This window comes from Notolepis coatsorum (assembly GCF_963971535.1).
Source record: "Notolepis coatsorum genome assembly, chromosome: 12".
Taxonomy (NCBI): domain Eukaryota; kingdom Metazoa; phylum Chordata; class Actinopteri; order Aulopiformes; family Paralepididae; genus Notolepis; species Notolepis coatsorum.
In genome coordinates, this window is record NC_140176.1 from 13385888 (window position 1) to 13457976 (window position 72089).

Here is a 72089-nt window from a genome sequence, read left to right on the forward strand (position 1 = left end):
GTCGTTGCATGATTTTTGCCATTTTGTTATTGTGAAATTGGTATTAAATTTAATTCTGAGTGGCATTAAAAAGTCTTAAAAAGCCTTAAATCTGACTGGGCTAAACCTGCAGATACCCTGTATGTGTACTTATGCACGCTATAGAAGCGGGCTGAAAAATCGATTATCTTATTTCCTGATCAGCACGCACACACTCACAGCCACACACACACATATGGGACACGTTGATATATAGGTGAAAACAGCTCTGATTATCCCAAGACTGGTAAAATAGATTCCTTACCTCAGATCAGATGTTCTCCAAAAATATTATTCCAATTCCTGATCGCTATTCCAAATATCGATCGCGTTTATTGATCCAACGCTGGGTGGTCGAAAGACATATTCCACGCTGTTCTGATGGTGGGCGATGACTGCAATAGGCTCGGATTACATGCCTGACAAGTAAAATGTGGAATCCGGACTCTTTCTTCCCCAACCATTTCATTCAGTCCAATCCAATGGGGTGCAATACCATCCGGAGAGACGATAGGGGCGGTATTTTCCCTGTTCGAGCTCAGACAGATCCCCACTGGTAACGTGAGGCTAGATTGAAGAAAAATGAATGGAAATCGATAATAAAAAAAATAACGATTAAAAACTAGATTTCTCGTCGGTTGGCATGAACTAACGAGAATTCTCGTCGCTGGCACTCAAAGTGTTAAGGAATTCTAAAACCTTCTCCACGACCCTGGGCAACTCCAGAACAAGCTATTGAACTCTCTTTTGTAAGGTTAATGGCTGACACAATACTGCTTATTTGTGTATTGTTTTGATTAGCCGCTTTTCCTCAATCAAAAATAATGCCAGAGCAGTTCCTGTAGTGTAGTGGTTATCACGTTCGCCTCACACCCTTAAGGTCCCCGGTTCGAAACCGGGCGGGAACTAGCATTTCGTTTCCTACAAAAGAAACTAAAAAGGGAAATGTCAATTCAAGCAAGTGGGCTGAGTTCCAATTGTTTACAATGGACCTTTCTTGCACGTTTGCACTACATTAGATATTTGTCATTTGTGTTCTTCCTTATGTTTCATTTAGCCTGTCTATTACTCTGAGAATCACGACAACAGGAAAAGGAGGATTAGGCGACGTGTCCACAGCCAGCTTTTTATGAGTTGCCAACTCCTTTCTGTCATTAATTTCTATGCTAAAGACGCGACAGGCGCGCTCCTTTTCCCAGCGCCGCGCCTCGCGTTGTAGCGCTCTCGGCGGCTAGCGTTTTTGGGCGGAGCGCTCCCAGCGCATAAAGTTGAAAATAGTTCAACTTTTGGAGAGGAGCGCCGCTCATCAAGGTCACTTTTTTCGACCGAACAATCAAAATCGAGCAAGTGGCGGAGCCGTGGGAGTCACGAGACGCTCTGGAAACGCTCTGAGCATGCATAGTTTTGATTTTCAAAGCGGTCCGTCTTGAAAAAAACATCAACTGTGGACACGTCGCCTTAAAGGACATTTATTGTTGGACATTTTATGAACCGTTACAGTAAAATCTTAGGCAAGGAGGGCCAAGGACAGGACCAAAATTTTATGAATGAATTGTTAAGGAATTCTAAAACCTTCTCCAGGACCCTGGGCAACTCCAGAACAAGCTATTGAACTATCTTTTGTAAGGTTAATCGCTGACACAATACTGCTTATTTCGTGTATTGTTTTGATAAGCCGCTTTTTTCTCAATCAAAAATAATGCCAGAGCAGTTCCTGTAGTGTAGTGGTTATCACGTTCGCCTCACACGCGCAAGGTCCCCGGTTCGAAACCGGGCGGGAACTAGCATTTCGTTTCCTACAAAAGAAACTAAAAAGGGAAATGTCAATTCAAGCAAGTCGGCTGAGTTCCAATTGTTTACAATGGACCTTTCTTGCACGTTTGCACTACATTCGATATTTGTCATTTCGTGGGGGGGGGGTTACTCCTTATTAATGTTATCAATCCCCCACTTGCTCCACTTGCCTGAGTTCAGAAAGTAGTCTTTACTCTGAGGCTGGTAGAAAGTAGTCTAGTTAATCTGCATTACTGTGAGACTGGTATAAAGTAGTCTAGGTAATCTGCACTAGTGTGAGACTGGTTTAAAGTAGTCTAGGTAATCTGCACTAGTGTGAGACTGGTAGAAAGTAGTCTAGGTAATCTGCACTAGTGTGAGACTGGTTTAAAGTAGTCTAGGTCATCTGCATTAGTGTGTGAGGCTGGTAGAAAGGAAAGGGATGTTAGATAAACCAATTTCGTGAACCTGGAATGGTTGAAACTGGTAAAAATCAGAGACAGAATTGAATGTAGAAAAATCCCCGGAAAGTGTGTTTGTGATTAGATTTGATGTTATAGAGATGGAGAATAATACTTTCAAATATACCGTCTTATACGTATTTCATTGCATCAGTGCTCTTTCGTTTTAATGGGATCGTTCAGATTTTTGGACCCCTAACCATAAAGTCCTCATAAGCCCCATAAACTCACACATGCACTGGACCATAACTGCACATATGGGGGCTACAATCAGGGGCTGTACGTGCGAACGCAAACGTTACATTTATTCCACGCAGAGTTTACCCTCCCAAACCCACAGATAGCTATTCACAAACCAGTCAATGGGGTCGAGCTCCTGTCTGTACAAGCTGACTGAAGCTCACTGAAATCTACTTTGTGTGCACTATGATGTAAATTTCAGCAAGAGTAGACAGCAGCTCGACCCAATTGACTTTGCGGCTAACTATCCGGAGCTAGTATGAGGAACAGCATGGATTGTGCTAAGAAAGGACACAATTGGTCCCTGAGAAATAGTGCTAGGATTCCAAAAATGTGAACTATCCCTTTAAGACTACACAGCACTAAAATGGTGAAGGGTTCTTTGGGCGAGTCCATCAAGGCATAATGTACAATGTGACCTCAGGTTTCTGTGGCCCCATTCAGATTAATGGGAGGTGTTCTCTGCTTTATGCTGCTATTCCCACACGGCTACTTGAGAGGCAGGGAGATAAAAACACTTCTGCACCGTCAGACAGTGCAGTAATAGTTTCCAAGGGACATGGAAGCTGTTGGAGTTTAGTTTCCTGTAGTAAAGTAGGATTCAGCTTTAAAGAAAAGGTTTTTGGAGAGTAACTTTACAACACAGACGTGTTGGGGGTGACAGTGGCTTCGGGAGGTAGAGCAGTCGTCTGGTAATCCGGAGGTTCCTGGTTCGATTCCCGCTTCTCCCGGGCAGCGTGTCGAAGTGTCCTTGAGCAAGACACTTGACCCCTAATTGCTCCCGATGAGCAGGTTGGCACCTTGCACGGTCGCCTCTGCCGTTGGTGTGTGAATGTGTGATTGAATGGGTAAAATGTGAGGAACAAAATTGTAAAGCGCTTTGGATAAAAGTGCTATATAAATGCAGCCATTTAACATTTACGTGTCATCCAAGTGATACATTGTTGGATCCTCTCTACGTGACCTCAAATGGATCCGTTATTAGCTCTATTCTATTTTCAATCTTTCAAAATGTTCTTATGTACCCCAGTTGCTTATTCTCCACCCATCGATCATCCATAGCAACACTATCACCGACATCTAAGAAGGGAGATGCCCCCTTGAACGGCCCTTCTAAGGTTTCTCTCCTCCACATTGTCTGTGGTGCTTTTTTCCTATTGCTAGGTTTTTAGTGAGTTTTCCCTTACCTTCGCTGGGTTATGTCTGGGAGTGTTGCATTTATTTATTTTACATTTTATTTAGGATTTCATGGTGTTTTTTGTTTTGATCTTGATTTATTGTGATGTTTCTTCTTGACTTGTTTAAAGAAGACGTGTCCGGCCCATGGGGACATTCACGTGTGTTGTCGGGCCTTACAAATACATTTGATTTGATTGGATTGGATTTGGTTGATGAAGACGGTTTTTACCTAGGTTCACTGAGCACGGATGTTCTTGATCACCCTGGTTCACTTCACATTCACACAGTTACACACATTCACACCTGGAAGCTGCCCAGTACAACCACAGTCTGACACTGTTGACCACTAGGAGCTGCCCAGTACAACCACAGTCTGACACTGTTGACCACTTAGGAGCTGCCCTGTACAACCACAGTCTGACACTGTTGACCACTAGGAGCTGCCCAGTACAACCACAGTCTGACACTGTTGACCACTAGGAGCTGCCCAGTACAACCACAGTCTGACACTGTTGACCACTAGGAGCTGCCCAGTACAACCCACACAGGATAGGAAGGATTGCTTTCCCAAATCCCCTCCAATGGATAATGTGTCATGTAGTCAGTAGAGGGCAGTAGAGGGCACCAATTACTTTGTGTATGCTGTGCACAAAGTTACAAAAAAATCTACAGTTGGCTCTTTTTGTGGTGCATTTGAGGTTGACATATCTAAGTGTACATTTTATTTGAAACAAATGTACGTGTTAAAAAAAATACAAAACAATAGCCCCTCACCAAATTTGATGTTATACATTTAATTTATTCAAAAGACTTATCAAAGCTAAAAAGTCTGAACAAAAGTATAAATGTCACATATCAAAACTAATAAAGACACATAATCATTATCCCATTATCATAAAAGTGTTGGATTGAGGTTGAAACATTTGTGCCTCCATAGCAATATTATTTCAAGTGTCAATTAAGTAAGGGATAATGTATAGCTACGAGGTCATTGTCGCAAAATAATTGACCGACACGTAGTTTAAAATACCGAGCCGCCTCGGCGAGGTGTTTTAAACGTCAGTGAAGGTCAATTATTTTGCGATGATGACCGAGTAAAGCTATACATTATCCCGCTTATTACATGGCTAACTTACTAACAATATACCTAATTCATTTGACAAATCGCAGTTGTTCTGTGGCTCTGTCAGCCCAAATAAAGTGATTATTATTATCGCGGGCAGCCCGGCAGGTGTGTCTGATTGGCTGCACTGAAACAGTGTTTGTCAGTGGGCTTGATTGCGAACAGCTGCGCACAGCGGTCATTATTGTCCCACAGCGGTCATTATTGTCTGATAACTGACCTCTGACGCGCGCTATTGACCAATCACAAGCAAGCATTTCGGCGAATGTGAAAACGCCATGTAATAACTTTCTATAATGGAGCGACTCAAATCCATGTGACATAGAACAATGATGGAAGTAAAGTGCCTTGAAAACAAAAGATACATACAGAGGAGAGAGCAAGACTAGTCAGTCATCCTTATACACTCTCTCACTGTATTAACATTTAGTGAATTAATTCATTAACATTCCTCATTTTGCTGGATTAGTACCTAGAAATCCCCCCCCCCCCCCAGGACCCATGGGGGTTAGGGTGACCAGGTGTCCCCCTTTTGGTTGTACTGTCCCAACATTTGACTGAACGTCCCACATATTGAGAGGATGTCCTTCTTTGTCCCAACAAAATCTTACTGTTGTCCTGCTTTTGGACTTTTTGCATCTGGTCACCCTAATGGGGGTCCCCCGACCCCACGTGGAGAACCACTGTCTTACTAAGCACCCCTTCTTTCATTATTGTTGAAGAATGATATGTGGAGGAAAAAATTTACTGCATTGTATTAAAATATTTGATTTGCATTTGATTTGAAGAGCTGCATTGATAAGGCATTGCCTGTTTGTATAAAGTGACCATTGATTTCACAGACTGTCAGTTAATGATACGATAATGACCTTGTTATAGTGAAGAGCGGGTTGGACCGACCAGCCCACTCTCTATATATGTAATGTATATACAGAACCATAGTATAAGTCGGTTTTAAAAACCTTTTGAGGAGCCAATGTACTTACAGTTGTGTGTTTGCAGAATGTATGGTGTGATACCTGACCCAAAAGTACACAAAAGTACACAATCTCTCCCATCTGCAACAATGAATTTACACATCTCTCCTGATTACATTATTTAGATGAGATATGGATATGTTTAGCCTTTATCCTACCTGTATCCTACTTCTATTCTACCTGTATCTGTATCCTACCTGTATCCTACCTATATCCTATACCTGTATTCGGATACTATAGTTCAGTATCCGGTATGAAGAACAGCATAGATTGTGCTAAGAAAGAACTGAACAGAACGTAGGATATAGGGCTAGGGGTCCAACGCTTCTAATTTACTATTTAAACCAGAATTATTGTTTCTTTTCTTTTTTTACTAGTCATTTGACCTAATATGACCATAATATTGCGACATACCTGTGTAAATTGATTTAAGTGTATTCATAGTATTGTCGTGAGGTGTTGAATTATAACCACCTGTTATTTGATTACAATGACCTGTTGTTGTTGTTGTTGTTGTTGTGGCACACCAAATGTGTGAAATGTGTGACGGGGAAAACATTCAATAACTCTGAGCTTGTAGGTCTCTCTGTCCCAAATCATCGGTTCATTAAAGTTTATACTATATGGTGTCCATGCATAACAGAGATTAAAAGGCCATTTATACACTATCCTGCGTGTTGTGCTGACATATATTTGGCTGCATCTTCAGGCGAGTTGAGGAAAACCCTTGTTTATCGACGATGCGAAGTATTGCAGGGTATATTAATAGGGGTCTGTATTTCTCCAGATAGAGTTGAGACATCACCGTCTTGAACTTGGCTCGCAGGTCCACTACCTCACGACAATAATCTTCAAAGCAGTGTATTGATATATCGTTGTATTTCAGATTGCCTTTCATCCTGCGAGTTTCACGAATAATCATTTCTTTTATTCTGACTTGGCGCAGGATAACCAATATCACTCTGGGCTTAACGTTATTCTCACTGGATCGGGTCCCCAATCTGTAGCACTGTTCCACCTCTGGTACTTTAGGAAGGATCGCTGGTCCCAAGATTTTCTGTAATTCTGTGGCAAACTCTTCAGGGTGTGCGCAGCTCACCGACTCGTCCAGACCGACTATACGAATATTCATCTTGCGTTTTTGATATTCCATCTCGAATATTTTGGCTTTCTGTTCTTCATTGATTCGCTTAAGCTCCCTCGTTATATCGTTGAGCTCCGACTTGAGTTCTTTGTAGTTTCCCTTCATCTCAGCAGTTAGGTTAACGTTGATATCAATCATCTACGTTTTTGTAGATTCGAACGAAATTTTGTTGGTGGACTTCCATACCTGTTTCCAGTGTCTCGGTGCGCTTAATGTGTGCTTCGGCGTCCGCTCTTAGCGCTTCTATTTTGCCTTCGATAGATTCTTTGATAGCATCTACTTTTTGGGTTATTGTATTCTCCATTTTCTCCATTCTCCGGATGATATATTCGGTGTCCGCGGAGGTATTTGAAGGGGTTGAACTTGAAGCGGCCACTGTCACGTCTATATTCTCTGCTATTTGCCGCACGTATCCTGCATCCTTCGGCGGGTCCTCTGCGACTGGTTTTGGTCTTGTTGTGTCTTTCTTTGGTGGCATCTCGATTCTTTTGGTCAATATAGTTAGTTGATAATCTCAGTTGATATATGCGTCAAGTTTTAAACGCATTAATGGTTTATAAATATGTTTTTAAAACGAGAATAAAAAATAACGGGTGAGTAGCTGTGTCACATGCGACTTACTCCATTCTAACTCTAAACCGGAAGTCTAGCCAAGCCAAAATTGTTCTATAGATCGTTATCTTCAAATTAGAAGTGAAAACGAAACTTTCGCATATACATTTTAAATGACTGAGTGTCCAGGCACCCAACTATCAGAAAAGTGTGTGGTTTTCTGGTCAGCAGGAGATGTGCATCTCTGGCAGCTTATGGTCAGTGGCATTGTTCGTCAAATAGTGTTGAACTTGAGTGTTACACCCTGAGTGCATATGTAACGCACAATTTCTATCAGTTGACAACACAAAGCCGTGTGTCATTTATTTCGCAGTAGCACAAGTGACAGCTGTCAGAACTATGCCGGGCTAGCTTCTGACAGCTCGTAGTAATCAAACATTTATCAATGACATTAACATTCCTCTCAGCCCAACCCAAAACCAACCTCCTTAAAGTGACAGTGCCCCATCAACACATCAAAACAATACCATGGGGAATTATGTCTCTATAGAACCCACTACAATATAAATATTATATTTATTAAGAAGGTTATTTATTTATATCTCAGATATTGATTGAAGAGGTGTGTTTCTATATGGGTGACATGTCCCCATACACAGGGCATACGAGGGCATTCACATGCAGTCACCAGCTCTCCACCCAATCCAATGCCTATATGGGAGATTTCCCACAACCTGTTAAAACAGCACACTCTTACGTTAAGACAGCACTCTCTTATGCCACCATCGCCAAAACACCAAAAGAGCATCAAATCACTGACCTCTAGGACCATCATTCAGGTCATAGTACCAGTTAGATTAGATTACATTGAAATGTATTGTCAATCATCATACAGCATAAGTACATTACAATGAAAATAAGTGGGGCATCCAATCCGAGTGCAAATGTAACAGTAAAGTGCAATAGTAATGTTACAAAGGATCAGATTAAACCGAATATATATATTTATTTATTGATATATATTGCATAGTATTTGTATATCGTTTGATATCCCTTGTATATTCCTTGTACATATACACGGAATATCCCTTTAGCCCAGACCATAATATTTCATTCTCCTATTGGACAGCGGTCCACCGGCGCCAGGGACCAGCCTCCAGAGTCAGGTTCAAAGTCACCGTCAAGACATGTCTGGACATGCCCGGCCTTGCCCAGGGATACGCGACAGAAATGAGATTGGCACTAGTTTGTTCACCATGCATATAAATACGGCGCAGGTGAATACAGAAGCACTTAGTCTTACTTAGTCAGAAGTCAAGAGTTACCCAATAAGTTGAAGCCTCACCCACGATACAACGTGCGGTGAAGTATGGCCTGTTTGGCCCCAGAATAGAGCATTGAGACCGCGTGCGAATTAATAACTGAATTGTCAGAGTTTGGCGCTATACCGTCGAGTGCGACATATTTCTATTAAGTCAGTGATAGTCTATTTGTGTATAGTGTATCGTGCGGCTAAAGTTCTACAGTGACCAGCATCCCCAACGCTTCCTCGTATTAGCTAGAGTTCTTATCCAGGCTGGGCTGCTTTCATGGCGCTTTCACCCGAGGAGACCTAGACGAGAACCGTGTGGACATGTACACTGGATTAATCTACCCGACGACTACATAGCCCTTTGCGGCTGGAATATATTTGCTTTGGTCCTGTGATTTATGGAGCGGAGAATCGCCGACGCCTGCACGTGTTGGATTTACCCCGCGAGGAGCCAAGTCGAGTCGGCGCCTCAGAGAGCCTGAGGCCGGCTAGCTTTCTTCACTGTGGAGCTACAGTCTACGGAGAACAGCTGTATTCGTCTGTGGATCAAGAGGCTATTGCACCGTCTCCTGTACTTGGAGTCTCCTTAGTCATCGTTGACCAGACTCTCTACTACCGACAGATCTTCTACCCCTGCTGGCTTACAACCAGGGGGACCCTTCCAGTATCTCCTGCTATATATATTACTAGTGTACCATAGATATAATTCCCTAAGATTCAGGTTGTATAATTACCTCCTGCGTAACCAGAGAATGGACATTCATTGTTGATTTGCCTACGCACATTCCTTTGCCTTACAAGTGCATTCAAAGTATAATCGAGAAGTATTATGTACCTTTTGCTGCAATAAATACTTAAAGACAACTTTGTGTAGAACCGGTTCATTGTGGGAAGTGTTCATTATATTTAGATATCATGTACTGTATGGCCAGTAATTAAAGTACATAAAGCGGTAGTGGTTTAATGATACCATACTTATCAATACAGTCAGGGAATTGTACCCCTCAGTTACAAGTAATATTAATATAGTGATTAAGATGGGTATAAGATATATACATTTGTTCTACTGAGTTAAGTATAATGCTAATCACATGTATGTACAGAGTTGTAATATATTTAAATGTTTCAAAAATGTACCCCAGTTGCTATTGCATGCACATATTTGTGTTTTATTACACGTATATGTACATACATACCAACTATTCACCCGTTTTATTCTCCACCCATCCATAGCAACACTATTATCACCGACATCCAAGAAGGGGGATCCCCCCTTGAACGGCCCTTCTAAGGTTTCTCTCCTCCACATCGCCTGTGGTGCTTTTTTCCTATTGCTATAGGTTTTTCCTTACCTTCGCTGGGGTATGTCTGGGAGTGTTGCATTTATTATTTTACATTTATTCTTGATTTCATGGTGGTTTTTTTGTTCTTGATTTATCGGGATGTTTCTTCTTGAATAGTTTAAAGAAGACTTGTCCGGCCCATGGGGACATTAACTTGTGATTTCGGGTTTTACAAATCAATTTGATTTGATTTAATATGCATTTATATGTCCAGTGATACAGGTATAAAGATACTATGGTCAGGCACTCTACTACTGGCCCCTGAGCAGCTAACACTGGAGCGGTTAAAGCTGAGGTGCCTTGCTCAAGGGCACAGCGAGCAGGCATGTGCACACATAGAGCCCAACGGGTGCACAAGCACCTGCCCTTTTGTGCCTAGAAAAAAATCGCCCTTTTTATGCCAATTATTTTTACCATATTTTCTTTTTTACCTCCATATAGAGAGAGTGATCTGCAATCTGCTTGGGTTGGGGGTGCAATTCCTAACAGGCTCAACCATATGGATAAAAGTTCCCATATTATGTGCTTTACACAAACTAAAAACAGATATTACATTACATTACACAAACTAAAAACAGATATTACATTACATTACACAAACTAAAAACAGATATTACATTACATTACACAAACTAAAAACAGATATTGTCTGAATTACTAGAAGAAAGAAATGCACCACCTTTGGCTGATAGTAATTTATTAATTTCTTAGGATTTCTTTTGGTCTAATAAATGTTTAAGGTTCTTAGATGGATCCCCTGCTGCCTCCTCCTCCTCTTCCTCCTCCTCCTCCTCTTCATCATCTTCCTCCTCCTCTTCCTCCTCCGCCTCCTCCTCTTCCTCCTCCTACTCTTGCTCCTTCTCCTCCTCCTCCTAATCCTCCTCCTCTTCCTCCTCCTGCTCCTTCTCCTACTCTTCCTCATCTTCCTCCTCCTGCTCCTCCTGCTCATCCTCCTCCTCCTCTTTCTCCTCCTCTTCCTCATCATCCTCCTCTTCCTCATCCTCGTCCTCATTCTCCTCATTCTCCTCCTCTTCCTCCTCCTCCTCATCCTGCTCCTCCTCCTCATCCTCCTGCTGCTCCTTCTCCTACTCTTCCTCATCTTCCTTTTCCTTCTCCTCCTGCTCATCCTCCTCTTCCTCCTCCTCTTCCTCATCATCCTCCTCTTCCTCATCCTCCTCCTCCTGCTCCTCCTCCTCATTCTCCTCCTCTTCCTCCTCCTCCTCATCCTGCTCCTCCTCCCCTCATCCTACCCTCCTCCTCCCCTCCTCCTGCTCCTCCTCCTCCTGCTCTTCCTCCTGCTCCTCCTCCTCCTCTTCCTCCTCTCCTCCTCCTGCTCCTCCTCCTCATCCTCCTCCTCCTCCACGGGGAGCAGCGTACTGGCTCATGTTAGGCAGGCCATGCATTATGCAGCAGCTTTGGAAATAGAGCCGGGTCTTCATGTCCTCGGCTGCAGTCCACCTGTTGCTGCTCTGGTCGTAGCGCTCCACCTTGGTGGAGCCACTGAAGCCTCCGGTTACGAAGAGCAGGTCGTCCAGCACCGCGATGCCAAAGCTTCTGCGGGGGGTGAGCATGTTGGGCAGGGCGCTCCAGGAGTCAGTCAAGGGGCTGTAGGCCTCCGCGCTACGCAGGATGTTTCTACCGTCCCACCCTCCCACCTGAGGACAGGACACATGAGAGGAATGTTTTAGTGTGTGGCTCAGGCAGGCAGACACTGTATTAATCCATTTATGGAAATGAGGGCATCACAGCAGCATTGCAAGTCAAATGATACATATCTATACAAATATCTAGTATAAAGCATTTGTCTCCGTGTGCACCTACCGCATAGAGTTGTCCTCCGTAGGCAGCGACTCCCAGGCGGCCACGCCTGCTGCTCATGGGGGCGATCAGAGTCCACTGGTCGGTGTCTGGGCTGTAACACTCAGCTGTGAGCAGAAGCCGCGTCCTGTTCCAGCCACCACAGATGTAAACCTGTAATAAGAAAGAATATTCTAATTTAGTTTATATATTCCATTTGATTTCATTCTACTTTAATTGTCTGTTAATGTTGATGCACCAAAGGACCCAGACACATCTTTTGTATGTGCAAGCTTACTTGGCAATAAAGACATTTATGATTTCTGATCTAACGTTCCTTGTGTTCATCTAGCACCCTGTGTCCCTCAGTTCCACCCACCTTGCCCTGGAGGGCTGCTGCCCCGGCGTTCCATCTGTGCTCCAGCATGGGTGAGATCACTGTCCACTGGTCGGTTTCAGGCTCGTAGCGCTCGGCGGTGTTCAGGACCACGTTTCCGCCGTCCAACCCTCCCATGGCGTAGATACAGCCGTCCAACATGACCACGCTGAGGTCACAGCGGTGTGAGTGCATGGGAGCCGCCTGCAGCCAGCTGCGAGTGACGGGGTTGAACCTGCTCACACTGCTGACAGACTTACTGCCGTCCGAGCCGCCGACGCAGTAGACCAGACCGTGGAGATAAGCGGTGCCGTGGCTCCACCGGGTACTCTCCCCCTCAACACTCACGTCCATCCATACACCGGCTCGGATATCATAAGCCTCCATGCCATTGGTCATGCTGTCTCCACTACAGCCTCCGATGGCCAATAGGATCTCCTGGGGCAGGCGTGGGCGGGTCAGGGGGTTTGGGAGCCTGCCGGAGCCAGGGGGGTTCAGGACGCTGAGGATGAGGGGCCTGCAGTCATGGCTGTCCCTCACCACAGGGTTGTTCTGGACGTTGTTCCGGAAGTAGTCAGGCCTCATCAAGCCCATGCGAACCTGATCTGTTGTTACCATTTCCAGTTTGAAGTCGTCTTTGTGGACCCCTAGGTTTTTGTAGTAAGCTTTTTGTGCTACAGCACGGCATATTGCTCTGCTCAAAAGCTCTCAACAGATTAACTTGATCAATGGAGGATGTTGCTCTGAGGAGGAGGCCGTTTTCTGGCTTGATGAATCATTGCTGGCTTTCTCACCTCCCCAAGTAATGGAGGTGGCGTGTTGTTGGAGGCAACACTAACGGGCTAGGAATACCTTGTCAAAGCACTGCTCCCGTTTTGTCAATATTCCACAGTGTCCCCCACCCACCCCTCCTACCCAACCTACCCAACCCCCCCACCCCACCCACCCAACCAACCACCTCCAATGTACAGTCCCATACCCCCCCCCCCCCCCCCCACCCCACCTAATGTACGGTTCTACGTCAAATGTATATACTCTCTTTTCTAGACTCTTTTTGTATCGCAAACAGTACTGTATTTGCTAATCTGGTATGTCATAAATGTATAGATGTAGCAGTGTGTATTTATTATTTTTATGTCTTTTAATCTACATTTATTTTGATTTAATAAATGGACTGTCATTATTGTTATTATTATTTCTGTCATTGTCCTGTGATTTATCATTGATTATTACTGTTACTGTATTGTTTGTCTAGTTTCATGTTAAAAAAGGGAAAATAAAAAACATTTGTTCAAAAAAAAAGATGTAGCAGTGTGTGTCTATCTGTATGTCACATGTCATGTTATGATGAATTGAAAATGGGGAACCCTGATGTAAACAAGACGAAAGTCTTTCTCTGGTCTGCATCCCCTTAACAATTGTATGTATTGAGCTGTACTGTACTGTACCCATTCTGCAATCTGTTAATACACTTTTCAATCAATCAATCACCTTTAATGACGTCGCTTAAAAGTGAAAGTAAAATTTTTGCATCAGACGGACTCAGTCTGTGCATCGGATTAGCGCACTCCTACAGCCTAATATAAAGTTGTTTTTCAGCAGAAAGGGTAAGTGACAATTCCTGCTGGGTATTTGCAAATAGACACTTGGTAACATTTAGGTTTTTCGATCTGAAATACACGTTACTGCCGTTTCAATCATTGAACTCCATGTGGCGGTGCGGGGGAGGGGCTAGCAGGGGCTTAAGCTCCCTCTGGAAAAGGCTCAGCCCCCTCTAAGCCCCCCCTTCCCCCAGTAATGTTTTGCTGGAAAATATTTATGAAATAAAAAATATAATATATGAAGACATCGGACTGACTGATGTAACTAAACTAAATTATTAAATCATATTTTTTATTTACACAAGTGATGATGATGACCGTTCATTGACATTTGACGCACTTGTGTGATTTGATTGGTTCATTCGTAATATCGTGATTGCATGAGTCATACTTTGACGTTAACGTCTATCGCTGGCGGCGTCTATACTTTCCGTAGCCGCATTTCTGGCGGACGCTCTCTGATTGGCCACTGACTGACGCTCTCTGATTGGCCACTGACATGTTTGCCCAATCGCGTGACGAGCTGTGTCTTTGCCCATTTCTGCGTCGAACAGCCTGCAAACTACCTGGCGTTCTATCCATACGTTGTTTGTTACTAAACTGTTACTACTGATTTGATTTGATTTGATATTTTTTATTTTCGTGTCTTACATACAGATGTATGCCCAGCCCATATGGGCTTACAAGACACATAACAAGTATATAATAATATACTTTACCAATTACTTAACAAATGACATATAGACCAAGATGGCCATAAGAAAATACAAGAAAATACAATAAAACGTAATATAACACAAGCTGTACTCAATGTAAATAAACAGAAAAACAAGATGAATTCAAATACAATTATGTTATGGTTTGTAACCGACCCCAATCGCACAACACAAGACAGGTATGAGAGTAAGCCAAAACAGGGTATTTATTGAATACAAACAAAAAAGCGGCACTGTCCCTTTAAGGGAGAACACAAAAATACTGGAACAAGGAAATAGGGAAAAATGAGGCACTGTGCCTTTAAGAGGCGAGCAGGCTAAGGGGAAGGCTAAGGGACAGGGCCAGGGCAAAGGACAGGGCAGGAACAGGGGCACTGGAGAGGGGAACAGGGACAGAGGCCCGCGGAGGCGGGCTGGAGACAGGGACAGAGAAAACAGGGTTAAGGCCTTGGACAGTGCGAGGGCCAGAGCTGCTTACAGGGATGGAGTAGGAGCGCGCAGGCTAGACGTCTGGAGTGGAGCGCGTCGGCTTGAAGAGCGCGCCGGCTCGGGGTCTGGAGTGGGGCGCGTCGGCTTGAAGAGCGCGCCGGCTCGGAGAGCGCGCCGGCTCGGAGAGACGCATCCTCCCGTAGAGGATTAGGAAGCGGTGCGCGTCTGGAGTAGTAGCGCGCCGGCTAGACGTCTGGAGTGGGGCGCGTAGGCTTGAAGAGCGCGCATCCCCCCGTAGGATAGGGAGCGATGTGCGCCGGCTTGGAGAGCGCGCCGGCTCGGGGTCTGGAGTGGGGCGCGTCGGCTTGAAGAGCGCGCATCCCCCCGTAGGATAGGGAGCGATGTGCGCCGGTTTGGAGAGCGCGCCGGCTCGGGGTCTGGAGTGGGGCGCGTCGGCTTGAAGAGCGCGCCGGCTCGGAGAGCGCGCCGGCTCGGAGAGACGCATCCTCCCGTAGAGGATTAGGAAGCGATGCGCGTCTGGAGTAGTAGCGCGCCGGCTAGACGTCTGGAGTGGGACACTGGAAAACCTCCCGTAGAGAATTAGAGAGCGCACCGGCTGTGTCCCACTCCAGGCAAACGGCGACAGGTGGCGATGGCTGGCACCTCGTCTCACGCCGGAGAAGAACCAGCATACAGATACAGATAAGATACGGAACGACCCGACGAGGACTGGAGGGGAAGTCCAGGTATTTAAAGCCCTCTGGGGCGCTAATCATAACTTAACACAGCTGTGAAAGGTAGTCCAAGGGTGTGGGCTGCTGAAGAGCAGAGGAGAGTAAACGAACGCGAGGGTGGGGGCTGGAGAGGTGAGGAGACAGGGAATTAAAGGTCCAGGGAACAGGCGAACCTCACAAATTATATAGGATACAGTGTGTTTTGTCTCAAGTGCCATGCCTTCTCCAAAAATCCTGCAAAACCGAAGATGTCCTCCACAAAAAAACAACTCAACATACAACTCTCAGACTGCCAAAACAAATTTGGGTTTACAATTTGAATTTTCTCAAATAAAGCCCTCCTCAAAGCGGTGTACAAAGGGCAATAAAAAACAAAATGATATTCATCCTCCACCACTCTCAGATCACACAGAACACACAACCGCTCCTCTTCAGGTTTACCCTGGAATCTACCCACTTCCACAGCCAATGGCAGGGTGCCAGACCTCAACTGGGCACACAGAGACCTCAGTCTTCTCTTTAAGTTTAACATTACATAAGGTTCAGTAAAATACTCATTTTTAATTTGCAACATATTTTCTAAGTTTACTACTACATAATTATTATTATGTTATTATGTTATTCAGTTATCAGGCATGTGTTTAGGTTGTCTATTACTTTTTTTTTTTTTTTGGTCTTTTTCCCCCTCCATTTTCCTCCGATTTTCTCCCATCCCAATGTTAGTCGTATGCCAATTCCCAGTCCCTTCCTGGTCGCTGCGCACTTACCCCCCACAGTCAGATCATCTGGGAGAGTGGAGGCTACCACGTGCTTCCTCCGACACACGTCCAGCCAATCACCGCTTCTTTTCACCTGGCAGCGCGGATTCTCATCGAGAGGGCGTAGCGTGTGGGAGGTCACACTATCCCCCTCGAGTCCTATCCGCGCTTAGCAGGCGCCCCGACCGAACTGTAGGAGTCGCTGTTTACAACGACCCGGACCCACCCCGCCTTATTCTCCCACCCTCTAATACAGCCAATTGTATTAGTGCAGACGGCCAGCCAAGCTGGTGACAACCCCGGAGCTGTGAGCTGGATTCGAACAGGCGAATCCAGCTGGATTCGAACAGGCGAATCCAGCTCACAGCTCCGGGGTTGGTGACGAACGCAATCTCCGCTCGGCCACCTAACCGCCTGAGGTTGTCTATTACTAATGGTTTGATTGGGTGTTGTGTTTGTAAATAGCGGTTTCAAATAAAAATGTATGGTATTTTACAATACAGAACTTTGAAGGCGTTTTCCCAAAGGGTAGACATGTACCATTTCCCTAGCATCTACACACACCAAACTTTCCACCTTTATTCATATCTATATCCTGCTTCTTTGTGCCAAATGGTTTGTTGATATGTCATACATAGCCTGATTTACAGACAATACAAAACTTTAAAGGCGTTTTTCTCAAAACGAGATTTTATGAGTTTGTATTACACATAAAACAAAATATCTCAATTTCTCTAGTACCTCCACACACCAAACTGGCCACGTTTCCTCCTATCCATATACCACAACTTTCTGCTAGAGGATTTTTTGATATATCACTCATCCAGATTTTTTGAACATTTTATACAAAGAATTTATGCAAAAAAATTATTTTTTATGACTAGGGGGTCATAAAAGGTCATAAATTCTTGTTCGGTGGGATATCAAAGAATCCTCTAGCAAAAAGTTCGGTATTTAATGTAGTAACATGAAAAACCATGAGAAAATATCTATATAATATATAGATATCTATGGTTCTATCGCTATGCTCTAAGACAAACTCTAACCTTAACCAACTTCGAAAGAGTGCCTAAGCTTAACCGTCGAAAGAACTTGCCGTCACGCTCTAAGACAAACTCTAACCAACTTCGAAGAGTGCCTAAGCCTAACCAGTGTAGTAGTAACTGACGTCGGCCAATCAGGGAGCGTCTGCCAGAAATGCGGCTACGGAAAGTATAGTAGCTGGCGCCAGTTTCGACTTCTAAGCACTCTCTCTACACTTGTGATCACACCAGGCAGCCAACGCCGGAAATAATGCAGTGTTGAGCAGTTTATAAAAAATATTTTAAATGTTTATTAGCAACGCCGAGCTTTCAAACCATCCCGTATCTCTGCCCGAAACCCTTGTGCGACTGTGAGTACATTTGAAATGTCTCTGTGATACTTGTATAACGAACAGTTCGGCCAGAACCAGTCCTTCATGGTAAATCTAGGTTGGTTTCCTATTGAGGAGCAAGTGACTGTGAATTCACTCGTGCATCACAGTCACGAAAGGGGCTACCAAGCTCACGGACATAGCTATGCTGGAGCTCTCATGCTGATCAATGTGGAACGCCCTACCCAAAGCTGTAAAGGAATGTGAATCACTACCCACTTTCAAAACCACTCTCAAGGAACACCTACGGGAGACTGCAATTCGAAACTGGCCCCTGTAAATGTCATAACCCAACCCCTTCCAATGTACAGTAATTTACCTAGTATGGTTGTCAATATTCCAATGTACAGTTTTGCTTGTTTGTACAATGTCCCCCCCCCCCCAACCCCCTCCAATGTAAATTACCTAGTACGATTGTCAATATCCCAATGTACAGTTTTGCTTGTACAGGTGTACAGTGTTTTCCCCCCCCAACCCCTCCCTACCCAACCCCCCCCCCCCCCCCCCCCCCCCCACCCAACCTCCTCCAATGTACAGTTTCTACGTCAAATGTATATACTCCCTTTTCTGGACTCTTTTTATATCACAAACAGTACTGTATTTGCAAATCTGGTATGTCATAAATGTATAGATGTAGCAGTACTGTCTATCTGTATGTCATGTATGTCATTATGTCCTGATGAATTGAAAATGGGGGACCCTGATGTAAACAAGATGAAAGTCTTTCTCTGGTCTGCATCCCCTTAACAATTGTGTGTATTGAGCTGTACTGTATTGTACCCATTCTGCAATCTGTTAATAAAGTTTTCAATCAATCAATTCAATCAATCACCAGCGGCCCCGCCTCCCCACATGGAGACAAACTGAGTACTTAGTACCTGCAGTGGAAAAGGAACAAAGTACCAGGTACCTAAAGCGAGTAGAGTAGAGTCGAGTTGAGTCGAGTAGGTACTATGCAGTGGAAAAGCGCCATTAGTAGTTAGTAGCAGCAGACAGTTATTACAAGCATCGATTAAGTTAGGTGACATTAAGGTGAAATACAATACGTTTGGAAATTAATTGTGTTATGGTTTGTAAACAACCCCAACAGCACGGCACAGACAGGTAGTTCAGAGTTAGCCAAAAACTAGGGCGTATTTATTTCCAAAACAGAGAAGAGCAAAAAACAACAAAAAGCATACAGGGGAAAGTCCTTGGCAGAGTAGGCTCTGCGGCTCTGCAGCTCGGCCCAGAGCAGAGACGGCTCTGTGGAGTTGCGCCTCTGACTCTGCGGCTCTGCAGCTACTTGTACATCCACTCGGGGAGGAACAGAGAGAGAGAATGTCAATAAACGAGCATATGGAATACGAGGCAGTCCAGTATTATTAGCTGAGTCCAGTACTAACACAAGCGACACATCTTCAGTGTTTACCAAAACACACAAAAAACAGAAAGGTCTTGAATCCAGGAAAATACAAGGAAAAAACAGAGCATCAAAAAACGTTTCCAAAAACTCACCAAGGCGCAAATGCGCAAAGCGATCTACGAGGCAACAGATCCACGGATGGCAGAGAGGAGCAACAGCGGCGACTTCCAAAAACGTCCTGGAGAAACGATGGTGAAACAACACGGGAGGAAACAAGCAGCAGGTAGTGGTAAGCCAAAACGACCCGACACAGAACGTTCAGAACCCCAGAGTATATAAGGGCTCGCTTCGAGCTGATTAGAAACTCACTTCAGGTGCATGAAGGTAATTGGTACCTGGAAGCGTGCGGTATTGGACCAATCCTCACAGTACCCCCCCCTCCACGGGAGCCACCCGGCGACCCGCCCGGCCTCGGCTTCCCCGGATGGGACCGATGGAAGTCGGTGATCAGGGCGGGATCCATGATGAGCTGGCGGGAGACCCAGCTCCGTTCCTCCGGACCGTATCCCTCCCAGTCCACCAGGTACTGGAACCCCCGTCCCCGCCGTCGGACGTCCATGAGCTGGCGGACCTGCCACTGGGGGTGTCCGTCCACCATCTCGGGAGGAGGCGGATCTGGAGCAGGAGGCATCAGGGGACTGAGAGAGACAGGCTTCACCCGGGACACATGAAAAACAGGATGAATGCGCATGGACGGAGGAAGCTTAAGACTCACCGCCGTGGGACTGAGCACCTTCTGGATCTCAAAAGGGCAGACGAACCGGGGGTTAAGCTTCTTGGCCGTGGATCGAAGCGGAAGATCCTTGTAGGACAACCATACCCTCTGCCCAGGTTGGTACGTCGGCGCAGGGGTCCGGCGTCGGTTAGCTCCCCGACTGGCGCGCTCCGATGCCCGGAGCAGCGCAGTCCTGGTGATCTCCCAGACTTGACGACACCGGTCGAGATGATCCTGCACGGAGGGAACTGCCACTTCCGACTCCTGTGCAGGGAGAAGAGGGGGTTGGTAGCTCAGGGATACCTCGAATGGCGAGAGGCCGGTGGCGGAACTGACCAGGGAGTTGATGGCGTACTCGACCCAGGGGAGGAACCGGCTCCAGGAAGCAGGTCTCTTGGCGGCAACACAACGGAGAGCAGACTCCATGCTCTGGTTCATCCTCTCTGTTTGTCCGTTAGTCTGTGGATGGTAACCAGACGAGAGACTAACAGTTGCCCCCATCCCTTGCAAAAGGCCCGCCATACCTGGGAAGTGAACTGGGGACCCCGGTCCGAGACGACGTCCTGGGGGAAACCATGGAGGCGGAACACGTGGCTTGTCAGGAGGTCCGCTGTCTCGGAAGCTGAGGGAAGCTTGGGAAGGGCCACGAGGTGAACCCCCTTGCTGAACCGGTCCACCACAGTCCTCCTCTTCCTCCTCCTCCTCATCCTGCTCCTCCTCCTCATCCTCCTGCTCCTCCTCCTCCTGCTCCTTCTCCTACTCTTCCTCATCTTCCTTTTCCTTCTCCTCCTGCTCATCCTCCTCTTCCTCCTCCTCTTCCTCATCATCCTCCTCTTCCTCATCCTCCTCCTCCTGCTCCTCCTCCTCATTCTCCTCCTCTTCCTCCTCCTCCTCCTCCTCATCCTGCTCCTCCTCCCCTCATCCTACCCTCCTCCTCCTCCTCCTCCCCTCCTCCTGCTCCTCCTCCTCCTGCTCCTCCTCCTCCTGCTCCTCCTCCTCCTCTTCCTCCTCTCCTCCTCCTGCTCCTCCTCCTCCTCATCCTCCTCCTCCTCCACGGGGAGCAGCGTACTGGCTCATGTTAGGCAGGCCATGCATTATGCAGCAGCTTTGGAAATAGAGCCGGGTCTTCATGTCCTCGGCTGCAGTCCACCTGTTGCTGCTCTGGTCGTAGCGCTCCACCTTGGTGGAGCCACTGAAGCCTCCGGTTACGAAGAGCAGGTCGTCCAGCACCGCGATGCCAAAGCTTCTGCGGGGGGTGAGCATGTTGGGCAGGGCGCTCCAGGAGTCAGTCAAGGGGCTGTAGGCCTCCGCGCTACGCAGGATGTTTCTACCGTCCCACCCTCCCACCTGAGGACAGGACACATGAGAGGAATGTTTTAGTGTGTGGCTCAGGCAGGCAGACACTGTATTAATCCATTTATGGAAATGAGGGCATCACAGCAGCATTGCAAGTCAAATGATACATATCTATACAAATATCTAGTATAAAGCATTTGTCTCCGTGTGCACCTACCGCATAGAGTTGTCCTCCGTAGGCAGCGACTCCCAGGCGGCCACGCCTGCTGCTCATGGGGGCGATCAGAGTCCACTGGTCGGTGTCTGGGCTGTAACACTCAGCTGTGAGCAGAAGCCGCGTCCTGTTCCAGCCACCACAGATGTAAACCTGTAATAAGAAAGAATATTCTAATTTAGTTTATATATTCCATTTGATTTCATTCTACTTTAATTGTCTGTTAATGTTGATGCACCAAAGGACCCAGACACATCTTTTGTATGTGCAAGCTTACTTGGCAATAAAGACATTTATGATTTCTGATCTAACGTTCCTTGTGTTCATCTAGCACCCTGTGTCCCTCAGTTCCACCCACCTTGCCCTGGAGGGCTGCTGCCCCGGCGTTCCATCTGTGCTCCAGCATGGGTGAGATCACTGTCCACTGGTCGGTTTCAGGCTCGTAGCGCTCGGCGGTGTTCAGGACCACGTTTCCGCCGTCCAACCCTCCCATGGCGTAGATACAGCCGTCCAACATGACCACGCTGAGGTCACAGCGGTGTGAGTGCATGGGAGCCGCCTGCAGCCAGCTGCGAGTGACGGGGTTGAACCTGCTCACACTGCTGACAGACTTACTGCCGTCCGAGCCGCCGACGCAGTAGACCAGACCGTGGAGATAAGCGGTGCCGTGGCTCCACCGGGTACTCTCCCCCTCAACACTCACGTCCATCCATACACCGGCTCGGATATCATAAGCCTCCATGCCATTGGTCATGCTGTCTCCACCACAGTCTCCGATGGCCAATAGGATCTCCTGGGGCAGGCGTGGGCGGGTCAGGGGGTTTGGGAGCCTGCCGGAGCCAGGGGGGTTCAGGACGCTGAGGATGAGGGGCCTGCAGTCATGGCTGTCCCTCACCACAGGGTTGTTCTGGACGTTGTTCCGGAAGTAGTCAGGCCTCATCAAGCCCATGCGAACCTGGGAAGAGACAAGCAGACAGCGGGTACAACTTAGACATCGGTTGTAGACGGTTTCTGTTGCTAGGGAACAGTTTGGACCCAAATGTTTGAGAACCACTGTACTAGGGAACCTAGTGTTGTTTTAATGTAATGCACAGTAATACAATTCGTTTTTTTTTTTATAAATGTTTTTTTTTTTTTTTTTTTTTTTAAACAGAACATAACAGTACAATAATAATAATAACAATGACAACAGCGACGACAACAATAATAACAGTAACATGAATCATAATGACCTTGACAAGAGACAGACAAACAAGAAAAAGTAAAATAATAAAAATTTAATTAAAAATAAATGTGGCTCAGGCACTAGCAACCATGTTTGTGTATCCGTAATACAATTAGTTACCTTGGGCAGCAGCAAAAGGATGTGTGTTTTACGCTCCTCACGGGAGTGGTCGATCCAACGGAGGACGGCCTCGAACACCGTCTCCTCGCTCTTCACGTTCAGGTCATCTCTCTCGATGATGTCCACCAGTTGCTGCGGGGACAGCTCCACAAACTCCTGTGAGACGCGCAGCATCTCCTCAAAGTGGCACACGATGAAAAGATGGGCCTTGCGCCTCAGGTCAGGGCAGTTGTAGACCGTGAACCTCCAGATGCCGACACAGTTTTCCAGAGACAGCTGGCCTTCTAGGAAGTCAGAGCACGCTCCTACTATGCCAGTGACGCGAAGCTGGTCTGCAGCAACCAGAAGCTCTTTCACGTTCTCTGCTGTCACCAGCACAAAGCGTGTGTAGGCGTACTCTATGATGAGTTGCATCATACCCGGGGACACCCCAGGGATAGTGTAGACTGCTTTCTCTGAGTCGCTCCAGCGAGTGAAGAGGGCTCTGTGGGACGCAGAGTACAGAGATATCTGATGAGTAAACAGTAAGCAACATTCTGTCCTGTGTAGTAATTAGGGCTGAGGTCGACTAATCGGTCGAAAGGAGCCGTAGTCGACTGCCAACCTCTTAGAAGCGTGGCTAACGCTAATGGCACGCATACCAGAGGCCAACTGCCTAAGAAAACAGGCACAGAGGCACTGAAAGAGGATTTCACCCATCTAATGAACACACTAGACTAGACAAATATCAAGATTTATCCATCAGTGGACCAATTGCATGCTTTTGCAGAGGACAACAAGCCTTCAGTCGACTCCTTCAGACATTAAGCACCCCCCACAGCCCAAATGGAATGATACAAAAAAAAAATATATATATTATACTTATTTATTTATTTTGTATATAGTCGACTAATAGTCGACTAACGGCAAATTTTGGCCAATCATAGTCGACTATCCAAATCCTTAGTCGGGGACAGCCCTAGTAGTAATATATTTTCACTGTAGAAGTATAGGGTCTTAGCACAGTAGAAGTATAGTATCTTTTTACAGTAGAAGTAGAGTATAGTATCTGTTTACAGTAGAAGTACAGTATAGTATCTGTTTACAGTAGAAGTACAGTATATTATCTGTTTACAGTAGAAGTGCTGTTTACAGTAGAAGTACAGTATAGTATCTGTTTACAGTAGAAATACAGTATAGTATCTGTTTACAGTAGAAGTACAGTATATTATATGTTTACAGTAGAAGTGTTGTTTACAGTAGAAGTACAGTATAGTATCTGTTTACAGTAGAAGTACAGTATATTATCTTTTTACAGTAGAAGTACAGTATAGTATATTTTTTACAGTAGACGTACAGTATAGTATCGGAGTCTCAAGGCGAGCACAGAAAGACTCAGAAGAAGCTTCTATCCCCAGGCCATCAGGCTGCTCAACGAACAATAAACACTATGCAACAACCATCAAATGCACACAGCACACACATCCACACGCACACACTCACTTTAAACAAACACACTGCAGCACCCACTCTCCACACTTTAAATCACCTAAACACACTTTATATTTATTGGTAAAGGATTGCACTACAACTCGTACACCTTACTGTAAATTGTACCTAAATTGTACCTCATCCCATTTCTGCTTTGCACTATATAGTATTGTATATTAGTACATTGCATAGTATATTGTATGGTAACTCGGTTACTTCCATTCTGCATCGAACATTGTACATATGTCTATACTGAACACTGTGACCTCTATTTTTACTTCTATTTTACATGCTATACTAGTTTATTTCATATTTTATTTCATACTTATCTTGTCTAGCACAGTCTCTGGAGCGTAACAGTAAGAAGCATTTTGTATAAAAGTATTCTATACTTCTGTATGACAACTATTAAAGAAACTTGAAACTTGAAACTTGTTTACAGTAGAAGTACAGTATCTGTTTACAGTAGAAGTATAGTATATGTTTACAATATAAGTATAGTATATTTTTACAGTAAAAGTACAGTATATTATCTTTTTACAGTAGACATACAGTATATTATCTGTTTACAGTAGAAGTACAGTATGGTATCTGTTTACAGTAAAAGTACAGTATGGTATCTGTTTACTAACGAAGCTAACCTGAACGAAGCTAACCTGAACCAAGCTAAACTTACCTGAAATAGTCACTGCAGTCACACAGGAGGGCCTTGTGGGCATTAAACTCAGTGCTGTTGACTTTAATAACCACATCACAGACCCTTCCCTCCAGACGCAGCTCATTAAGGATTGTACAGGACATTGTTTCCTTTTCCATGTGGTGATTTTAAAATGGTATCTACAGAATATATTCAAGCTTACAGACAAATAGCCGGAAAAAACAAGTGATATCTGAGAGAGAGAGTGATGAGAGAGAATTGTTGAATATATACTGTACACAAATGTTCTAGAATGTTCTATTATGACATCATACTGTGACATCACAAATGTTCTAGAATGTTCTATTATGACATCATACTGTGACATCACAAATGTTCTAGAATGTTCTATTATGACATCATACTGTGACATCACAAATGTTCTAGAATGTTTGATTATGACATCATACTGTGACATCACAAATGTTCTAGTGTTTGGTTATGACATCATACTGTGACATCACAAATGTTCTAGAATGTTTGATTATGACATCATACTGTGACACCACAAATATTCTAGGGTGTTTGGTTATGACATCATACTGTGACATCACAAATGTTCTAGAATGTTTGATTATGACATCATACTGTGATATCACAAATATTCTAGAATGTTTGATTATGACATACTGTGACATCACAAATGTTCTAGAATGTTTGATTATGACATCATACTGTGACATCACAAATGTTCTAGAATGGTCTATTATGACATCATACTGTGACATCACAAATGTTCTAGAATGTTTGATTATGACATCATACTGTGACATCCAGAGAGAAGGTTCTTTATTGAGACAGTAGGAAGGCTGAGGGGGAGACACAGGAGAGAAGGTGCTTTATTGAGACAGTAGGAAGGCTGAGAGGGAGACAGAGTAGGGGAGACACAGGAGAGAAGGTTCTTTATTGAGACAATAGGAAGGCTGAGAGGGAGACAGAGTAGGGGAGACACAGGAGAGAAGGTTCTTTATTGAGACAGTAGGGAAGGCTGAGAGGGAGACTGTAGTAGGGGAGACACAGGAGAGAAGGTTCTTTATTGAGACTGTAGGAAGGCTGAGAGGGAGACTGTAGTAGGGGAGACACGAGAGGAATTCCCTGTCGTCTCACCCACACAAGGAAGGACACCCCAAGACTAGGCCAATAAATCTTGAGGCAAACGATGCATAATTTCTTCACTCAGCCATTAAATGAAGCAAATCTCAATAAAAAACTGTTCCTGGCACAGCTTCTATCAATTTAAAGCGTGCGCGACTTGCATGGCAAACGTGAGTTACGGCGATCCCCCCCAAGGGCATGTGCTACAGCACGGCATATTGCTCTGCTCAAAAGCTCTCAACAGATTAACTTGATCAATGGAGGATGTTGCTCTGAGGAGGAGGCCGTTTTCTGGCTTGATGAATCATTGCTGGCTTTCTCACCTCCCCAAGTAATGGAGGTGGCGTGTTGTTGGAGGCAACACTAACGGGCTAGGAATACCTTGTCAAAGCACTGCTCCCGTTTTGTCAATATTCCACAGTGTCCCCCACCCACCCCTCCTACCCAACCTACCCAACCCCCCCACCCCACCCACCCAACCAACCACCTCCAATGTACAGTCCCATACCCCCCCCCCCCCCCCCACCCCACCTAATGTACGGTTCTACGTCAAATGTATATACTCTCTTTTCTAGACTCTTTTTGTATCGCAAACAGTACTGTATTTGCTAATCTGGTATGTCATAAATGTATAGATGTAGCAGTGTGTATTTATTATTTTTATGTCTTTTAATCTACATTTATTTTGATTTAATAAATGGACTGTCATTATTGTTATTATTATTTCTGTCATTGTCCTGTGATTTATCATTGATTATTACTGTTACTGTATTGTTTGTCTAGTTTCATGTTAAAAAAGGGAAAATAAAAAACATTTGTTCAAAAAAAAAGATGTAGCAGTGTGTGTCTATCTGTATGTCACATGTCATGTTATGATGAATTGAAAATGGGGAACCCTGATGTAAACAAGACGAAAGTCTTTCTCTGGTCTGCATCCCCTTAACAATTGTATGTATTGAGCTGTACTGTACTGTACCCATTCTGCAATCTGTTAATACACTTTTCAATCAATCAATCACCTTTAATGACGTCGCTTAAAAGTGAAAGTAAAATTTTTGCATCAGACGGACTCAGTCTGTGCATCGGATTAGCGCACTCCTACAGCCTAATATAAAGTTGTTTTTCAGCAGAAAGGGTAAGTGACAATTCCTGCTGGGTATTTGCAAATAGACACTTGGTAACATTTAGGTTTTTCGATCTGAAATACACGTTACTGCCGTTTCAATCATTGAACTCCATGTGGCGGCGCGGGGGAGGGGCTAGCAGGGGCTTAAGCTCCCTCTGGAAAAGGCTCAGCCCCCTCTAAGCCCCCCCTTCCCCCAGTAATGTTTTGCTGGAAAATATTTATGAAATAAAAAATATAATATATGAAGACATCGGACTGACTGATGTAACTAAACTAAATTATTAAATCATATTTTTTATTTACACAAGTGATGATGATGACCGTTCATTGACATTTGACGCACTTGTGTGATTTGATTGGTTCATTCGTAATATCGTGATTGCATGAGTCATACTTTGACGTTAACGTCTATCGCTGGCGGCGTCTATACTTTCCGTAGCCGCATTTCTGGCGGACGCTCTCTGATTGGCCACTGACTGACGCTCTCTGATTGGCCACTGACATGTTTGCCCAATCGCGTGACGAGCTGTGTCTTTGCCCATTTCTGCGTCGAACAGCCTGCAAACTACCTGGCGTTCTATCCATACGTTGTTTGTTACTAAACTGTTACTACTGATTTGATTTGATTTGATATTTTTTATTTTCGTGTCTTACATACAGATGTATGCCCAGCCCATATGGGCTTACAAGACACATAACAAGTATATAATAATATACTTTACCAATTACTTAACAAATGACATATAGACCAAGATGGCCATAAGAAAATACAAGAAAATACAATAAAACATAATATAACACAAGCTGTACTCAATGTAAATAAACAGAAAAACAAGATGAATTCAAATACAATTATGTTATGGTTTGTAACCGACCCCAATCGCACAACACAAGACAGGTATGAGAGTAAGCCAAAACAGGGTATTTATTGAATACAAACAAAAAAGCGGCACTGTCCCTTTAAGGGAGAACACAAAAATACTGGAACAAGGAAATAGGGAAAAATGAGGCACTGTGCCTTTAAGAGGCGAGCAGGCTAAGGGGAAGGCTAAGGGACAGGGCCAGGGCAAAGGACAGGGCAGGAACAGGGGCACTGGAGAGGGGAACAGGGACAGAGGCCCGCGGAGGCGGGCTGGAGACAGGGACAGAGAAAACAGGGTTAAGGCCTTGGACAGTGCGAGGGCCAGAGCTGCTTACAGGGATGGAGTAGGAGCGCGCAGGCTAGACGTCTGGAGTGGAGCGCGTCGGCTTGAAGAGCGCGCCGGCTCGGGGTCTGGAGTGGGGCGCGTCGGCTTGAAGAGCGCGCCGGCTCGGAGAGCGCGCCGGCTCGGAGAGACGCATCCTCCCGTAGAGGATTAGGAAGCGGTGCGCGTCTGGAGTAGTAGCGCGCCGGCTAGACGTCTGGAGTGGGGCGCGTAGGCTTGAAGAGCGCGCATCCCCCCGTAGGATAGGGAGCGATGTGCGCCGGCTTGGAGAGCGCGCCGGCTCGGGGTCTGGAGTGGGGCGCGTCGGCTTGAAGAGCGCGCATCCCCCCGTAGGATAGGGAGCGATGTGCGCCGGTTTGGAGAGCGCGCCGGCTCGGAGAGACGCATCCTCCCGTAGAGGATTAGGAAGCGATGCGCGTCTGGAGTAGTAGCGCGCCGGCTAGACGTCTGGAGTGGGACACTGGAAAACCTCCCGTAGAGAATTAGAGAGCGCACCGGCTGTGTCCCACTCCAGGCAAACGGCGACAGGTGGCGATGGCTGGCACCTCGTCTCACGCCGGAGAAGAACCAGCATACAGATACAGATAAGATACGGAACGACCCGACGAGGACTGGAGGGGAAGTCCAGGTATTTAAAGCCCTCTGGGGCGCTAATCATAACTTAACACAGCTGTGAAAGGTAGTCCAAGGGTGTGGGCTGCTGAAGAGCAGAGGAGAGTAAACGAACGCGAGGGTGGGGGCTGGAGAGGTGAGGAGACAGGGAATTAAAGGTCCAGGGAACAGGCGAACCTCACAAATTATATAGGATACAGTGTGTTTTGTCTCAAGTGCCATGCCTTCTCCAAAAATCCTGCAAAACCGAAGATGTCCTCCACAAAAAAACAACTCAACATACAACTCTCAGACTGCCAAAACAAATTTGGGTTTACAATTTGAATTTTCTCAAATAAAGCCCTCCTCAAAGCGGTGTACAAAGGGCAATAAAAAACAAAATGATATTCATCCTCCACCACTCTCAGATCACACAGAACACACAACCGCTCCTCTTCAGGTTTACCCTGGAATCTACCCACTTCCACAGCCAATGGCAGGGTGCCAGACCTCAACTGGGCACACAGAGACCTCCGTCTTCTCTTTAAGTTTAACATTACATAAGGTTCAGTAAAATACTCATTTTTAATTTGCAACATATTTTCTAAGTTTACTACTACATAATTATTATTATGTTATTATGTTATTCAGTTATCAGGCATGTGTTTAGGTTGTCTATTACTTTTTTTTTTTTTTTGGTCTTTTTCCCCCTCCATTTTCCTCCGATTTTCTCCCATCCCAATGTTAGTCGTATGCCAATTCCCAGTCCCTTCCTGGTCGCTGCGCACTTACCCCCCACAGTCAGATCATCTGGGAGAGTGGAGGCTACCACGTGCTTCCTCCGACACACGTCCAGCCAATCACCGCTTCTTTTCACCTGGCAGCGCGGATTCTCATCGAGAGGGCGTAGCGTGTGGGAGGTCACACTATCCCCCTCGAGTCCTATCCGCGCTTAGCAGGCGCCCCGACCGAACTGTAGGAGTCGCTGTTTACAACGACCCGGACCCACCCCGCCTTATTCTCCCACCCTCTAATACAGCCAATTGTATTAGTGCAGACGGCCAGCCAAGCTGGTGACAACCCCGGAGCTGTGAGCTGGATTCGAACAGGCGAATCCAGCTGGATTCGAACAGGCGAATCCAGCTCACAGCTCCGGGGTTGGTGACGAACGCAATCTCCGCTCGGCCACCTAACCGCCTGAGGTTGTCTATTACTAATGGTTTGATTGGGTGTTGTGTTTGTAAATAGCGGTTTCAAATAAAAATGTATGGTATTTTACAATACAGAACTTTGAAGGCGTTTTCCCAAAGGGTAGACATGTACCATTTCCCTAGCATCTACACACACCAAACTTTCCACCTTTATTCATATCTATATCCTGCTTCTTTGTGCCAAATGGTTTGTTGATATGTCATACATAGCCTGATTTACAGACAATACAAAACTTTAAAGGCGTTTTTCTCAAAACGAGATTTTATGAGTTTGTATTACACATAAAACAAAATATCTCAATTTCTCTAGTACCTCCACACACCAAACTGGCCACGTTTCCTCCTATCCATATACCACAACTTTCTGCTAGAGGATTTTTTGATATATCACTCATCCAGATTTTTTGAACATTTTATACAAAGAATTTATGCAAAAAAATTATTTTTTATGACTAGGGGGTCATAAAAGGTCATAAATTCTTGTTCGGTGGGATATCAAAGAATCCTCTAGCAAAAAGTTCGGTATTTAATGTAGTAACATGAAAAACCATGAGAAAATATCTATATAATATATAGATATCTATGGTTCTATCGCTATGCTCTAAGACAAACTCTAACCTTAACCAACTTCGAAAGAGTGCCTAAGCTTAACCGTCGAAAGAACTTGCCGTCACGCTCTAAGACAAACTCTAACCAACTTCGAAGAGTGCCTAAGCCTAACCAGTGTAGTAGTAACTGACGTCGGCCAATCAGGGAGCGTCTGCCAGAAATGCGGCTACGGAAAGTATAGTAGCTGGCGCCAGTTTCGACTTCTAAGCACTCTCTCTACACTTGTGATCACACCAGGCAGCCAACGCCGGAAATAATGCAGTGTTGAGCAGTTTATAAAAAATATTTTAAATGTTTATTAGCAACGCCGAGCTTTCAAACCATCCCGTATCTCTGCCCGAAACCCTTGTGCGACTGTGAGTACATTTGAAATGTCTCTGTGATACTTGTATAACGAACAGTTCGGCCAGAACCAGTCCTTCATGGTAAATCTAGGTTGGTTTCCTATTGAGGAGCAAGTGACTGTGAATTCACTCGTGCATCACAGTCACGAAAGGGGCTACCAAGCTCACGGACATAGCTATGCTGGAGCTCTCATGCTGATCAATGTGGAACGCCCTACCCAAAGCTGTAAAGGAATGTGAATCACTACCCACTTTCAAAACCACTCTCAAGGAACACCTACGGGAGACTGCAATTCGAAACTGGCCCCTGTAAATGTCATAACCCAACCCCTTCCAATGTACAGTAATTTACCTAGTATGGTTGTCAATATTCCAATGTACAGTTTTGCTTGTTTGTACAATGTCCCCCCCCCCCCAACCCCCTCCAATGTAAATTACCTAGTACGATTGTCAATATCCCAATGTACAGTTTTGCTTGTACAGGTGTACAGTGTTTCCCCCCCCCAACCCCTCCCTACCCAACCCCCCCCCCCCCCCCCCCCCCCCCCACCCAACCTCCTCCAATGTACAGTTTCTACGTCAAATGTATATACTCCCTTTTCTGGACTCTTTTTATATCACAAACAGTACTGTATTTGCAAATCTGGTATGTCATAAATGTATAGATGTAGCAGTACTGTCTATCTGTATGTCATGTATGTCATTATGTCCTGATGAATTGAAAATGGGGGACCCTGATGTAAACAAGATGAAAGTCTTTCTCTGGTCTGCATCCCCTTAACAATTGTGTGTATTGAGCTGTACTGTATTGTACCCATTCTGCAATCTGTTAATAAAGTTTTCAATCAATCAATTCAATCAATCACCAGCGGCCCCGCCTCCCCACACGGAGACAAACTGAGTACTTAGTACCTGCAGTGGAAAAGGAACAAAGTACCAGGTACCTAAAGCGAGTAGAGTAGAGTCGAGTTGAGTCGAGTAGGTACTATGCAGTGGAAAAGCGCCATTAGTAGTTAGTAGCAGCAGACAGTTATTACAAGCATCGATTAAGTTAGGTGACATTAAGGTGAAATACAATACGTTTGGAAATTAATTGTGTTATGGTTTGTAAACAACCCCAACAGCACGGCACAGACAGGTAGTTCAGAGTTAGCCAAAAACTAGGGCGTATTTATTTCCAAAACAGAGAAGAGCAAAAAACAACAAAAAGCATACAGGGGAAAGTCCTTGGCAGAGTAGGCTCTGCGGCTCTGCAGCTCGGCCCAGAGCAGAGACGGCTCTGTGGAGTTGCGCCTCTGACTCTGCGGCTCTGCAGCTACTTGTACATCCACTCGGGGAGGAACAGAGAGAGAGAATGTCAATAAACGAGCATATGGAATACGAGGCAGTCCAGTATTATTAGCTGAGTCCAGTACTAACACAAGCGACACATCTTCAGTGTTTACCAAAACACACAAAAAACAGAAAGGTCTTGAATCCAGGAAAATACAAGGAAAAAACAGAGCATCAAAAAACGTTTCCAAAAACTCACCAAGGCGCAAATGCGCAAAGCGATCTACGAGGCAACAGATCCACGGATGGCAGAGAGGAGCAACAGCGGCGACTTCCAAAAACGTCCTGGAGAAACGATGGTGAAACAACACGGGAGGAAACAAGCAGCAGGTAGTGGTAAGCCAAAACGACCCGACACAGAACGTTCAGAACCCCAGAGTATATAAGGGCTCGCTTCGAGCTGATTAGAAACTCACTTCAGGTGCATGAAGGTAATTGGTACCTGGAAGCGTGCGGTATTGGACCAATCCTCACAGTACCCCCCCCTCCACGGGAGCCACCCGGCGACCCGCCCGGCCTCGGCTTCCCCGGATGGGACCGATGGAAGTCGGTGATCAGGGCGGGATCCATGATGAGCTGGCGGGAGACCCAGCTCCGTTCCTCCGGACCGTATCCCTCCCAGTCCACCAGGTACTGGAACCCCCGTCCCCGCCGTCGGACGTCCATGAGCTGGCGGACCTGCCACTGGGGGTGTCCGTCCACCATCTCGGGAGGAGGCGGATCTGGAGCAGGAGGCATCAGGGGACTGAGAGAGACAGGCTTCACCCGGGACACATGAAAAACAGGATGAATGCGCATGGACGGAGGAAGCTTAAGACTCACCGCCGTGGGACTGAGCACCTTCTGGATCTCAAAAGGGCAGACGAACCGGGGGTTAAGCTTCTTGGCCGTGGATCGAAGCGGAAGATCCTTGTAGGACAACCATACCCTCTGCCCAGGTTGGTACGTCGGCGCAGGGGTCCAGCGTCGGTTAGCTCCCCGACTGGCGCGCTCCGATGCCCGGAGCAGCGCAGTCCTGGTGATCTCCCAGACTTGACGACACCGGTCGAGATGATCCTGCACGGAGGAAACTGCCACTTCCGACTCCTGTGCAGGGAGAAGAGGGGGTTGGTAGCTCAGGGATACCTCGAATGGCGAGAGGCCGGTGGCGGAACTGACCAGGGAGTTGATGGCGTACTCGACCCAGGGGAGGAACCGGCTCCAGGAAGCAGGTCTCTTGGCGGCAACACAACGGAGAGCAGACTCCATGCTCTGGTTCATCCTCTCTGTTTGTCCGTTAGTCTGTGGATGGTAACCAGACGAGAGACTAACAGTTGCCCCCATCCCTTGCAAAAGGCCCGCCATACCTGGGAAGTGAACTGGGGACCCCGGTCCGAGACGACGTCCTGGGGGAAACCATGGAGGCGGAACACGTGGCTTGTCAGGAGGTCCGCTGTCTCGGAAGCTGAGGGAAGCTTGGGAAGGGCCACGAGGTGAACCCCCTTGCTGAACCGGTCCACCACAGTCAGAAGGACTGTGTTTCCCTGGGACGGTGGAAGACCCGTGACGAAGTCCAACGCCACATGGGACCAAGGGCGGCTCGGAATGGGAAGTGGCTGTAATAGGCCAGAGGGTGCCTGGTGGGAGGCCTTGCTGCGGGCGCAGACCGTGCAGGCCAGAACAAACTCCTTGACGTCATTCCTCATGGTGGGCCACCAGAATCAACAAGCCAGGAAGGAGAAAGTGCGGTGAACGCCGGGGTGGCAGGCAAACCGGCTGGTATGGCCACATTGGAGAACCCGGGACCGGACTGAGTCGGGGACGAAGAGGCGACGAAAAGGAACGTTGCTGGGAGCGGGATGGAAACATAGGGCACGCCTGACCACGGTCTCGATGCCCAAGGTGACCACTCCCACCACCCTGACCTCTGGGAGGATGGGAGTCGGATCCTCAGTGGTTGGAGCCCCCTTGGAGTGTAACCGGGACAGAGAGTCGGCCTTCGTGTTGCGGGACCCAGGGCGAAAAGTCAACGAGAAGTCGAACCGACTGAGGAAGCTGGCCCACCTTGCCTGTCGGCGCTTGGATGCACGGATGTACGTCAAGTTCTCATGGTCCGTCCAAATGGTGAACGGTTCCTCGGCCCCCTCCAGCCAATGACGCCACTCCTCCAAGGCAGCCACTACCGCCAGCAGCTCCCGATTGCCAATGTCATAGTTCCTCTCAGCAGGAAGGAAACGTCGAGAGTAGAAGGCGCACGGATGGACCTTCTGGTCCGTCGCCGACCGCTGAGACAAGATAGCCCCTAGTCCAGTATCCGAGGCGTCCACCTCCACAATGAACTGCTTCTTGGGGTCTGGGTGGAGCAAGATCGGAGCGGTGGTGAACCTCTTCTTGAGGGAACGGAACGCAGCGCAGGCCGCTGGAGACCAGTCAAACGGCAGGGAGGGAGAGGTCAGCCTGGTAAGCGGTTCCGCCACTTGGCTGTAGTTCCGGATGAACCTCCGGTAAAAGTTTGCGAAACCGAGGAAGCTCTGTAGCTCCTTCCGAGAGGAGGGTTCCGGCCACTCCTCCACAGCCTGGATCTTACGAGGGTCGGCTCGGGTCAGACCGCTCTCCACGATGAAGCCAAGGTAATCGACGGAGTCGGAGTGGAAACGGCACTTCTCCGCCTTAACGAAGAGCCGGTTGTGGAGGAGGCGCTCCAGTACTCGGCGGACATGCTGGACGTGTTCCTCGAGAGTCTTGGAGAAGATGAGGATGTCGTCAAGGTATACCACCACAAACTCCTCGAGCATGTCAAGGAGGACGTCGTTCATGAGCGCCTGGAATACCGCTGGAGCGTTGGTGAGGCCGAACGGCATCACCAGATACTCGTAATGACCCCTGGGAGTCTTGAAGGCGGTCTTCCATTCATCGCCCTCTCAGATACGGACCAGATGGTAGGCACTCCGGAGGTCCAGTTTGGTGAAGACGGTAGCCTGGGTGAGGGGCTCGAAGGTGGAGTTCATGAGAGGAAGAGGATACTTGTTCTTAATGGTGATCTCGTTGAGTTGGCGATAGTCAATGCAGGGTCGAAGGTCTCCATCCTTCTTCCCAACAAAAAAGAAGCTGGCCGCCACCGGGGAGGACGAGTGCCGAATGAGGCCTGCTGCCAAGGACTCAGAGATGTACTTATCCATCGCTGCCTTCTCAGGGACGGTCAGACTGTAGAGGCGGCTGCCGGGAAGGGGGGCCCCAGAGCGGAGGTCGATGGCACAGTCGTAAGGCCGATGAGGAGGAAGGGCCTGAGCCCGGGACTTGCTGAAAACCTCCCAGAGGTCGTGGTACTCGGGGGGAATAGTTGAGAGGTCCGAGGGCGGCACACAAGGGGAACTCCGGGGCGAAGGACTGGACGCCGCCTGAAGACACTGGGCATGACAGGAGGAGCTCCACCCCATGATGGTGCCGGAGGACCAGGCGATGTGGGGCTCATGCAGCGTGAGCCAGGGCCGACCCAGGACTACTGGGACAAGAGGGGATCTGGTAATAAAGAACTGGAGTCTCTACGTGGTTACCAGCAATGGTGAGGAGGACAGGACAGGTGCGTTGAGTGATGTCAGCCAGGCGGTGCTGATCCAGCGCGAAAACCTCCAAGGGCCTCTCGAGGTTCTCAAGTGGAATGTTGGCCTGGGTGGCAAACTCAACGTCCAGGAAACTCTCATCAGCACCCGAGTCAATGAATGCACCCACCGTCGCCCGCTGGTCCGCCCAGGCTAGGGTGACGCTCGTCAGACGGTTAGGTGGTGCATGGGTGTGGGAACAGGAAAAACGGCTCACCAGGATCTCCCGGGGTCCCGGCGAGCCTAGTCCTTTGGCCGGGTAGGACAATTGAAAATACGGTGTCCATCCCGACCGCAGTAGAGACAAAGGCCGGACCTGAGCCTGGACTCCCGTTCGGCCGGGCTAAGGTGTGTGCGTCCCAGCTGCATGGGTTCCTCCTTGGTCACAGCTCGGGAGGGAAAAAGACCACCAGTCGCGGAGGAGGCAGGACGGTCAGCAGTACAGTCACGAGTACGGGGGGTCTGGGGAACGTCTGGGGGTCCCAGTCGTGCTCTCTCACGCCTTCTCTCCCGGAGGCGTCCGTCGATGCAAATGGCGAGGCTGATTAGGCCCTCGAGAGAATCGGGCTCCTCCCGAGCCCCTTCAGAAAGGTGAGATGAAGCGCCCGATCATTCCAACCGCTCTCGGTTGCGGCCAGTCTGAACTCCAGCGCGTAGTCGGTGACACTGCCACTGCCCTGCCGGAAGGTGCCCAACCGAGCTCCCGGATCCTGGCCACGAGCTGGGTGGTGGAAAACCCTTCGGAGCTCTGCCACAAAGTCTGGGTATGAGAAACAAAAATCAGCCCTCATTGACCAGGAAGCAGTAACCCACTGTGCTGCTCGGCCTGTGAGCAGGTTAGTCATGTAAGCTACTCGGGCTCCCTCTGACGTAAATCGGCTGGGTTGATGAATGAAAAGCAACTCACATTGCATGATGAACGTGGCACAGTCCTCGAAGTTACCGTCGAACAATCGTGGGTTGGAGAGATGGGGCTCCCGAGGAGGGAGGTCGGGAGTTGCGGGGGCCGTCGCGGCGGCGGGTGGTGATCTGGCTGGGACTCCTGGCACAGGTGGGGTTAAAAGCAGGGTGTTAAATGCTGCACTGAGAGCCTGTAGCTGGTGCAGAATATCAGCCTGCTGATTACCCTGGGTAGTCTGCTGGGTGGTTAGAGTGTCAAGAGACATCTGAATAGGCTGGACCTGGGCCCGGAGGTCCTGCACAGCAGCCGCAGCCGCACCTAACTGTTGGGTGTGGTCGTTGGTCAGCTGGATCTGGACCGCCAACGCTGCTCTTACACTCTCTGTGTCGGCTGGGGTCGACATGGTCGGGTCGTAATGTTATGGTTTGTAAACAACCCCAACAGCACGGCACAGACAGGTAGTTCAGAGTTAGCCAAAAACTAGGGCGTATTTATTTCCAAAACAGAGAAGAGCAAAAAACAACAAAAAGCATACAGGGGGAATGTCCTTGGCAGAGTAGGCTCTGCGGCTCTGCAGCTCGGCCCAGAGCAGAGACGGCTCTGTGGCGTTGCGCCTCTGACTCTGCGGCTCTGCAGCTACTTGTACATCCACTCGGGGAGGAACAGAGAGAGAGAATGTCAATAAACGAGCGTATGGAATACGAGGCAGCCCAGTATTATTAGCTGAGTCCAGTACTAACACAAGCGACACATCTTCAGTGTTTACCAAAACACACAAAAAACAGAAAGGTCTTGAATCCAGGAAAATACGAGGAAAAAACAGAGCATCAAAAAAGTATGTTTCCAAAAACTCACCAAGGCGCAAATGCGCAAAGCGATCTACGAGGCAACAGATCCACGGATGGCAGAGAGGAGCAACAGCGGCGACTTCCAAAAACGTCCTGGAGAAACGATGGTGAAACAACACGGAGGAAACAAGCAGCAGGTAGTGGTAAGCCAAAACGACCCGACACAGAACGTTCAGAACCCCAGAGTATATAAGAGCTCGCTTCGAGCTGATTAGAAACTCACTTCAGGTGCGTGAAGGTAATTGGTACCTGGAAGCGTGCGGTATTGGACCAACCCTCACAAATTGTGCGTTATATTAAGCAAATTATGGACCGCTTTAGGTTTACGTTTGTTATCGGAAAAAAGCGAGGGAGAGCAGTGGATGATGATGGCTGGAGATCCACATATTCCTAATTCCAGCAATGGAAATGCTAACGTGATGGATTTATGCCCTCAACGAGAAACGCGACGAAACGTGGAATGCAATCTGGGAGTGTGCCAGTGACCAGTGCGCTTCGGTGGGCATTGAAATGCAGCGACCGCAGGTGAGGAGAAAAGCACAGCCGCCTCGCCACCTGCAGGGGTTCGTGGTGAACAGCACACACACACACACAGACACACAAACACACACTGGAATGTCGGGTCGCTGTGCCCAGTTTAATGTTTATTTTGTTTGTTATTGTTTGTTGCATTAAAATTCATTAGCACCTGCTATAAACAATCCAGCCCCCGTAGCACCCCCAATGCCAATTATCTGGCGCCGCTGCTGTCCATAACTCGTAACTTTTTCACATTTGTTTTACAAAACCTGAACTCCATTTGAACGTTATATTAAGGGACTAGACAATGCAATATTTCTTTGCTCACCTTCGATAGAAGAGATGTCTCAGATAAGAGACTCTGTCCCACACCAACTGGATATTAGCCATATTAGCTTATTGCTCGCTAATAACATGCGTTTATCTAGCGAGGCTGCGTCTATGCCAAATACAACGCAGTTCGGTTTCCGGGTTCCTCTGATTGGCCACTAAGCCCACGTGACCGCGTGGCCAATCAGAGGAACCCGGAAACCGAACTGCGTTGTATTTGGCATAGACGCAGCCGGCACACTTCATACGGGACACTCTATTTTCAAGGCCTTCTCTTGAACCCATAGCCAGGATGTGTGGGGCATGGGTCAGTCGTAAATGCAACTATTTAGTTTCAGAACAGACCCATCTGCTTTATCAAAAGAGCTCAAGGAGCGAGAGAGAGTTGTTCTTCTGGTGGCAGACTTTCTGGGAGACAGACCTACACTGTAATTATTTTTTTTCATCACAGGAAATTCACTATTTTAATAAAGATTACTTTTGTTTTTCTACTTTAAGTGTAAATGTCATAAAAATACAGTAAATGACCTTTTATCAAATATTAACCATTAAATAAAGGTTGTAATCTGTAAATGTATTTGATTTTACTGTAATTTGACAGTAAGTATTTGTCAACCGTTGCCGCCAGACATTTACCTTTCTTTTTTACAGTGTAGATAGGAGCTGGCTTAGGAAGAATGACCATTCATTGAATATTGTGTCTTTTGTTCTTTTATTCTTACTAAATAAACGTGGACATCTAAACCCAGAAGGACCCGTGTGAATATTTGCTTGAAACTTGCCGTTTCACCGACTGAACCTCAATATAGAACTTTGAACACAACGCAAAGGAATTTACTTCAACTCACTATTTCCATTACATGTGCTACACAAGAAATGCTGTCGAAATCTAACATTACCATTGAAATTCAATAGTGAAACGAGTTAGAGTTCCAAACCAATTCTGGTTTAATTCTAGATCATCTCCAATCAGCGGCAAATACTTTCTAAAATGTTGCCATTGTTACTATTACAATTGTTTAAGAACCCAAGAGCTGAGGGCAATAGTTTTGGCAGCGGTGGCCTAAAGGTTAGAGAAGCGGGTTTGTGACCGGAAGGCACTTAACCCCCAAGGCACTTAACAAGAGCAAGGCACTTAACCCCCAACTGCTCCAGTGGAGTTGCTCAGTGGCCAACGGTGTCAGACTGTGGTTTTACTGGGCAGCTCCCAGGTGTGAATGGAACTGTGTGAGTCAGTGTGAAGCAGGGCGTTACTGAAGAAGAGCATTCGTGCTCAGAGAACCTACCCTGGTAAATAAAGGTAAAAAATAAATAAAAGTTTGATGTGGCGCTCCTAGGGAAAGTACCTCCTCCCTGATGGCAAGAGTCGAAACTGCAGGTAAATAGGGGAGAATATCCTTTCATCCTATCAGAATGAAATTTCACAATATGGGCATATATGCAAACATCTTTTGTATTATGACCTTTATATATTGCTATTAAAATCAGTAATTTTTTGTTTTTGTTCTTGACTATAAGTTTGATAAGATAAGATAAACCTTTTATTATTCCCCCGTAAGGGAGTTCAGGCATCAAAGCAGCAACAGCAAAGACAATGAAGCACAGTAGATGCACAGGTTAGATCCAAACAAGCTAAGATAATTAGAATGAAAATACAATAAAACCAAGTAAACATGGCTGTTTGCCCTTGAAATCTACTCTGGATCTCTGAGTGAGTGAATGAACATAGAAACATAAGTAAAGTATACTCTACAATATCAATAATATATTAGGAGCTGCCCAGTACAACCACAGACTGACACTGTTGACCACTAGGAGCTGCCCAGTAGAACCACAGTCTGACACTGTTGACCACTAGGAGCTGCCCAGTACAACCACAGTCTGACACTGTTGACCACTAGGAGCTGCCCAGTACAACCACAGTCTGACACTGTTGACCACTAGGAGCTGCCCAGTACAACCACAGTCTGACACTGTTGACCACTAGGAGCTGCCCAGTACAACCACAGTCTGACACTGTTGACCACTAGGAGCTGCCCAGTACAACCACAGTCTGACACTGTTGACCACTAGGAGCTGCCCAGTACAACCCACACAGGATAGGAAGGATTGCTTTCCCAAATCCCCTCCAATGGATAATGTGTCATGTAGTCAGTAGAGGGCAGTAGAGGGCACCAATTACTTTGTGTATGCAGTGCACAAAGTTCTGTGTATGTACAAAAAAATCTACAGTTGGCTCTTTTTGTGGTGTATTTGAGGTTGACATATCTAAGTGTACATTTTATTTGAAACAAATGTACGTGTTAAAAAAATATAATACAAAACAATAGCCCCTCACCAAATTTGATGTTATACATTTAATTTATTCAAAATACTTATCAAAGCTAAAAAGTCTGAACAAAAGTATAAATGTCACATATCAAAACTAATAAAGACACATAATCATTATCCCACTATCATAAAAGTGTTATAATAATAATTTAGGACCTGCTCCGAGGTCATCAATTGGCACACATGCGATGCATGCATGCAATTCGTATCTGCGATTAACCCATCCCGTCGTCCTTCCCCCCCAAGGGCAGCCGGGAGCAGATAGGGCGTCAACGTGAGCCGCGCCAGGGGACCAATCCAAGTGCTCCTGTCCGTCTTCGTCAAGGACACCACAGCGTTAGCGATCTTGTTGTTGTGCATGTTTTTCCATTGGGTTTATCTTATCGGGGGGGGAAACCCTTGCGAGCACGGGGAGAACATGCAAACTCCACACAGAAAGGCCTGGGAGATACCCCACCTGGGTAACTGGCATCATGGAAACCTGGTCCCCAAACGGGAATCGAACCCTGGACCTTCTTGCTGTGAGGCGACAGTGTTAACCACTACACCACCGTGCTGTTGGATTGAGGTTGAAACATTTGTGCCTCCATAGCAATATTATTTCAAGTGTCAATTAACTTTCTATAATGGAGCGACTCAAATCCATGTGACATAGAACAATGATGGAAGTAAAGTGCCTTGAAAACAAAAGATACATACAGAGGAGAGAGCAAGACTAGTCATCCTTATACACTCTCACTGTATTAACATTTAGTGAATTAATTCATTAACATTCCCCATTTTGCTGGATTAGTACCTGGAACCCCCCCCCCCCCCCCCAGGACACATGGGGGTCCCCCGACCCCACGTGGAGAACCACTGTCTTACTAAGCACCCCTTCTTTCATTATTATTGAAGAATGATATGTGGATGAAAAAATGTACTGCATTGTACTAAAAGATTTTATTTGCATTTGATTTGAAGAGCTGCATTGATAACATTGATTTCACAGACTGTCAGTTAATGATACGATAATGACCTTGTTATAGTGAAGAGCGGGTTGGACCGACCAGCCCACTCTCTATATATGTAATGTATATACAGAACCATAGTATAAGTCGGTTTTAAAAACCTTTTGAGGAGCCAATGTACTTACAGTTGTGTGTTTGCAGAATGTATGGTGTGATACCTGACCCAAAAGTACACAAAAGTACACAATCTCTCCCATCTGCAACAATGAATTTACACATCTCTCCTGATTACATTATTTAGATGAGATATGGATATGTTTAGCCTTTATCCTACCTGTATCCTACTTCTATTCTACCTGTATCTGTATCCTACCTGTATCCTACCTATATCCTATACCTGTATTCGGATACTATAGTTCAGTATCCGGTATGAAGAACAGCATAGATTGTGCTAAACCAGAATTAAACCAGAATTATTGTTTCTTTTCTTTTTTTACTAGTCATTTGACCTAATATGACCATAATATTGCGACATACCTGTGTAAATTGATTTAAGTGTATTCATAGTATTGTCGTGAGGTGTTGAATTATAACCACCTGTTATTTGATTACAATGACCTGTTGTTGTTGTTGTTGTTGTTGTTGTTGTTGTTGTTGTTGTTGTTGTTGTGGCACACTAAATGTGTGAAATTCACTATGTGTATGGAATTTACTGCTTGCAATATGAGTATATTTCTCCCTGATACGCATGCGTGTGTAATATATACTGTGTCCACAAAAAAGATCTAAGCAAAGAACCAGGAACCTCTGGATAACCAGACGACTGCTCTACCTACAGAGCCACTGTCACCCCCTAAATATGGACCTGCTCAGTTCTGACATTCTGACAGTTCCGTATTAGAGGCCCAACTATAAATCTGTAGATACAAGGCGTAATGTGTCTAATGTCTGGTGGAGTTATCGCTGGCTGTGTTGTCTGCACATTCAATCACATATAAACCAAATGTACTGTATGTATGTATTGTGCTCTTTTTTTCTTTAGACAATGACAATTGACAAAGAGACTAAATATGATGTTGTGGATGATGACGTTATCCCAGATACCTGCAGACAGATTCAAACTCAGCAGCTTCGGTTTCTATTCAATGTCCCCATGAGCCGCCAATCAAAATATATTTTTATTAAAGAAATAAAAACACCATTAAACAAAACTGTTCCTCAAAACCAAAAGGACACATTTTGACAAAGAAGCGCCTTAATCAAACAATGTCACTCACAACATATAAACATTAAGGCTCGAATCCACGTCTTCTAATCCTGTCTTCAACTGGAAACTGTTTCTAATATCTACCTGTCTTTAAAAAGGGTTAACTGGAAACTTGTTGTATTGTCTCCTGGTATGGCAACCTGTCGGTACAGAACAAAAACAGTCCAACATAGTCAAGATGGCCAGCAAGATAATTGGGACCCAGCAGCTTTCCTTGACAGACATTTATAACAGACAAATTCTGGGGAAGGCTCAGACGGAACACGCCAACACGTTTGGGAAATTAGCTTAGTATACTCTTCTCCAGAGAGAGAGACGAGAAGATAGATACCAGTTTCCTCTCTGTGCTATCTGGCTGCACGTTAGCCTAGCTTAGCACAATGAATGGAAGCGGACATGACCGGGTAGCCTTCGGGAGATGTGTTAGTTGGACAATGCCTAGGATAACCGGAAATATGACAACGTTACCTCTAACTAGGGATGGACGCGAGTAATATCCTCCCAGATTGCGCTCTCGCATGGATTACTCGAGTAGTCACATACACACACACACACACACACACACACACACACACGCACGCACACACACACACACACGCACGCATGCGCATGTGCACGCTACTGATTTGATTATGTCTCGCTCTCCACAGACAGCACAGCAATAGATGCTTAATGTGTATTTCGAGTCAAAACAGTCAGTTACCATTTGTAATAATTACATTACCTCCACTCTGTCTGCAGCAGGTCTCTCTCCGCTCATGGAATGGCATATCTCTGTATCAATAGTCTGAAATGAAAGTGGGCGATATGTTGTTGGCACAATTTTGAACTGCACAAACACAAACCGCTGTTTTTTATCTTTTGCATACAACTGTCCAACGCGTTCTCTACCCGTGCTCCACAGCTTACAGCTTCCTGCAACAACTCACACCTCGTGGGGTTTCAAAGCGAGATTTGATAGCAAGTTTTCAGTTTCATTGACACAAGCAAGAATTTGTGTTTGATGTATTTGGTGGTAACTCGAGGGGGATCATCCCTATGTTGATTGAACATTTTATAAATTTTTATTATTTTATAAATTATTAATGTCCGCCTTGATTCGAACGGTTAAGCTTAGGACCTCTTTCGAACTTGTTAAGGTTAGAGTTTGGAATCAGGGCTGGTGGTCTAAAATTTTCAATCAATCAATCAATCAAAGCGGGGAACATAGAACCCGGGGAACATAGGACCCGGGGAACATAGACATGCTCCCACTCGAGGAAGCGATTACTCATCACAACTAGGGGTGTAACGGTACACAAAAACCACGGTACGGTACGTACCTCGGTTTTGAGGTCAAGGTTCGGTACGGGTTTTCGGTACAGTGGGGGAAAGTTTGGCTTTCCATGTTCCACTCAGGGGTGATGTAGTGTGCAGTAACTAATTGTACTTGTAGGGCTGTCAACAAATAATCTATATTGAAATTAATAATCGACTTGTAAAAAGAAATTATATTAGATTGTGAAAAAAACAGCCCTGGGTGGGCGGTCGTTAGTGGTTAACATACCGTTGTATTCGTTCGGTACACTACACAGCCGTTCGGTACGGTACGGTACACACTGAAACTTGTTCAGTACGGATACGTGTACCTTTACACCCCTACTCACAACCATCCCTACTTCTTACAATGTGATTTGTCTCTCAGTGATATAGAATATTCATTATTCTTTAACCATAGACATATAATATGCATTATTCTGTAACCATAGATATATAATATTCATTATTCTATTCTATGGTTACACCTTTGTTTACCCATCTGACAAGTCAAAATGACTGGAGTCGGGATCATTGTGGATATAAACATGCTATTGGCCGACTATTTCAGTAGGAATTCTCCTCCCCTTCCGCTATTTGCGACACTATTTTGCAACAAGGGCACCATTGCTGGATCCTGGGCTTAGAGCCACGCAGGAGGATTGTGATTGGTTTAAAGAAATACAAACACGTCAGATAATCCCCCCTATACTGGAATGATATGATAGTAGGTTCAGCCAGACCTCTCCCTGGCACAGCGCTAACATAGTGTGGAGAAGAGTATGGCTACATGAGACAAAAATGGTGTGAAAAGACTGTATAGAGGACCCCTGCTCTAGGCTGTAGAGGGGACCCCTGCTCTAGGCTGTAGAGGGGACCCCTGCTCTAGACTGTAGAGGGGACCCCTGCTCTAGGCTGTAGAGAGGACCCCTGTTCTAGGCTGTAGAGAGGACCCCTGCTCTAGACTGTAGAGAGGACCCCTGCTCTAGACTGTAGAGGGGACCCCTGCTCTAGGCTGTAGAGGGGACCCCTGCTCTAGACTGTAGAGAGGACCCCTGCTCTAGGCTGTAGAGGGGACCCCTGCTCTAGACTCTGTAGAGAGGACCCCTGCTCTAGACTGTAGAGAGGATCCCTGCTCTAGACTGTAGAGAGGACCCCTGCTCTAGACTGTAGAGAGGACCCCTGCTCTAGGCTGTAGAGGGGACCCCTGCTCTAGACTGTAGAGAGGACCCCTGCTCTAGACTGTAGAGGGGACCCCTGCTCTAGACTGTAGAGAGGACCCCTGCTCTAGACTGTAGAGAGAACCCCTGCTCTAGACTGTAGAGGGGACCCCTGCTCTAGACTGTAGAGAGGACCCCTGCTCTAGACTGTAGAGGGGACCCCTGCTCTAGACTGTAGAGAGGACCCCTGCTCTAGACTGTAGAGGGGACCCCTGCTCTAGACTGTAGAGAGTACCCCTGCTCTAGACTGTAGAGAGAACCCCTGCTCTAGACTGTAGAGGGGACCCCTGCTCTAGACTGTAGAGAGGACCCCTGCTCTAGACTGTAGAGGGGACCCCTGCTCTAGACTGTAGAGAGGACCCCTGCTCTAGGCTGTAGAGGGGACCCCTGCTACAGCCCGCTAACTCTGCCAATTGAGTCAGTATGACGGCCGGCCCAAGCCGGAGGCAACGCTGACAGCCGGATTCGATACTGGTGTCTCTTGCGTTAGTGACGAGCACAATGTCCGCTGCGACACCCAGCCGCACCAACAGTAAGTTCTTGATGGACTCTTCTGTTCTCTAGGGCCGGGTATCGGCACCCATCAGCAAGGTCCTGATTCAATCGAACATGGATTCGATAAGGCTTAGCGGCAGGCGCGTGCACACATAGAGCCCAAGGGGGGCTGGAGCACCTGCTTTTTTTAGCCCCATAAAAAAATGTGCCCTTTTTGTAAAAAAAAAAGAAAAAGAAAAAACCCGTTACGCATATAGACTGCCCTTCCAACAGAAAAATGTCAGGATAGAATCAAAATATTCGGTAAAGAGAGAGAGATGCCCCATATTCCATTGGAGTTTGCACGGCCTCCTCAGCGTGCCTCTCCGCGGACCTATATATTTTATGCATAGCGTGGGTGGTGATGATGATGATGATAGAAACCGCTGTGGCGCATACAGTTGAATGCTGGTATTATTCTCACTGAGGGACACGAAGAAGTCAAGTCCGATGGGATTTGGGAATCTCAAATACAAATCGGGATTTGAATAAAAAATGCATTTATATTAAACAATACAGAATATACAGCACTTCTTGGGGTCTGTAGGGTAAGCACTTATTCCCTCCCCCCTGAACATTTATGGAGATGTATGGGCCTTTTAAGTCAGTGATAAAAGTGTCTTTCAAGGATAAGTGAGCTCCTGCACTGATTATTATAGTTCAATATTCAATATTTGATCACCAAAACCCCCCAAAAAGCATAAAAAGGGGGCCCCCCCGCCCGAAAAGGGCCCTTAAAAATCGTGCTTGTGCGCTACGCTCGCTCGGTTAAAACACACACAGGTATAGTGCCCTTTTCAGCCTTTGAGCACCTGCCCCTCTAAAGTCCTGTGCACGTCCCTGAGTGGGTGTGTATCTGTTAGTGGCTTGATGTGATGGAAATTAGTCAGAAGGATTACGACAAACAGCTGTATCTCCAGTATGCACCCTCCCAAGTGATGATGTTTGGGGGGCGTGGAGGAGATGTATTATAGGACACGAGTGTCAGCTTCCTCATGGTTGCATTGATCCATTGGTGGACTGTTTCCAACATGGTGGACTTGATCACCTGCAGTGATGTAGACATCCTTGTCATCTGGGAACTGTCCATCTGTTACCTTATTTGACAGGAATGAGAAAATGTCTTGTTACACCTGGCGCAACTAACTGCTCGTCAACAGAAATATCTCTACTTGGCGTGTATTGTGTCTAGCACAATAAAAGCTTTCCCATAGAGCTCTGCATGATGTTTGAAGTGCTGCATTCTTAGCTTATTTGCTGTCTTCTTCTGTGTTTTCTTCTCATGGAACAACAGTAAGTTATTTCGCTTGATCGGTGCTGTCAGAAGTCTGTCATTTGATTCAAGCACTCTTCCTGAAATTGTTGTACTGCTCTTGTCCCGTAGACTCGAGTTGATGGACAGATACGGCAGCAGCCGCAGACTCACACACAGGGGCGGACCTAGCACATTTGGCGCCCTAGGCGAGATTCACCACTGCGCCCCCCCCCCCCCCCCCCCCAAAAAGAATCAAAACATCGCCGCGCTACCAACCGGTTAACCCTTTTCACTGCGACAATACACAGAAGGTTAACCCTTTCACGACCGTCGGTTGTGTGATAGTAAAGGGTTAACCCTCCGTCATGTGGCAGTGAAAGGGTTAACAGTTATACAGTAAAGTACTGCACCTTTATTTTTTACAAGTGTAGCACCCTGAATATGTGACTATTATTCAGAAGTGCTGACTTGCCTTTTATCTCCCCTTTGTGCACAAAGACAGCTTAACTAGTTTCCATTGATATTCTCTCGAACAATGACGCGAGTTTCTCCTTCTCTCACCGGCTGGAATATGGATTATAAACAGTAAACTGACTCATATTCAATCCACCCAGTTCCTCCTGTGGGGCTAGTTGGCGGTACCAGCAGGTGGCAGGCGGAGCGCACGAGAGAGGCATGGAGGAGGAAGCAAGTCAACCGAGACGGAAGTGGGATGGACCAGCCTCTTCGGCGTTGAACGTGAACCGAGAAGGACGTGTCGTTGAGCCCCGTTGTGGACCACACGGGTGAGCGTATTGAACTTGAGTATATTACGGGTTATATTAGAAATATAAGCGTAGTAGCGTGTTGCATGTTCCCCACTGAACAACCCTAGTGATACTACGAGTTATCCTAGAAGACAAGCGGTATAGCCAAGTGTTGGCTTATGTTAAAGATATCCCCTCCAGTGAGGTGCCCAGCCAGCGTGGCTTGAAGAGGACCGGTGTTTAGAGGCACCCTGCGTCATTGTATGTTGCGACTAGCAGGAGGGCTGTCTGGGACCCACAGAGTAGCTTCAGTTAAGGTAGGGCCAGATTATTGTCGCGCGTCAACCCAGCACCGGCCATCAACCGCCTGTCTTCGCCGGCGTTCTGCATCTGCTCTGCACCGGCTGTCTTCAACTCAGCACGGGAGTTCGTCCCGTCCAGCAGAGGTTGCCATCACCCAGCACGCGCTCTCAGCCCGCTACTGCTCCCTCTGCTCCACCCCGCTTGCTAGCGCCCGTGACGAGAGCGTTCGACGCCATCTTACCAACCGGACAGTGGTGGTGCGGCGAGGCCGCCATCTTGGTTGAGTACATTAGAGCTTTGGTGCTCAGGATCCTATTGCACAGTACACAGTGTGATGCGGCCTAAGGGCGAAGCTAATGTTGCTAACTGCAGTTCATAGGGGTACCCCATAAACATTACATGGCGGTATTAGTATAGGACTTTTGTTTTGGTAAAGTGGGCCCACCTTTTTCATTTTCTTTGAGTGTGATAACGTGTTTGTTCTTTAATAATAATTTCCCATCTAATTAACCCTTCCCCTGCGGGAAGGTTACCGACTGGTTGTATCATAAGTAAAGCCTTAGAGAGGTATTATCCCTACCATATAATTAAAGCCTGAGAGAGGTATTATCCCTGGTACTAACCCAGACGTGGGTGATGAGTCAAGCACATTGGTGTATAATATAAGTGTCTAGAAGGTATTGAGTTACAACTTGGGTAATAGTAAGATTCCATTCTATATACACCATTGCCATTAAATCTTTGTAACTGACCAGTACCATTAACTATAAAGAATTAGATGGGAGTTCTGTGTGCGTGTCCCTTCCTGAGCCTATAAACAACTCTTTTGGTGTGGGTAACGTTAATACCATTAACCCCTTCCTATCCAACTCTTCCCTTTTTACTGTAAGGTTTCTAATGTCACGGAGGGAGGGTACTGCTTACGGGGGGAACTAAGTTATTTATTTACAATTCAGTCACTAGGTGTGGGAGGGATAAAGGAGGAATTGGGGGAAGTGAGAGCGAGTTGGGGAGTACTGCTGACCGCCCTGTAAGGGAGAGGAAGACCAGAGTACCAGACCAGGTTGATAAATCCCGGGCCCCATCCACTCCCACTGCCGGCCTCCAGTTGACGCTCCAGACCCAAAGACGAAGGTGCAGTCAGACGGAGCTCTACTGTGTCTCGCTACCCAGTGGCTGTGCACACCCGTTCCCACGAAGCAGGGATAATCCACCCTGCTACACAAGCAAGAACAAGATCTAAGAATAAATGTAAAGTGCGCACTAAAGAATTAAAACAAATAAACAACTTAGCTAACACATAATAATAATAACAATAACAAACAATAAAATAATGTGCAAATTTGCTTTCAAAGAAAATTAAGAAGAAATGTAAAGTGCACACTAAAGAATTAAAACAAACAACTTAGCTAACAATCAATAATAATAATAATAACAATAACAAACAATAAAATAACGTCCAGATTTGCTTTAAAAGAAAATTATGTATTGTAAAATATGTTACACATATATAATCAAAATATAATATGCTAAATAAACAAACAAATAAATAAAAATTACAAATTCACTTACATTCCACTCCCTATCATCACACTTCAAGGTTAGCCTGTAGCTCCTACTGGTTTCCATTTACAGTGCAATCCTTCTGGCCTTCCTGAATGAATGAATGAATGGAAACTTTATTTAACAGATTGCAGAATGGGTACAATACAGTACGGCTCAATACACACAATTGTTAAGGGGATGCAGACCTGAGAAAGACTTTTGTCTTGTTTCCATCAGGGTCCCCCATTTTCAATTCATATAGACATTTATGACATACACAACATACATGACATTTATGGCATAGGGACATATAGGTATTTAGTACTGATACATTTGTGACATAAACGGTATTCAAATATACAGTACTGTTACCCCTAGATCCTGACAGAGTATATACATATGATGGGGAGGGGACTGTACATTAGGAGGGGGTGGGTGGGTGGGAGAGAAATATACATACGGCGGGGAGGGAATATATACATGCGGTGGGGAGGAGACTGTCTATTAGGAGGTGGTGGGGGTTTTGTGCATTTACGGTGGCCAGTTTCGATTTGCAGCCTCCCGTAGGTGCTCTTTAAGAGCGGTTTTGAATGTGGGTAGGGATTCACATTCCTTTACAGCTTTGGGTAGGGCGTTCCACATTGATGTGGCATAATTGCAAAACGTATTTAGTCCCTTGTTTGAGCCGAATCTGGGTTTAACATGATTTGTTGAGCTTCCTCTGGTGTAGTGGTTGTGGTATTCACTGACCTTTGGGAAGTATTTTGACATGTACATGGGTACCTTAGTCGTATAGTGTATCTTGTAGACCAGGCCCATTGCAAGTTGCTGTACTCTGTCGTCTACTCTAAGCCATCCTAGGTTGTCAAAGTGGGCAGGGGTGAGGTGGGTTCTGGGGGTAAGGTCAAGTAGTAGTCTGACCAGTTTGTTTTGTGATGTTTGTAATTTTGTTTTAAGCGCCTTTGAGGTGCTTTGGTACCATGAGGTGCACGCATAGTCGTAGTACCCTTGAATGAGTGCTCCTGCCAGAGTCTTCAGGGTATTCTTGTTTACCAGAGAGGAGATCCGGTACAAGAATCTAGTTCGTTGGTTGACTTTTTTTTATTACATTGGATGCCATTTTGTCACAGGAAAGATTTGCCTCTAGGATGGAACCCAGGTAGGTAATTTCGTCTTTCCTTGTGACAATATTGTCACCCACTTCAACTGAGAAGCCGTCGGTCTTGCTGAGTTTGTTATTTGAACCGAAGAGAATGGACTCTGTTTTGCCCATGTGTAATGATAGTTTGTTATCAGCGAGCCATTTGCAGATTTTGCCTAGTTCCGAGCTGAGGGTTTTTTCAACCTGCAACTTGTTCTTGTCAGAGACCAGCAGGGCTGAGTCGTCCGCAAACAGGAACAAGTTGCAGTCACTATTTGTCTGTTTTATTCTCCACCCATCCATAGCAACACTATTATCACCGACATCCAAGAAGGGGGATCCCCCCTTGAACGGCCCTTCTAAGGATTCTCTCCTCCACATCGCCTGTGGTGCTTTTTTCCTATTGCTATAGGTTTTTCCTTACCTTCGCTGGGGTATGTCTGGGAGTGTTGCATTTATTACTTTACATTTATTTTGGATTTCATGGTGGGTTTTTTGTTCTTGATTTATTGGGATGTTTCTTCTTGAATAGTTTAAAGAAGACTTGTCCGGCCCATGGGGACATTAAATTGTGATTTCTGGCTTTACAAATCAATTTGATTTGATTTAATATGCATTTATATGTCCAGTGATACAGGTATAAAGACACTATGGTCAGGCACTCTACTACAGATATTACATTACATTACACAAACTAAAAACAGATATTATATTACATTACACAAACAGATATTACATTACATTACACAAACTAAAAACCGATATTGTCTGAATTACTAGAAGAAAGAAATGCACCACCTTTGGCTGATAGTAATTTATTAATTTCTTAGGATTTCTTTTGGTCTAATAAATGTTTAAGGGTCTTAGATGGATCCTCTGCTGCCTCCTCCTACTCTTCCTCATCTTCCTCTTCCTCCTCCTCCTCCTACTCTTCCTCATCTTCCTCCTCCGCCTCCTCCTCCTCCTCCTCTTCCTCATCTTCCTCCTCCTAATCCTCCTCCGCCTCCTCCTCCTCTTCCTCATCTTCCTCCTCCTAATCCTCCTCCTCCTACTCTTCCTCCTCCTCCTCGTTCTCCTCCTCCTCCTAATCCTCCTCCTCCTACTCTTCCACATCTTCCTCCTCCTCTTCCTCCTCCTGCTCCTGCCCCTACTCTTCCTCATCTTCCTCCTCCTCCTCCTGCTCCTCCTCCTCATCATACTCCTCCTCCTCCTCTTCCTCCTCCTCCTCCTCCTGCTCCCCATTCTCCTCCTCTTCCTCCTCCTCCTCCTCCTCCTCCTCCTCCTCCTCCTCCACGGGGAGCAGCGTACTGGCTCATGTAAAATGGCAGGCATGCATTATGCAGCAGCTTAGGCTGCCACTGCGCTGGGTCTTCATGTCCTTGGCTGCAGTCCACCTCTCGCTGCTCTGGTCGTAGTGCTCCACCTTGGAGAGGATGGTGGTGGAGCCATTGTAGCCTCCGACCACGAAGAGCAGGTCGTCCAGCACCGCGATGCCAAAGCTGCGGCGGGGGGTGAGCATGGCGGGCAGGGCGCTCCAAGAGTCAGTCAAGGGGCTGTAGGCCTCCGCGCTACGCAGGTAGTTTTCATCGCCCCACCCTCCCACCTGAGGACAGGACACATGAGAGGAATGTTTTAGTGTGGGGTTAAGGCAGGCAGACACTGTATTAATCCATTTAGGGAAATGAAGACATCACAGCAGCATTGCAAGTCAAATGATACATATCTGGGCGGCTAGGTGGTGCAGTGGGCAAGGCGTTCGCCATCAACGCTGGAGACGCTGGGTTCAAGCCCAGCTCTCGGCGTTGCTACCAGCTTGGCTGGTCGTTCATACTAACACAATTGGCAGTGTTAGGGGTGGGAAAGCTGATGGGTGGGTCCTGGGTGTTGTGGACAGCGACTCCTACAGTTCGGTCGGGGTGCCTGCACAGCAAGGGTAGGATCTGGAGGGAGGTAGTGCGACCTTCCACACGTTACACTCTCCCGGTGAGAATCTGCGCTGCCAGGCTGGCTGCCGGCTGGCTGCACATGTGTCGGAGGAAAGCATGTGACAGTCTCCGGCCTCCCGGACCAACAGTAGGGGGGGTGCGCAACAACCAGGAAGGGGAGCGGGAATTGGCATAATGACTAACAGGGGGATGGGAGAAAAAACGGAGAAAAGAAGGAGGAGAAAGATAATAAAAAAAAGGATACTGTAACTGAGGGGTACAATTCCCTGACTGTATTACTAGATATGATACTTACTACCACTACCTTTGTACTTAATATTCGGCCACCCAGTACACGGCATAAATATATTATCATGAACACTCTCACGTAGATGAAACGGATCCAACACAAATGTACGAATTAGAAACAGGTCTTTATTTCCTACACAGCGATGGTGTGTAGAATAAGCACTTAATCACTTAATTACATTTATGAATTGAAATAGTATGCACTTTTATGGCAAGGAGTATTCGTCGGTATATCAATAGATAATGTCCAATCTCTGAAGGCGCAGGTGGTAAATATACGACCTGGAATAGTTAAGGAATAACAGCAATGATACTTTAATGATTATAGGCTGGATACACTAGAGGGGGTTAATCCGGTCGCTTGTAAGCCGACAGGAGTAGGAGGGGGGGGGGGGTAGAATCCAGCTGCCTCGTCCGGCCAAGGGTATCCCAGGTGAACCCACTGTAGTGCCGTTCAATGCGCCGGCGATCCTTGGACCACAGATGAAAGCAGGTGGACTCTTTGTGGGCCGGCTCTCTCCGGTCCACGGGGGAGAGATGTGGAGAGACCTCGTCTTGCAGAGCGTCTCCTCACCTTGCGTCCTCTCCAGGGGGGGGGGTTCCAACACACGGTAGTGTCGGGGGTCTTTATCCATAGAATAATCAAAGTATCCAAAGCATAATCCGTGCCTGGGAAGGCGGGCTGTCGTCGGTAGAATAATCCGGTATACAGGTCCACTCGCTCGTCGGCTCTGGGGCTCCTCGGGTGCAGCTTCACATAGGGTCAACCACCCTGGGTAAGCAGCCAGTTCTCTGCCCGAAACGATGGGGTACTGACCACGGTAGTATTCTCACCGCACGAAGCACTATATATTAACAGACTATTATTAGATTAATAGACTACGTCCAACTCGACGATATAGTGCCAAATATGACTATTCAAATATTAATATACACGATGTCTCAATACCGATGGTAGGCCGAACTTGGCCTTACTCCCACACGTGGCATCGCGGGGAGGCTTTACGTCTGTGACTCTATTGGAGGGTAAGAAACTGGACTGAAAAGAAAGTCCTACTTTAGTAGCGCAGTATATATACGCACTATGAACAAATAGTCCCATTAGTGGTGCGGTAGCCAAATTCCTACGCGGAACTAGGACTTGTTCGTACATGTCGAGCGGTACGTTTGAACTGGGTCTGAGGGGTATGGCAGCCTGGCACCAAGGTCTCGACCAATAGTAGAATGGAGACTATTATGGGATGTTCAGTAGGCTAGAATGGATATTCAATGCATATTGTACAAGGAATATACAAGGGATATCAGGGAATATTAGAGAATATACAAATACAATTAAATATATATATATAAATAAATATATATATTCGGTTTAATCTGGCCCTTCACAACAGCCACCCCCTGAATAGGTCCCAGACCTAATCAGTTAAACGGAGACAGATTAATCGCGTTGTCTATTTACACATAAGGGTTTGCTGTAGGGGTCAGTCAACTTCACAAAGTCATAGGGTTGTAGGGTCATGGTCATCATCGATTGTGTCTGGGAGTCGAGGCAGTTCTATGAGCCTTGCCACGGGACGGGTATAAGTGCGACCCTGGACGAGCACTTCAGCTGCTCGGACCTTGCCGTCGGCACCGGTGATCACTTTGCTTACGCGGCCGGCCGGCCACATAGCTCTGGGCAGTGATTGATCAATAATCATGACGACTGTTCCTTCTGTCAAATTGTCTCTCTCCTTTACCCACTTCTGGCGGGTCTGTAGAGACGGTAGGTAGTGCAGTAGGAAACTGTTCCAAAACTTGTCGGCTAATACTTGGCTGTACCTCCACATTCGTCGGCCGTTCGCTTCTTCAGGCCGGTACATTGTCTGGGGTAATGTGGGATCTAGCCGCCCCATCAGGAGTGTGTTGGGGGTAACTGGGTCGATATCCGCCACATCACTGGAGACATATCCGAGGGGCTTCGAGTTAAGTACTCCCTCAATCTCCGTGAGGACTGTCATTAGGACTTCTTCCGCCACAGTCTGGGCCCCAAGTACTGCGTACAGGGCTGTCTTTATGGAGCGCACTTCTCGTTCCCAAGTGCCACCGAAGTGGGGTGCGTTTGGGGGGTTGAATTGGAAATCAACCTGTGCTGGAGCGAGGTGGGTCTTAAGTTCTGGGCCCATAGCTTGGAAGCTCTCTCTCAGCTCTCTTTCGCCGCCTTTAAAGTTTGTCCCATGATCGGACAATAGGGTAGACGGTCTTCCTTTCCGTGATATGAATCTACGGAAGGCCATAAGGAATGAGTCTGTGCTCATGGTCGGGAGAAGCTCGATGTGTATCGCTCTGGTGGTCATGCATTTGAATACAATACCCCACCGCTTCTCGGTTCCTCTTCCTTTCTTTATGTGCAGCGGGCCAAAGCAGTCCATACCCGTTGAGTGGAATGGCTTGTCACCGATTCGGAGGCGACATGGAGGAAGGTCAGCCATCCTTGGTATGCTGGGCTGCGCGCGCCACTTGCGGCAGTCTAGACATGTTCGTTGGAAGCGTCGTACCGCCTCTCTTCCTTGTAGGATCCAGTAACGACGTCTGATTTCCGCGAAGACTCTTTCTGCTCCTGCGTGATGTACATCCTCATCGTATTTCTTTATAATCAGCTCTGTGACCTTGTGTCGGCTGTTCAATACGATCGGGTATTTAATGTCATCCGGTAGATTGGGGGCTCTGCGTAGGCGACCACCCACTCTGATGAGGGTGTGAGCGTCGCTCTCGGGGGCCAGGTGAATTAATCTGCTGTCGGATGGGACGGGCTTTCCTCCCTGTAGACAGGCCAATTCATCGGGGAACGAGTCTCTCTGGGCTCGCTGCAGTAGAAGCAATTCTGCTTCCTCGTAGTTAGCTGCTGACATATCAGCGGGGGACTTGCACTCCGGGTGGTACCGCAGGAATGTTCTTTGTTGTGCACTCTCTATGGACGTGCAATCGTTTATGTTAGGGTCGGTGGAGGCTACGGTGCTCAATCCACAGAACACAGACTTCTTAATTTCCACCTCCTCTGGACTTGCTTCCCTCGGGATAGGCATGGGCCACTGTCCTCCCGGGAGTCTTAGGAATGCGGGGCCGTCACTGTAGACATTGCGACGGGTGAGGTCATCCAGGGGCATCCCCCGGGTGATGACGTCAGCTGGGTTCTGTTTTGTATCAACGTAGCGCCACTCTGTTTCTCCGGTTAACTCTTCGGTTAAGTCTTGAATCTCGGTGACTCTGACTCCCACGAAGACTTTGTACTTGCATGAGTCCGATTTGATCCAGGCGAGTACAGTCATGGAATCTGACCACAGGATTGTTCTAGACACCGGTATGGTGAGCTCACGTTGGATGAGCGTGGCTAGGTGCGCTCCGGCTAGGGCTGCGCAGAGCTCTAGACGTGGGATAGATTGTTGCTTGCGTGGGGCTATTCTCGAGCGGGCGAGGACAAATGCTGTGTAGATCTCTCCCCCCTGGTCTTGGGCCCGCAAGTAGGCTACTGATCCGTATGCGACCTCTGAGGCGTCACTGAAGACGTGTAAGTCCATTTTACATTCTCTGGCCTCACCGTGGGTGGGAAGTAGCTTCGGCGCATATTAACGCCTGGGAGTGAGTGGAGCTCCATCTCCCACTCTCTCCAGGTGGATGCAAGGTGTGCGGGAATGGGGTCGTCCCAGCCCTGGTCCTTGTCCCACAATGCTCGTACAATCATTTTTGCCCTGGTGGTGTACGGTAGAATACATCCTAGCGGGTCATATTGTCGGGCGAGTGTTGTGTACACACTCCGTCTGGTGGTCGGCGCCGCCGCCGGCCTTCCCTGCTCCGTAGTCAGGGGCTTGTGTCTGTAGTGAAGCGAATCTGTTTTGAATCGCCACACCAATCCCAGGGTCATCTCCTGGGCTTCTCCCGGGATTGTAGCCATCCAGGTCTCGCTGCTGGCTGCCTTGTCCTCGGAGGAGAGGCTGCGCAGTACTTGCGGATCGCTGCTGGCCCACTGCCTGAGATCAAAGCCGCCTTTGATCAATGAGGCGCGGAGTTTAATCAGGAGAGCCTCGGCTTCTTCCTGGGTTGAAAGGCTTTGTAGACAGTTGTCTACGTAGAAGCTGTTCTTTACGCTGCGTCGGACCTCTTCGTCCGCTGCTGGGTCCTCTGCTACATGTTTCTGTAGTGCAAATGTCGCACAGCAGGGGCTGCACGTCGTTCCGAAGGGGAGGACTTCCCATTGGTAGATGGCTGGGTGCTCATCTCCTGGCTTCTCTCTCCATAGGAACCGTAACAGGGGCTTGTCCGCCTCTACTAATCTCACCTGCAGGAACATTCCTTTAATGTCCCCGCTGATGGCCACCCTTTCCTGGCGGAAGCGGAGTAGAACGCCGAGTAGGGAGGGGCCGAGTGTGGGACCGGGCAGTAACTCTTTATTCAGATTTTGGGATCCGATCTGGTAGCTGCAGTTAAATACTATGCGGTCTTTACCGTTGTGATGGACCTTGTGGTGGGGCACGTACCACGATTCAGTGGTCTGGTCAGCCTCTTTAATGTCCATCTTTGTGACGTGTCCCGCTGTGATGAGCTTCTCAATCTCAGCGCGGTATACACTCTCTTGGGCGGGGTTCTTGGCTAAGCGCCGCTCCGTGTTCAGCAGGTACCGTTCTATGGCGTCTGTCTTGGCGTGGAAAGTAGGCATTCCTTCTCGCCGCAGGAGTGGCGTGGCGTATCTCAACACGCCGTTGACCGGGACTCTCTTGGTCCCTGTCTCGAGGAGGTGAATGGCGTAAATGTCATCTTTAGAGCGAATGTCTTTCTTTCCATTCTTAAAGGGCATTTGTTCCAAGCTCCATAGCCGCTCTACGTGTTGCAGGAGTGCGGTTTCTCCCTCTGTGACTCGGGAGTGGAGACATCTAGTGGCTGTACTTCGGTTGAGAGATTTGGCGAGCGGGCCCTGGAGAGTCCATCCCAAACGGGTCTCGACTGCTGCAGGACAGCCTCGGGGTCCGGTATGAACCCGGTCTATCGGGACAATGAGGTCTGCATGGTCGGAGCCTATCAACAGGGTCGGCATAGCATTGTCTATGAGCGGGATCGGTAACTTGCGCAGATGTGCATATTTCTCCATCAGCTTGGCGACGGGGTATGTGTACCGCGACAGTCCTATTTCTTGGCTGGTGAAAGCGTCTGCAATCTGGTACCGTCGCTCAGGCTGGCCGCTTGCTGCGATAGAGAATGAGACATTCTCGCCCTTTATCGTCTTCAAATCTCGTCTTATTGTCCGAATTGTCATTTGGGTTTCGCTTCCCCGCAGCCCTAGCTGGGCCGCAGCGGAGGCGAGCAGCAGGGTCTTCTCTGACCCGTCATCGAGGACGGCGTAAGTGTCCAGGACTTTATTCTGGTAGCTTAGTGTCACACGCACTACTTTTAGGAGTACTCGGGCTCCACTGCTGCTGGCGGGATCGATGTACATGACGCTCGCTTTGCGGCTGGATGGTGCAGGTGAAGGGCGCCGTCTGTTACTGTCGTGAAGTATGTCCAGATGGGCTCCATCGCACTTGGTGCACCTTTTCTTTAAGCGGCATTCGGCTGCCATGTGTGAGCGCGCACAGCGAAAACAGCGCTTGTTGGACTTTATCCATTGACCTGCTTCCTCCGCGTTCAGCTTGGGGAAGGAGTCACATTGCGCTAGCCAGTGTTCTTTCTCACAGTAGGGGCACACTATCTTCCACTTCTCCGTTCTGGAGGGGGTACTGTGGCTCCTGCTGCTCGGTACTGACTCCGATTGGTGCATCACAGTCACCGATCTTCTTCCATCATTTAGTCGTCTGGTTCCTTCTCTGGAGCCAGGGGTGCTCCGTCCGAATGTATCTAGCCGTAGGCTGCTGACTTCTCTCGCCAGGAAGTCTGCTAGATCGAGGAGGTTCGGTTCGGGGCCATTCGGGTCTCTGTGGTCCCTCTGCCGCCTAAAGCGCTCCTGACGAGCGGGCGGCAGCTTCTCCAGGATCCTTTCCACATTTGAGTTGGCGTAAAGTTCATACTTCCCCTTCTCTCTTTGCGCTCCCAACATCCCTACCAGGGACTGCACTCTGATGGACAGGTCGTCCAGTGCTCGATTGTCTATTGCTGGGGGTAAGCGGTCGATGTGTCGGATCTCCTGGATCACGTAATCCCATATGCGCCCATACCTCTGGTCCAATGCTACCAGCGCTGCTGTGTATGGGGTGGTGGAAGTCGCGTAGGCGAGCGCTATATTATGTGCGCGGGGCACCTTTAAGTGCTGCAGTAGGATGGCGTATTTGTGGCGTTCATCCAATACATCCACCAACATGGTCTCCAGACACATGCGGAGTTCTGTATACTGGGCCCGGTTCTCTTGGGTGAAGTCGGGTACCATAGGCGTGCCAATGTATGACGCTGACTGTGGATACATCGGCGAGCGTTGGGGGAGAGGCCTCCTAGGCGAGTCTCCTCCCGCTCCTTGGTATGGGCTGGTACCGGCAGTGTACCATGGCCCGCTTGTCCAGGTGCTGTTCCTCGGTGCGGGTCGTGCGTCGTGCTCACCCGTGTATAGAGTCGGGGGTCTGTAGCGCAGCTCCGCGGGAGTATAGCCTGGGCTGTACCGGACCTCCTGGTCCGGTAGAGTACTGTGCTGTCTTCGGGCGCGGTTCTCCTCCTCTTCCTCTTCGTCTTCAGTTAGGTCATCCAGTGCTTGTAGTCTCTGGTTTAGCCTCTCCACAGGATATGCTGCTCCTTCCCGGTTGCTAGGTCTCGCTTGGACCGGTGGGGGGAGGTGGTCTGTGGGGGGTATAGACCTCGTCTGTTGGTCAAGTTCAGGGTTGTTTACTCGGCTAGGGGATGCCGCCCTGGAGGTGTGTCTAGACGAGTTCCTGGAGCCTCTGGCGGAGGGAGAGGGTGTTGTCCGTCTGATCAGCTGTTCTATTAGTTGCGCTTGCTGTCTGTCGCGCTCTGCGTCCCGTTGAGCACCGGCTCGTTCTCGGGCCACATTCTCTTCCATCTGAATGCGTCTTATTTCTAGACGTATCTGCTCGTGTTCGCTTCGCTGCTGGATCTGCAGTCGGTCGCGTTCAGCAGCGGCGTTCAGGCTGATGAGGAAGGCCTGCTGTAGGGTCCTCTCTGCCTCGCTGGGAGAAGGCGGTTGTATAGGGGAGCCTTCCCTCGGGGTACTCCTTGCGGAGCCTTGGAGCTCTATCTCCACGGTGCTCTCCCCGTCTTCTTCCGTGCCGAGTTCTCTCTCGGTAGCGTTGTATTCCTCCCGGGACTCATCGGGGACTACTTCTTCAGTACTGGCGGGGTGTGAAGTCATGTCTGGTTCCCACAGGTCCCCACCGTGAACTTGGTCAGTTACATTAGAGCCCGTAGGGGCCTCTATGGTCGGGGTAGTCTGGGCGTTGGGGTTAGACATACTTTTACTTTCTAGTTTTACCGCGTTTACTGTTAGTAGAAGACTAGGTTGTTGACTGACAGCGTAAGCCTCTAAGTACTGAGGGAGCCGTCGTTCGCGCTGCGGGCGTTGGTTAGGAGGATCGTTTCGTGGAGTGTTCATCATAGGCCATTTCAATATTAATAACACTATATTAATATTACACTAATTACCCTCCGGCTCGAAGGACCAATTGTAACTGAGGGGTACAATTCCCTGACTGTATTACTAGATATGATACTTACTACCACTACCTTTGTACTTAATATTCGGCCACCCAGTACACGGCATAAATATATTATCATGAACACTCTCACGTAGATGAAACGGATCCAACACAAATGTACGAATTAGAAACAGGTCTTTATTTCCTACACAGCGATGGTGTGTAGAATAAGCACTTAATCACTTAATTACATTTATGAATTGAAATAGTATGCACTTTTATGGCAAGGAGTATTCGTCGGTATATCAATAGATAATGTCCAATCTCTGAAGGCGCAGGTGGTAAATATACGACCTGGAATAGTTAAGGAATAACAGCAATGATACTTTAATGATTATAGGCTGGATACACTAGAGGGGGTTAATCCGGTCGCTTGTAAGCCGACAGGAGTAGGAGGGGGGGGGGTAGAATCCAGCTGCCTCGTCCGGCCAAGGGTATCCCAGGTGAACCCACTGTAGTGCCGTTCAATGCGCCGGCGATCCTTGGACCACAGATGAAAGCAGGTGGACTCTTTGTGGGCCGGCTCTCTCCGGTCCACGGGGGAGAGATGTGGAGAGACCTCGTCTTGCAGAGCGTCTCCTCACCTTGCGTCCTCTCCAGGGGGGGGGGTTCCAACACACGGTAGTGTCGGGGGTCTTTATCCATAGAATAATCAAAGTATCCAAAGCATAATCCGTGCCTGGGAAGGCGGGCTGTCGTCGGTAGAATAATCCGGTATACAGGTCCACTCGCTCGTCGGCTCTGGGGCTCCTCGGGTGCAGCTTCACATAGGGTCAACCACCCTGGGTAAGCAGCCAGTTCTCTGCCCGAAACTATGGGGTACTGACTACGGTAGTATTCTCACCGCACGAAGCACTATATATTAACAGACTATTATTAGATTAATAGACTACGTCCAACTCGACGATATAGTGCCAAATATGACTATTCAAATATTAATATACACGATGTCTCAATACCGATGGTAGGCCGAACTTGGCCTTACTCCCACACGTGGCATCGCGGGGAGGCTTTACGTCTGTGACTCTATTGGAGGGTAAGAAACTGGACTGAAAAGAAAGTCCTACTTTAGTAGCGCAGTATATATACGCACTATGAACAAATAGTCCCATTAGTGGTGCGGTAGCCAAATTCCTACGCGGAACTAGGACTTGTTTGTACATGTCGAGCGGTACGTTTGAACTGGGTCTGAGGGGTATGGCAGCCTGGCACCAAGGTCTCGACCAATAGTAGAATGGAGACTATTATGGGATGTTCAGTAGGCTAGAATGGATATTCAATGCATATTGTACAAGGAATATACAAGGGATATCAGGGAATATTAGAGAATATACAAATACAATTAAATATATATATATAAATAAATATATATATTCGGTTTAATCTGGCCCTTCACAACAGATACATATCTATAAGATATTCCTTTATTGATCCCCTTGGGGAAATTCAGGCATCATAGCAGCATGGGGGGAGGGGGGGAGGGGTACAGGTAGTAAAACAAAACAGTATACAGGTAGTAAAAGACAACACAGGCAGTGTAAACAATTTGATCAATATGGTCAATATAATTTACTAACTGACTAGCTGAGGAATATTCACATTAATATATATATATATTAATATATATAAAAAGTATCTAGTATAAAGCATTTGTCTCTGTGTGCACCTACCGCATAGACTTGTCCACCGTACGCAGCGACTCCCAGTCTACAACGCCTGCTGCTCATGGGGGCGATCAGAGTCCACTGGTCGGTGTCTGGGCTGTAGCACTCAGCTGTGAGCAGACCCACCCACCACGCCCCATTGTCGCCACCACAGATGTAAACCTGTAATAAGAAAGAATATTCTAATTTAGTTTATATATTCCATTTGATTTCATTCTACTTTAATTGTCTGTTAATGTTGATGCACCAGAGGACCCAGACACATCTTTTGTATGTGCAAGCTTACTTAGCAATAAAGACATTTATGATTTCTGATCTAACGTTCCTTGTGTTCATCTAGCACCCTGTGTCCCTCAGTTCCACCCACCTTGCCCTGGAGGGCTGCTGCCCCGGCGCTGCGCCTGCGCTCCAGCATGGGTGAGATCACTGTCCACTGGTCGGTTTCAGGCTCGTAGTGCTCTGCGCTGTTCAGTACCACGTGGTGTTGCCCTCCCATGGCGTAGATACAGCCGCCCAACGCGACCACGCTGAGCTCACTGCGGTGTGAGTGCATGGGAGCCGCCTGCAGCCAGCTGCGAGTGACGGGGTTGAACCTGCGCACACTGCTGAGATACTCTACGCCGTCCCAGCCACCGACGCAGTAGACCAGACCGTGGAGATAAGCGGTGCCGTGCCAGACCCGGGGACTCTCCCCCTCAACGCTCACGTCCATCCATACACCGGCTCGGATATCGTAAGCCTCCATGGTCGTGCTGCTGAGTACCCGGCCTCCGATGGCCAATAGGACCATCCATCTAAGACGTGGGCGGGTCAGGGGGTTTGGGAGCCTGTCGGAGCCAGGGGGGTTCAGGACACTGAGGATGAGGGGCCTGCAGTCGTGGCTGTCCCTCACCACAGGGTTATTCTGGACGTTGCTCCTGAAGTAGTCAGGCCTCATCAAGCCCATGCGAACCTGGGAAGAGACAAGCAGACAGCGGGTACAACTTAGACATCGGTTGTATACGGTTTCTGTTGCTAGGGAACAGTTTGGACCCAAATGTTTGAGAACCACTGTACTAGGGAACCTAGTGTTGTTTTAATGTAATGCACAGTAATACAATTTTTTTTTTTTAAATGTTTTATAAATGTTTTTCTTTTCTTTTCATACATAAAACAGAACATAACAGTACAATAATAATAATAATAATAATAATAATAATAATAATAATAATAATAATAATAATAATAATAATAATAATAATAATGACAACAGCGACGACAACAATAATAACAGTAACATGAATCATAATGACCTTGACAAGAGACAGACAAACAAGAAAAAGTAAAATAATAAAAATTTAATTAAAAATAAATGTGGCTCAGGCACTAGCAACCATGTTTGTGTATCCGTAATACAATTAGTTACCTTGGGCAGCAGCAAAGGGATGTGTGTTTTACGCTCCTCACGGGAGTGGTCGATCCAACGCAGGACGGCCTCGAACACCGTCTCCTCGCGCTTCACGTTCAGGTCATCCCTCTCGATGATGTCCACCAGTTGCTGCGGGGACAGCTCCACAAACTCCTGTGAGACGTGCAACATCTCCTCAAAGTGGCACACGGTGAAGAGATGGGCCTTGCGCCTCAGGTCAGGGCAGCAGTAGATGTCCGTGAACCTCCAGATGCCGACACAGTTTTCCAGAGACAGCTGGCCCTCTAGGAAGTCAGAGCACGCTCCTACTATGCCAGTGACGAGAAGCTGGTCTGCAGCCACCAGAAGCTCTTTCACGTTCTCTGCTGTCACCAGCACAAAGCGTGTGTAGGAGTACTCTATGATGAGCTGCATCATACCCGGGGACACCCCAGGGATAGTGTAGACTGCTTTCTCTGAGTCGCTCCAGCAAGTGAAGAGGGCTCTGTGGGACGCAGAGTATAGAGATATCTGATGAGTAAACAGTAAGCAACATTCTGTCCTGTGTAGTAATTAAGGCTGACCCCTATTAGTAGAATAGTCGACTAATCGGTCGAAAGGAGCTGTAGTCGACTGCCAACCTCTTAGAAGCGTGGCTAACGCTAATGGCACGCATACTAGAGGCCAACTGCCTAAGAAAACAGGCACATAGGCACTGAAAGAGGATTTCACCCATCTAATGAACACACTAGACTAGACAAATATCAAGATGTATCCATCAGTGGACCAATTGCATGCTTTTGCAGAGGACAACAAGCCTTCAGTCGACTCCTTCAGACATTAAGCACCCCCCACAGCCCAAATGGAATGGTATATATTTTTTTTGACTAATAGTCGACTAATGGCAAATTTTGGCCAATCATAGTCGACTATCCAAATCCTTAGTCGGGGACAGCCCTAGTAGTAATATATTTTCACTGTAGAAGTATAGGGTCTTAGCACAGTAGAAGTATAGTATATTTTTACAGTAGAAGTACAGTATAGTATCTGTTTACAGTAGAAGTACAGCATAGTATCTGTTTACAGTATAAGTGCAGTATAGTATCTGTTTACAGTAGAAGTACAGTATAGTATCTGTTTACAGTAGAAGTACAGTATAGTATCTGTTTACAGTAGAAGTACAGTATAGTATCTGTTTACAGTAGAAGTACAGTATAGTATCGGTTTACAGTAGAAGTACAGTATATGTGAACAGTAGAAGTACAGTATAGTATATTTTACATTAGAAGTACAGTATAGTATCTGTTTACAGTATAAGTACAGTATAGTATCTGTTTACAGTAGAAGTACAGTATAGTATATTTTACAGTATAAGTACAGTATAGTATATTTTTACAGTAGACACACAGTATAGTATCTGTTTACAGTATAAGTACAGTATAGTATCTGCTTACAGTAGAAGTACAGTATAGTATCGGTTTACAGTAGAAGTACAGTATCTGTTTACAGTAGAAGTACATTATAGTATTTTTTACATTAGACGTACATTATAGTATCTATTTACAGTAGAAGTACAGTATAGTATATGTTTACAGTAGAAGTACAGTATATTATCTTTTTACAGTAGAAGTACATTATAGTATCTTTTTACAGTAGACATACAGTATAGTATCTGTTTACAGTAAAAGTACAGTATGGTATCTGTTTACTAACCAAGCTAACCTGAACCAAGCTAAACTTACCTGAAATAGTCACTGCAGTCACACAGGAGGGCCTTGTGGGCATTCAACTCAGTGCTGTTGACTTTAATAACCACATCACAGAACCTTCCCTCCAGACGCAGCTCATTAAGTATTGTACAGGACATTGTTTCCTTTACCATGTGGGGATTTTAAATTGTATCTACAGAATATATTCAGGCTTACAGACAAGTAGCCGGAAACAACAAGTGAGCTCGTCACTTGCCTTCTGAGATCTGAGATCTTCTTCTTCTTCTTCTTCCTTTGAATTTCCGGCAGAGTAGACGCATCGTGGCGTATTACTGCCCTCCACACTTCTTTTGATGATCTCTTCTTCTTCTTCTTCTTCTTCTTCTTCTTCTTCTTCTTCTTTTTCTTTCTTGGCGTATTTCTTCCCTCCTCATTTCTTATACTACACTAGTGGTGTTCCATCTTTAGGCCTCTTCAACTCACACTTTCTCCTTCTTCTCTGCTCCTCTTGCCTGTCCAATACTAATACATACCCTAACGCTATATCCTCTGGTACAACTCTGAAGCATGCAGAAATGTCAGCACTGCCTCTGTGATCAACTGGTGGTTCTCATTATCCATGCCAAAGAATGATTTTAGAGAGAAAGAAGAGACTCCCAGCTCTTCCAGACTTTTATAAAAGATTTCCCTCTCTTTCCTATACCTTTCACATTTTAGGAAGACATGCCCGACAGTTTCAGTCTCTCCACATTCACACACCCCATCTGGATGTTTGCCCACAATGCACAAGCTACTGTTCAACCCACAGTGCCCCAGCCTCAGTCTACACATCTTCACCCTATCACTCCTTGACCCATATCCCTCCACCTTGATCTTGACCCGAGGCTGCAGAGAGAAATAGTGCCTTCCCTTGGTCCCCCTTTCCCACTCATCCTGCCACTCAGCCTCAACTCCTTTCTTTATCTTATCTCTGAGTTCTACTCTTCCCATTGAAATGCCTATCTCTTCCTCCCTTCCCAGGCTCTGTTTGGCAAGGGAGTCAGCCATCTCATTCCCCGCAATCCCAGCGTGCCCCGGGACCCAACAAAACTCCACTGACCAGCCTGCCTTCGCAATCCTATATAAAACCAACATTATTTCCTGAATGAGATCAGGGCGAGCTTTAGACCCACCTGCACTCAGAGCCATCAGTGCAGCAGCCGAGTCAGAGCATATAATCACCTGGCTTGGTCCCACTTCCTCCACCCACCACAATGCCCAGAGGATGGCAAGCAACTCTGTCACAAATACTGAGCTGCCATCGGATATTCTTTGTCCCTTACCGATCCCTAACCGAGGCACCCACCACCCAAATCCTGCCCTCCCACTTACAGGATCCACAGAGCCATCAGTGTACACCTCCAGAGCCCCTGATTCCAGAAGGAACCTCTCTATTTCCTCCACAATCTCGCCCTTATCCTCCTCCTTCAAGAACCTAAGTTCAATGACTCGATCAGGCACTAGCCAAAATGGCACTGATAGCCACCGAGTGTGCTCCGCCACTCCCCCCTGATGCAATCTCAACTTCCTGGCCCACTGATCAATACTGGCCAAAAAAGGTTTATACTTATCCCCATCTCCTGAAAGTAAACACCTAGCTGGGAAGGACAGACTTGTCCCACTCAATTTTGCCCAGTACTGTAGCCCTAACTTTACTCTCCTCAGGTTTAGGGGCAACTCCCCCATTTCCACCAATAGTGCTGAAGCAGGGGTGGTCTTAAAAGCTCCACAGCAGATTCTCAGAGCCTTGCACTGAAGCACATCCAGCTTTCGCAAATTAGACTTGGCCGCAGAGCCGTACACATAACAACCATAATCAATTGTTGACCTGATCATCGCCTGGTATATCATGCACGTGGTCTCTCTATCCGCTCCCCACCCACTCCCAGCCAAACTTCTCAGCACATTCACTATTCTTTCACACTTTGCCAGGATTTTCTCTATATGAACAGCCCAATTCAATCTTTCGTCAAACCAAACTCCCAAAAATTTAAACACCTTTACTCTCTCTAAGGGAGATCCATACATAACCAGCCTTCCCCTAGGCACCCTCTTTCTAAAACCAAAAATCATATAATTAGACTTAGAGGCGGATATTTTAAAACCCCACTTGTCTCCCCATTCCTCTACATCCCCCAGAGCTCTTTGTACCTGCTTTAAACAATACTCAACATTCTTCCCTCTTTTCCATATGGCCCCATCGTCCGCAAATAAAGACAACCCATATCCTTTTCCAATTTGCCCAAAAATGTCATTAATCATCACATCAAAGAGGACCGGACTAATCACGCTTCCTTGCGGGGTGCCATTTTCTATTTTTTACAGTTTTTGAGGTTTGCCCCCCCACACGTACTTGGATCGTCCTGTCTAATAGAAAATCGTTTATCCAATTAAACAATCTCCCTCTAACTCCTAGGTCATACAATTTCAAAAGCAGCCCCTCTTTCCACAAAGAGTCATACGCCTTCTCAATATCCAAAAATACACTTATCACTACTTCCTTATTGTCAAAAGCCTGTCTAATGTCCTGGTCTAGAACAGCTACTGATTCCATTGTAGACCTGCCATTTCTAAACCCATTCTGATACCCAACATAAAGATCCTTACTTTCTAAAAAGTAAACTAATCTATTAGTAATCATCCTTTCCATAATTTTACACAATACAGACGTCAAGGCTATGGGTCGGTAAGATCCTGGATCAGCCGCTACTTTACCTGGCTTCAAAATAGGAATGATGACGGCATGCTTCCACTCCTTTGGCAAGCAGCCTTCTAGCCACACATTATTAAACAAACCCAGTATTTCAATCATTACAAATTCGTCCAAATTCTTAAATAATTCATAGGATAATCCATCTCTGCCAGGCGTCGTATTTGCACCAGCCTGGATAGCATCCCCTAACTCTTTCATTGTAAAGTACAAATTAATCGGATTATTATTTTCTGAGCTTCTTCTCAACTTCCACTCATTCTGCGATAGCAGTTCAGTCCTCTTTCTCCCTCTCTCCTCCCCCAGACTCCCAGAGTTATGCACTGCCTGAAATGCCTCCACCAGCATGTCTGCCTTCTCTTTATTGGTTACTGCTTCTACCCCCCCCCCTTCTGAATCACTGGGATCGAGCTTTTTTTATATATTCCAGCCATTCTGTGTACGACTGCCCACATCTGCCTCACAGAAGTCTCAGGGCCTAGTGTTTCACAGAACTTCCTCCAACTACTCTTTTTAGCATCTTTAATAACTCTTCGTGCTACTCCCCTTAACCTCTTATATTCTACTGACTGGCACAACCCTGGAAACCGTCTCACCCTCTTGTATGCTTTATTCCTATTCCTTACAGCTACGTCACATTCTTTATTCCACCAGGGAACCATCCTTCTAGCTCTGGGTTCCTCCTTCATAGGGATTGTGCCCTGCGCTGCCCTATGTATCATCTCACTAAGAGAAGCATTCCACTCGTCTACACTCCCCTCAGAATCAATCTCTCCTATCCACTTTCGGGCCGCCTCCAAGAACTCTTCCCAATTAGCTTTCGAAAAATTATACCTGGGCACCCTCTCCTCGATTTCTATTATCAGATCCCTTCCAAATTTGCACAGAATAGGACAGTGGTCGCTTCCCATAGTATTACTATCCAGCGCTTCCCACTCTCCAACTCTAGCCAAACCCGAGGAGGCAAAACACAAATCTATGTGACTGCAAGTATTCCTTGTGACATCAAACCTAGTCGGTCTATCATCATTTATCATAACTAGCTCATGCTTATCCAGGATCTCCTCAACCACGACTCCATTACTGTCCTTACTATTGCTTCCCCACAATGGGTTACGAGCATTAAAATCACCGACCCATATAACTGGACATCTCACCTTCTGCATAATTTCATCAAATTCAGGCAAAATAAGTTGTTTACACGGATTATATAAATTAAGCACCGTTATGGGACTATGGCTCTGATTACTCCAAACTTCCACTGCCACACACTCAAGGTTAGATGTTATGTCCAATGCCCTATACTGGATCCCTTCTCTAACGAAAGTTGCACACCCTCCGCCTCTTCTACCAACTCTGTCTTTTCTTAAACACTCATATCCTGGAATAACAAACTCAAGGCAAGGTTTCAGCCACGTCTCCTGAATGCAAATTAACTCAGGTTTCACTATGACTTCCTCCACAAATCTTTTTAACTCCTGTCCATTAGCGATCAGGCTCCGGGCATTCCACTGAAGAATACAGAACATCAGTTATCTAATCCACTTTCTTCTTCCTCCATACTGCTGGCCCCCTCACTCTCCCTGTCTGTCGTCCGCCCCCTGCCTATCTGCCCACTTTTCTTCCCATTCTCCTTTGCCCCTAGTGCACACGACTGTTCACCCCCACTTTTCTTCTCATTCTCCTTCTTCTCCCTCTCCTTTGCCCCTCCACTCCTGCGTATCTGCCATTCAACCCCACTTTTCTTCTCCTTCCCCTTTGCCCCCAGTGCAGCACCCTTGTCCGGCCGCTGCCCACCCTCACCCAGCACCCCACTCTCCTCCAGTACAGTATGGATTTCTTCTGGCCTTATCCCTACCCCCAAAAACCTCTCAGCTGCATTAGCCACCCTTTTACAGACGTTAGACTTTGATTCACTGCCCTTCACTCCCGCCACCACCTCTACCATGAAAGCCAGAAACCCTGTCTTGGTCATTATCATCACCTCATCCTGAGACGCGGCTGGCAGACCAGGTCCAGACCGAGACGCATTGGAAATAATAGGAGGCGCGGCTGGCAGAGTTGGAGCAGATTGCTGACTCCCCTGCTGCACCCTGTTCACCCCCTGTCTCCTTTCCTTCTCTTTCGCAGTCGCAACTGACTTAACTGCCTCGGCATATGACACCTTGTTCTGATCCCTCACAGATTGCACTTCCTTGGCCTGAGCAACATATGCACACCCACGAAACGCTACATGGTGTTCCCCTCCACAGTTACAGCATTTGGGAACCTCTGCATTGCACTCCTTGATCTCATGACCCTCGCCACACTTCGCACACCTCTGTTTCGCCCTGCAAGCCCCTGCAATATGCCCGAATTTCTGGCACTTATAGCAGCGCAGCGGTGGCCTTACATACTCTCTCACGCCGTACGACATGCTCCCTATATACACCCTGACTGGTAACACTGCGTCTGCAAATGTTACCACTACTGGCGCTCCTGAGCTCCCCTCCCTTGCCTTGAATCTATAGACACCACTGACATTTCCTCCCTTGATATGACCCTTAATGTCCTCCTCGGACAACTCACTGCAAACCCCGTAAATGACTCCTTTTAGCCCCTGCTGTCTCTCTCCAGGGATAATTGTCTCCACCCCTATCTCCATCACCGTTGTCAACTTCCCAGCTGCCTTAAACTGTACTGAATCCTTGCAGCATACTCTCAGCACGCCGTTTGACAATGTTTTTGTCTCATATCCTGTTCCTATCTGATCATCCAAATGTGTTGTAGGATAGACCATCGAATTGTTGAATATATACTGTACACAAATGTTCTAGAATGTTCTATTATGACATCATACTGTGACATCACAAATGTTCTAGAATGTTCTATTATGACATACTGTGACATCACAAATGTTCTAGAATGTTTGATTATGACATCATACTGTGACATCACAAATGTTCTAGAGTGTTTGGTTATGACATCATACTGTGACATCACAAATGTTCTACAATGTTTGATTATGACATCATACTGTGATATCACAAATATTCTAGAATGTTTGATTATGACATCATACTGTGACATCACAAATGTTCTAGATTGTTTGATTATGACATCATACTGTGACATCACAAATGTTCTAGAATGTTCTATTATGACATCATACTGTGACATCACAAATGTTCTAGAATGGTCTATTATGACATCATACTGTGACATCCAGTTATTATTAACGGTGTTACTAACAGCGTTACTTTTTTCAGTAACGAGTAATCTCGTATTTAATGTTGCCCAGTTGTGGCCTCTTGAGGGGCAATACATATCAAAAGTT